The sequence below is a fragment of the Dermacentor albipictus genome, chromosome 7 (assembly GCF_038994185.2).
Source record: "Dermacentor albipictus isolate Rhodes 1998 colony chromosome 7, USDA_Dalb.pri_finalv2, whole genome shotgun sequence".
In the NCBI taxonomy this organism is placed as follows: domain Eukaryota; kingdom Metazoa; phylum Arthropoda; class Arachnida; order Ixodida; family Ixodidae; genus Dermacentor; species Dermacentor albipictus.
In genome coordinates this window covers 107354818-107426906 of record NC_091827.1, presented here as the reverse complement: position 1 = coordinate 107426906, position 72089 = coordinate 107354818, and the positions used below count along the sequence as shown (strand labels likewise).

The 72089-nt window shown below is 46.2% G+C and overlaps 1 protein-coding gene across 1 annotated transcript; it reads left to right on the top strand.

Moving 5' to 3' along the window:
• Window positions 1-17388: 17388 nt before the first annotated feature.
• Window positions 17389-57477, top strand: LOC135903513 (cystatin-2-like). The gene is made up of 3 exons (XM_065433826.2): window positions 17389-18187; window positions 51868-51972; window positions 57094-57477. The coding sequence occupies exons 1-3, from the start codon at window positions 17993-17995 to the stop codon at window positions 57214-57216; spliced, it is 423 nt and encodes a 140-aa protein (XP_065289898.1). The 5' UTR covers window positions 17389-17992; the 3' UTR covers window positions 57217-57477.
• The last annotated feature ends 14612 nt before the right edge of the window (window positions 57478-72089 follow it).

Sequence of the window (72089 nt, the reverse complement as noted above, 5' to 3'; positions counted from 1 at the left end):
TGAGATAGTCAATGCACTACTGTCCATATTTGCGCGAGTTGGTTTTCCTGCGGAAATCCAATCAGATCAGGGCACAGTGTTTACTAGCGCTTTGACGACAGCCTTTCTCGAAAGGTGCGGGGCAAAGCTGTTACACAGCTCAGTGTACCACCCACAGTCGAATCCCGTTGAGAAGCTCCATTCCGTCATGAAGCGCGTGTTGAGAGCCTTGTGGTTTGAACAACAAACTGACTGGGAGCTGTTTCTGCCTGGGGTGATGTTTGCATTAAGGACCGCGCCGCATGCCGCTACGGGGTGTTCGCTAGCTGAGCTCGTGTACGGTCGCTCGCTGCGATCTCCGCTTCGCATGCTTCGAAACGGATCACTGCCCTTTCCAATGGCTGCAGACTATCTCTTTCACAAATGGCCACCTCCTGCGCTGGAGCCTCGCTTTGCAACAATATTCCTTTGAGGTGCGTTACAAAAAGGGCAGTCTCAACGGTAACGCTGATGGCTTAAGTCGAAGCCCCTAACGTGGGAATCAGCCTCAAAATTGTTTGTTATTGATGTTTTTCTTCCTGAGGCAGGATTTTTAACATATTGCTTTTGTGTAGTGTTTCAAAGTGATGATGTGCTTTCTAGTGCAATTTTCCGATTTGTGGACGCGTTCTGAGTGCTGCTATAGACTACTGTAAGGAACTAGGCAGTAGTATAAAAGGGGAAAGAGCCTGGCATGGCTTAGTGAGGGTTGTGCCGTGCTTGCTGACTGAGCGGCTGAGTTTCGGCGTAGTTCTAACGCTTGCTGGGAACGAGAGAAAAATGAGAACTCTCCCGAAGTCACTTTGCAGTGTCCTGTGTGAACCTGAACGTGAGAACGAGGCCTTCTCGGTGCGCTGCGCTCAAGAAACGCCGAGGGACGACCGACTTCGGTTATGAGCATCATCGAGCGACATCCCTCCGGACAGCGGATGCAGTCCCCTGACCATCGGGATCTCCTTCCCCCGGCGGGGCGGTCTGTTACGTTTCGCCTACGACGCGCGGTAAAGCCAGCGCGGATGCAACGGACGCCGGGGCTTCGTTCAAAGCGGCGGACATTTTAGCCCGTTCGGAGCGGCCGCGACGCATCCCCGCCGAGCGCGTCCCGGCATGTTCAGTGCCACGTGTCTTTGTGTGTGTGTGCGTGTGTGTGTGTGTGCCCACGCTTGTCAAAGCGCGGCAGCCGGGGAGAGGAGCTCCCCAAGTGTGAAGCGAGGAGGTCTGACCGGCGCCGGCCCGGCTGATGCGTCACCTCCTTGTCCCAACGTGTCTCTCAGTCTGTCCGTGGCCACCGTCACGTGACCTAGTCCCTTGACCTTCCCTCTTGCCCTCAACTCCGAGAGTATAAGAGCAGCTGCCCCCGGACGCCAGGAGAGAGGCTCCGATTTCTTCTGTTGAGTAACGTGCTCTCCCGTCTCTCTACTTCGGTCGACCTGACCGCCCGCTCTTTGCGATGCTAGAATAAACAAGTTGTTCTGTTAGCAGTCGACTCATGCTTTGCTGGGACCTTCGGATGCTTCCAGTGTGCCCCAGGCCGCCAGGCCAACGCTACCCTTGGGGCTTGCGACCCATTTGCAACAACGGGTGTCAGCACTGAGGTTCCATCAGCTGGTGGCAGCGCTGAGATTCCAACAGCCGGTGCCATCGGTGCGGTTCAAACAGCCTCAAAAATAGGGGGCCGTCTTGCGCCTCTTGCCAAACGTATCCTAGCCAACATGATCCATTGGTAACCATTCGGCTGCTGCTATGTGAATGCACCTCGTGAGTCCTATGTGCGCCATAATCACCGAACGATCTCAGAAAATCGAGGCGCTATGCGCTCATAACTAACCTTTCAGGGGAGTTTATAGAAAGCGAAAGCTCATTACAATAATTACTGGTGATCAACCCGAGTGAGAGCGTAGCCATGACGAGAATTCCCGCTGAAGTGGGAGCCATGGGTGCCGCCCTGTTCGACAACGCTATTTCTTAGCATCCGTAAACATTACGAAAGTTAAAATCGCCAAATAACGTACGTTATCACAGCGCATGTAAACCGCAGAAACCTAATAACGTTCCGAGCATGCGCATTGAGGACGACGCTATTTTTTACGCACGTAATGCGTTTACGTTCGGTTGCAAACGCTATTCTAAAACTGCCTACTGTATCGGGGCGGAATTACTGGAGTCGGCGAAGCACCATCATAGGGCGTCAAAAAGTCGTGGGAATAGGGGCCGGCGAACAAGACGGGTATCGCCGGCCATTCGGGCTTGCCGCCAAAAAAGTTGAAGGCACGTTTAGGGATGTTTTTTTTGTTGTTGTTGGTGGTGCGACCATGACTCAACGACGGCTTTTTCTAGGAACGCCTGCGTATTATTGTGCCCCGCGCGTGCATTGAGGAGGTCGCTACGATGGCAGGAGTGCGAATACCCCGAAATATGTGGTGTCTCTTTGCGATCCCGTGTTCACGAAAAACTGACAGTGTATGTCTGTCAGACTGTTTGGAGTCGTATGCCCAGCTGCCGTCGTTTCTGCTGTGTGTGTGAACGGAAAATAGAAGCCCGCCAGAGACTCAAGGATATGCGTGTGTGTCTGTGTGGTGCAATTCAAGCGCGCCACCTCTAACAGCAGGGGGAATCACCTGTTCCCTCACCCCTAATTAAAAGATGCATGACCACTGTCTTGAGAGGAGCCGTGATACATATGGGTGAACTTTATTGGATCGTCACCAATATCTGCTGTTCCCCAACACAGGAAACTAGGGAAATGAGAAGTAATTTAAACGCAGGTCTTAGACCGAGCTAAGCAGTGTAGAAGACGAACCCATGATCTGCTCAGAAGCATCGAGGTGCTAGTGCCGTCCAGTGTCGCCTGGGTCGCCTAGCCGCGTCTGAACTCCGAGTGGCTGCACTGTAAAATATAGCCGTCATTTTGATGACAATCTCCTCGTCAATTTTGACAAGGTGCGGGTGTCAAATAGAGGAAACGCTAATATCGCCGTCACCAGAAATGAAGAGAGCGACGAAACGAGCGAACGAGAAAGCAAGCGCTCTTCGATTGGCTCCCGCGTGGGATACGTCGCGGGACATCATACAACACGTGTCTGTGGCGGTCGGCGTAGCGTTCTTTCTGTCTACGTGGTGTCGCCTGCTCCACGGTTTTTTGCTTTACTCGCTTCGAGGTGCGCGACGGCTCTTTTCCTATTGGACTGCCGCGTTCACGTGACGTCGGGTGCTCTTGATATCTTTGTTAATTGTCGTAGGCGTGCGAGTGCGCACCGTGTGCAGTGTCGCGGTCGTGAACACCTTCGAGAGGGTTCCTGCTGTGAGCGATAAGCGGCCGTACATAATGCTGCCAGAAATGCTTGAATAACAGATGATGTTTGGTGTGCACTCCGGGTAAGAAGGCGACAACATACTTAGGGTGCGTTGAAGTGACTGCAGGAATTTAACTCATTGCTTCCCGAGCGAAGTGGTATGAATTCTGCCGCCTGCAAATTTGCGGTACGCCTGTTGGGAGTCGGTTACTATGACTTCAACCTCTGTTTGGGAGAGCGCGAGGGCTATGGCCGCTTCCTCGGCTTGGAGGGGATTGTTTCGTGTAAGCGAAATGCTGCTCCGATGTTCTTTGTTGACGACTATGGTCGCTTCTCTGGCTGCGCGTCTGGGGTAAGAAGCCACGTCCGTGTAGGCTGTAGAGGGTAATGTCCCGTATCACTTGTGTATGGCCAGGGTGCGGGCCTCCCTTCGCTCTGCGTGGTGCACTGGGTGCATATTGCGAGGTGGACGACATACGGTGATGTTGCTCCGGATGGCATGGGGTAAGTTCACGGTCTGAGGCGGCGGATGGGTGAGAGGCGCAGAGAGCCCCAGACGTGAGAGAATGGACGTCCCCGCTTCCATACCCGCCAGCCTTGTTCGCTGACTGGATAAATATGCCTCCATCAGCTCCTCAGCCGTGTTGTGTACACCTAGTCGTAGTAGGCGTTCTGTGGACTTACTGATTGGCAGGCTCATCGCTTGCTTATATGCCTTTCTGATCATTGTGTTGATTGGTCATTTCTGATCATTGCGTTGTGTAGTGCGTATGGAATAGCGTAAGTTATTCGACACACAACGAAGGATTGGACAAGCCGAAGCGTTTGCGCCTCCCCCTTGCCTCTTGTCATGGTTGTTAAACGCGGGATCATGTGGGTGACTTGGGCTGTTCTATTCTTAAGCTTTTGAATTAATATTCTATTGATGCGATCCGACTGGAAAACAATTCCCAATATCTTTACGCTCTGAGACAGACCGATGGTGTGTCCCCCCAGTTGTATGTTGACAGCGGACGAGTCGGATGTGGGCTTCTTTCGCGGTGAGACCAGGAGTAGCTCTGGCTTTTGGGGGCTCAGCTGAGCTTGCGCATTACTTAGCACAGTTGCTCACCATGTCTGCAGCTTCCTGCAAGCGGTCCTCCATTTCCCCGATGGACCCTGTGGACGACCAGATGGTAATGTCTTCGGCATATAGGCCATGCCGGATCCCTGGGATGTTATCGAGGAGCTCTGGTAGGCCTATTAGGGCGATATTGAAAGGAAGAGGGGATAACACTGCGCCCTGTGGTGTGCCGCGCCCGCCCAGTAGGAAGGGGGTTTGTGGCTTTGTCCCCGACCTTTAGGATAGGTTTCTATCTGAGAGGCAATCTCTAATATAGGAGCACGTCCTCGCCCCACAGCCCCACACGTTTAGCCTCTGTAAGATTGCTGTATGCTTGACGTTATCGAACTTTAGGATCTAAGGCAAGGATAGACGTGGGGGAGTTGCGTGTAGCTGGTACATCACTTCCTCTTTCAGCTAAAGTAGGATGTCTTGAGTCGAGAGGTGTGGATGGAATCCTATCATTGTTGTTGGAAGTTTCCCCGAGTCCTCCTGGAATGGTTGTAGCCGGTTAAGAACGATGTGCTCTAGGACCTTTCCTACACACGAAGTGAGTGCGACCGGTCGTAGTTTCTCAATGGCTAGTGGCTTGCCTGGCTTCAGTATCAGACGAACATCGGCCATTTTCCAATCCTCGGGAAGGTTTCCTTTCCTCCACACTTCATTACGGTGAGCGGTAAGCTCTAGTAGCGAGGGGCTGTCAAGATTTACATGTGCCTTATTGGTAATGTGGTCCATTCCCCGGGCTGTGTCGCATCTCAAGCCCATTATCACCGCTGTTACTTCATGTAGATAAATGTCCTCAAATAGGAGCTCGTTAGGGTGGCCGGTGAAAGGTGGCAGAGGCTCCGATGGCTGTGTGGGGAAGAACTGGGCTTTGAGAGTCAAAAGGAGGTCCGCTTCGTTTCAAGGAAATTGGTCAATTACTCGGGCGATATTGTGGTGGGATTCCGTTTTGCTGCGGGCCGGGTTGATTAAATACCTCAATAACTTCCATATCTTGGAAGTACTCAGTCTCTCTCAAGCTGTCGCAGAGATATAGCCAATTCTCTCGGCATAGCGTGGTAGCGTATTCCTCAGCCCCTTGTGTGAGTAGTGCTATTCGCCTCTTGAGCTCGCGATTTATACTTTGCCTTTTCCAATGCTTCAGCAGGCTACGCCGGGCTTCCCACATGTAGAGCAAGCGAGCGTCGATGCTTCGAGTGGTGGTGGATGTTTCAAGCATTTTGGTGTGCGCTATCACATCCTGGTGACGCTGAGTGATCTAGTCCTTAATTGACTGAAGCTGTTGGCTCTGTTCGTTCGCAGCTCTTTCTTCCCTTATCTTCCGCAGCTTGGTCCAATCCGTGAGGCGAGCAGTGCCTATCCTGTCTTTGTATTCGAGCCCATGGAGAGTGGTGGCTAGGAGCGCGTGGTCGCTGCTTAGGTACTCCTCCAGATTGGTCCAGCAAGCTTGGGGGATACTTCTGGTGAGGGTTAAGTCGGGGTTGGTGTATTTTTGAACGCTTGTGCCGAGCCTCGTGTTATTCCCTGAATCGTTGACGAGTGTGATATCCATGTCCTCAATAACTTTGTGAAGTGTATTTCCCCTGGGCTTTGTGCACGTATAACCCCTGAGGGGTGGGCCGCATGAAAGTCGCCCACTATTACAAGCGGATGGTTGCCTTTTGCGTGCGTGGCTTGCTCCAAAACCAGTCTGAGGACCGATGGCGCGCTTTTCGGCCGACAGTAGACATTTAGAACAAACATGGGGCCCTTCTTTGATGCCTGGGGGATAATTTCGAGCAGAATGGCAAGCGGTTCGGATTGCTGGAGATGGCGTTGAACGGCCAGTAGCTTCTTACTGACCAGAGTTTGAAGGCTGCTGTCTGTATCGGCGCCATACGTGACGTACCCGGGTTGGCGGACGTGTGTGTTCGTTTCTTGCAGTGCGATGATTTAGGGTGGTCTTGGTAATGTAGCGATGTATTGTATCAGTGATTCATACTTGTTCTTGTAGGCCCGGCAATTCCACTGCCACACCGTGGTTTCGCCTGGTGAGCCCCCGCGCTTACTGCACATATGTTCAGTAGGAGCCATCTTTGTTATCAAGGGATGGTGATTCGTGCACAAGATGGGGTTCTGCGGAGCCCAGAGAATCTGGCAATTCTGGTAGGGGCTGATGAGCTGTTTTCTTGGGGTGCTGGCTTTGACGAGCTTCCAATGGTAGTATGCGTTCCTCTAGTCTCATGATGCGTTCCGCGAACTGAGTGTTAGAGTGTTGTTGTTGAGTTGCGAATTGTTGTTGTTGTGCCGCTGACTATTGTATAGCTGTGAGTTGTTGCTGCATAGTAGCTTGTAGGGATATCTTAAGGCTCTGAATTCCCATTGCTGCTACCTCTTCTACCTTCTGGAGAGGGCATATTGGACGGGTATGATTCCCTGCGGTGCAGTGGGCTGCGCGGTTGCTCGTTGCGGTGTCGGATTTGAAGTGACTGTGTGAGCTCGCTGCTCGTCCCGTTTCCGCTTCTCCGGGGGGGGGAAGGGGGGGGGGTTGAAGTGTTTTGTGTATTGGTAGTGCTATTTCTTCCGAGCAGTTCATCTTTAGGTGCTACGAATTCTGCGTGTAAGCTAGTGATCTCTGCTTTTAGTGTTGCGCTTTATTCAGTGAGACGCCTAATCTGGGCGTGTGCCTGTGCTACCTCTGTGTCAACAGGGGGCGGGGGGGACGAACTTTGGGATAAACAACCTGTGCCCAGCTCACTTGCTGCGCGACCTGCGCTGCTCCCTTGCTTCCCCTCCTACCGCTTGCGGAAAGACCACGGCTCGAGGTCTTGCCATGGGATGGCGTCCGTCGTCGCGATGAGGTCCTGCACCTGGAACGGGAACCGGAACGCGGCCTGGAACTGCTCCTCCCCTGGACAGCTCCGCGACGTTTCGGGGAGCGCGACTTGCGGGATGCTGAGCGCTCGCCAGGTGGCCTCGGAGACGGGGAGCCTGCTCTCAGGGCTTGCTGCGGTTTCCGGCGGTTGACGCGCGGCAGGAACCTGTCGGGGCAGATTTTCGCTGCCGTCGGGTGATTCCCGCCGCACAGAGAGGACCGAGAGTGGCACTCGTGCTGCTCCGTTGCTAGCGAAGTGCCGCACTCTCTGCACTTGGGTGTGGCGGGGGGCCGCGGGCAGACATCCTCTCTGTGGCCTGTCTCGTTGAAGCTTCGGCAATGTGGCACGGTTACCTTGTAGAGGTAGCACCGCAGAAGAAGGCCGGAAAATTCAATGTAATATGGTACTGTTTTTCCCAAGAATGTGATCACCATGTTGCTTGTGTTTCCCAGTCTTCTGCATGTTAGCGCCTCATATCCGGGAGATTCAATGCGTTTAAGTAACATTTCGGGCTGGTGCCGTTATCGATGTTTTATATTACCTCTTTGCAAAAGTTATCGGGGAAAATTCCGTATGATGGAATATCATATGCTGTTGCATCAATTGTAATTTTTTGCACCTTGCTTAATGCTGAGACCGTAGCTTCTGAGACAGTGCTCAGAACAAGGATGTTTTGGTCTTCGTCGATGTGTATTTTGAATTCAGTGAATCTGATTTGTAGCTTTGCCACATTTGTGATGGCGTCTACTAACTTCCCTGGGCTCACCTTGTTGAGCTGCAGGCCGTTCCATTTAGGAACCGCCAACTTGTCATCATCGGCAGGTAGAGTGGGTTGTCGGGGCTTGCGCTTCGCCGGTCGGCTTTGGTGGAGAACGGGCTTCGGTGGCGTTCGGGAAAGTTGGGGCGTAGTCGAGCGTGTCTGCAGCCGACGACGACGGGCATGACTGGTAACATTGATCCAAGGCTCATTGTCTTCTCCGTTCTCCTCAGCGGCCGGAAGAAGTCCTTGAGATTCGCGAATTTCCATGTCCTCGTCCTCCAGGTGGACGATTGGTGGGCTTTGTTGGCGTCGGCATTGAGCAGCACGTTCGCCATTTGCAGCGGTGCGGTGGCCGAAGCCTTTGCTACGACTCACCACTAGCGAAGTCGGTTTAGCGGGGCGGCCCCGCTTCCAAACTTGATGTGACTGTAAAATGCAAACTGTTGCACTTACATCCTCAGGTTTGGTGTTGACGTGTTCTGGCTGACTTCAGGCACACGATGATTACGTAGAATCTGGATGCCGAGGTGATTTTCCCGAAAATGTAGCTTCTGTGCGGAGCAGATGCAGGTACACCAAAACAATTCTGGAACCATATGAGAGCGCTCGTAGCTCCAGATAAAAATTTTCAAACAATGACATGTGAAATGAAGATGGTAAGATCTACGAAAGGGACGATGCGCTGCGGTATATAACAAACGCTATTAGGGATAACTTCGGTACGAAAGGAAGCCTAGCTCTCACTCGAACACACCCAGCTACCACAAAGAAGCCTGAGGGATCAAAATTTAAATAGCAAGCTATTGCTGAAAAAAAAAGCTGAAGAAAATCTCTTTAATAACACAGGTGCAGGGCCCCTTGAAATCCCAATACAGTAAGCCAAAAATCTTGGTTTAATGAGCAAGACACTGGTGACACTTGTCATAGAGCAGGTAATTAGAGCGAAGAAAATTTTTGTTGACGGCATGAAAGCAAGATATACCATCATCTACAAAGGTAAATTTAATAAGCATAAGACGAGATCATGCTGACCAGTTGTGGTAACATCGGTAACATATAGAAGGGCAATGTAAGCCATAAAATTAGAATTGTTGAAGCCCGTGGAAGAAAAATTATGTACTGAGGCAACTACCAAATGGGTTCGGATAAGGCAGACGCTTAGAGGATATCTTTGTACAAACTCAGTGCACACATATTTCAGTAGCTCACAATAGGCCTCTATGGACAGCGCTTTTATATATTAAAGGACACTACGACAACCTAGACAGGAAATCTTTATCAGGTATTCTCCAGCACAAAAGCATAGATGATTTGGTGGAGTGCTGATAGATATATACCAAGCCGACCGAGTGCAAATTGCATGAGAAAGCAGAGAGTGTAATGCAGTCGTCAAATTTCACCAACGACGGGGGCAAGAATGTCATCTGTATCGATCAATCAATCAATCAATCAATCAATCAATCAATCAATCAATCAATCAATCAATCAATCAATCAATCATTAATAAATCAATCAAAAATTAGCTTTATTTAAACGAGTCCAGGAATGTGTACAAAAATAGTTGTACCAATCGCTTATGTGGCTAGTAGCTGGTCCAATACACAATAGTACACTTGCCCACAATATATTGAGGGGTGCGCGAGCGCGTGGCGAAACGACCCTCCTCTCCCGCTAGCTGGGAACCCCTGGTGTCGAGACCGGCGCCTGCACGCACGCCCGTCCCTCCGAGACTGCAAGCGTTGATGCTTCCGCGCTTCCTCCTTGCGCGCCGGCGATTTCAGAATGCAGCCGCGAGCTGCCCCTCTTGAGATTGGCGCTGTGGCGGCTTCGACGGGCACAACTATGTGAAGCCTGTTTAGTAGCCTCAGCTTGCGCGCGCCGCTGCGGCCTCTTTTTGTCGAGTCACGAGCGCTGACGCATAGGGCCCTGTGGTTAGACACATCATTTTTTTTTCTGCGCTGCACCTTTTTGTTGCCAATCTTCATTGTTCCTTTCTTTATACAAACGGGGCGTTCTCCCGCAGAAGAGCGTGGCAGAAAAGGCGCTCTATAGAAGGAGACAGGCAAGACGAAAATGAACTCTTGATTTCTGTTGTATAAACGAAGTTTTGCCCGTCGAAGCCACCACAGCGCCAATCGCAAGAGGGGCACCTTGCGGCTGCATTCGGATACCGTCGGTGCGCAAGGAGGAGCCGCGGAAACATGCACGCTTGCAGTCTCGGAGGGACACGCGTGCGTGATGGCGTTAGTCTCGACACCAGAGGTTAACCGCTAGCGGGTGAGGAGGATCGTTTCGCCACGCGCAGGTGCACCCCGCAATATTTTGTGGGTGAGTGTACATATACAGGTCAACCAAATACATATCTGCTCAATGAGCAAGAGCATTGTTTACATGAACAAGTACTTATTTAAGGAAGAACTCATGCGTTTGGCTAGACAAGAAGAAGCGTTTACATACAAGATCAAAATTTCTGGTTACTTTTATTTCCACAGGCACAGTGTTCCAAATTATGGCGCCAAAGAACTCTAATAATCGTTCACCGTATACATTGCTGCAATAAGGAAGGTTTAAGTTAAAGTTAGTTCCTTGCCTGGTGTTTGCACGTGGGAAGTTAAATATGGTGTTGGGTAAGGGAAAGTTGATGTTGAGTATTCTGTGAACTAAACAAGTGATCTTATAATTTCTTAACGTCATGAAAGAAATAATACGAAGGTCAGTAAACTGAACGCTACGTGGGTGATGAACAGAGGAAAATGTTATTATTCTCTGGGCGCGTTTTTGCAACTGCACTATAGGTGTTAAAGAGACACTAAAGTGAAAAATGATTTCTTCTGCATGAGTAAATTACCGTTCTACAACACCAAAAACACCACTCTAACAATGATAAGACGTTTGGTAAGCCAGAAAAAGCGCAAGAACAAAATACGGGTGGCGACGCCTACTTAAGTTCCCGCACCTCGGGGCTCTGACGTCTTGGATTTTGATGGCATCTCTTAGGGCCTACTAATTATATTTAGTGGTACAGATTGACTACATTGTGTTCCAAGGGAACCAAATATTAAACATGGCAACTTTCGGGAGCCTTTATTCAGCCAACACGGCCTAAATGCGAAAACATACTTCGGAATCCCTGACGTCACGCTGACGTACCGTCGCTGGTGTTTCGGCGCGAAATTGAAATACTGGTACTTAAACCTTCATTTTCTCATCTCATAATCAAACTATTTTTTTAAATGGCTGCCTAGACGGTTCTCAAACAATGATTAATTAGTCTAAGCTGGTTTATTGTTTCGCTTTAGTGTCCCTTTAAGTAAGTTTTATATTTAAGGTTGTATGCTAGTTTTATATGCCCCATATTTCACAATCAGAGCTCATGTGGGTATGAAACAAAGAAAATATATGCGAAGAAGCAAATCACGAGGAAAATACTGCCGGGCACGGTCCGGTGTGTAACAGCTGGAAGCGAGTTTTCTACAGGCAATGCTAATTTGTTATCTCCAGTGCAAGTGACTATCTAAACTAACACCTAAATATTTAAATGAATCAACCAAATCTAGAGTTCGGTTCACTAGAGTCAAAGTGAACTCACTGTAGTCTAGTATTTTCCTGTTAGAGTGAAATGTGATATGCTTAGTATTATCAGTATTTAGGGCTAGTCTATTTTCTGAACACCATTTAGCTACTTTTAGCAGTTCACCAGATATAGTATCTTGTAATGACGAGAGGGAGTCCCCTCAATAAACTAAGGTGGTGTCCACTGCGTACATCAAAACTTTTGACAGGTTAAGTGCGCCCGGCAAATAATTTATGTGTAATGAAAACAGAAGAAGGCCTAACACCGAGCCTTGCGGTAGACCGCATACAATATCGGTCAAAGCATAATGATGTTTGTTAATTACCACTTGTTGCCTTCGTGCCTTAAAGCAGCTGTGGATGAATTGAAGCACGTTTCCAACGGTGCCATAAGATTCCAGTTTTACTGACAGTATGGAGTGACAGATCGTATCGAGCGCCTTTCTTACATCGAGTAAGATTGACACAGCAATGTTATTCCTGTTAAGAGCAGAGTTAAGCGATTGCGAAAGTGTTAAAACTACGGTTGATGTAGATCTACCTGCAACAAAGCCATGCTGCTGCGGGCAGATAACGTTATTGCTTACAACAAATGCTGAAGCTTGATCTTAGGAGCAAATAAAGACGACTGGAAAACAGTGAATTAGGGTTCGATTTGCCCTACATGCGACATGAAGAAATGGTGCAACAAAAGATCCCCGGGCAGACGTATATGGACAACATAGTGTTACTAGCGGACAATGCAAGATATTTAAATATTTGCGAGTATGTGCGGCAATGCAGCAACAAATCTACGCCCTAAGTTTAGCACAAAGAAATCGGAAATTTTGATGTTCAATGAAGGGATGAGTAATTGCGTGTTGTCAATTTAACAATAAGTCAAACCCACAGTCCTGCAATGTAAGTACCTCGGCGTATACATAAACGAAGTAAATACTTATTCTAGCGCTCACTAAGATAATCTGAAAGTAAAAAGTAAGCGGAATGCACTAATAATGAAACATAGATCACTTTGGGTCCCCAAAAAGTTTGAGGTGGTGCGTAGAATCCGGAAATGAGTAATGGTGCCATTGCTAACGTTCGCAAACGCCATTTCGTGCTTCAAATTTGATGCCTTGTCTGCGTTGGAATGTCAGGAAAGATAGGTAGGTCGGCTGGCTCTGAGGCGCCATGGTTAAATCACAAATGAGGCAGTGCAGGGTGAAACGGAGTGAGATCTCTTTTAAAGGCAGAGAAGCGCAGAGAAAGATTAGTTCTGAACAAAGATTTTGGAACATTGATCAAAATATATGGGTGGCTAAAGTGCACATGTATCTGTACCTGAAAAGCGTCGATACGTAATGGAGGAAGAGGCCAGGAGCGTTGGTAACCGAGTAGAGGGTAGACGAAAGTGCAACTAGACAACCAGGAGTCATCAGAAATAGAAACAGAGGCAGCGAATTGAATCCAAAGAATAGGAACAAAAACGACCATACGTATTTAGAATTGCAAGAAAGAAATTGGAAGGGAAACTCTGTACGCTAACATTAGCAGTGCCTTGCTATTCGAGCTTTCGATCAGGCTGCCCAAGGACAAAAACATTCCGGAGCAAATATTCTGAACAAGATGAAGCATGCGTACGGTGCAGCGAAAATCCGGAGACAACTAGGCACATTCTAATGGAATGCGGAGGGAATCACCTTGTGAGACCCGGAGGTAACCTATAATTCAAGGAGCGTTTGCATTTAAAGTGGACGAAGGCATCAACCAATCGCAAACGAAATATGCAGTGCAGATTTTAAGTATTAGTGAAAAAAGGCCGGGAAGAAATTTATACAACCGCATTCCTTACAGGCATAGGTAGTGATAAAAGCTAGATAGAGAAGTTGTGATAAAAAAGAAAGATTGAGAGATGTATACAAAAATGCTATATTGGAAAACATGCAAAATATGCTTGAATAAATCAACAAGCCAAGATTGCTCTATCGCCTGGTTCAGATGTGATGACCCTAAAACATGATGATCATCATCACCGCGGCCATAGCGGCGGCATTGCATTAGCCTCCGGTGCCTGATTAACGCCTTCCTTGTCACTTTACTAGGACATACAATAGACAAATACTAGTGCTCGGACTCCTTATCAGCTCACATGAAGCTTCACTGTATATAGATTCCAACTCGTCGGATTTGCTACATTTTTTTTTCGCCTTCTTTAGGACACCGTGTTTCAGATTACCCAATTACCTGGCGATTGCCGATCGCCGGCCTTATGTCGTTCTATATTTTTAAAGCTTCCGCTCCCATTTATTGGCTGAAGTCATTTTCTTCTTAAAAGTAACGCACTCCACCCCTGTATCTTCCCTTGCAATTTACAACCATAGTCCCTCCTAATAACTTTTTCTACGAACTGTGGGCAGTGTGTGGAAAGGTGCGACGCAGAATAGGCGAATTGGTAAAGACTAATTTTTCTCTCTAGCTCTTTCAGTTTCTTCCTCTATATGCTCTACACGTTTTTTTCAGTGCATCAATTCTAGAAAAATTGCCACTTGCGCACGAGTGTTAGTCGTGTCTTCACATTGTTCGTTTGTTGCCGGCATGATACCTTCGAGACACACCTTTGCACATGCCTTTAAATCGGAATCTTTATTCTAAGACTCACTGAGGCGTCGAATAATTATTTAAAGGGGAAGCACATCTAAGTCACGCGTAATTTGTGCACAAACTGAAGCGACTTGAATCGTGATGGAAGATGAGTTACCCAAGGATGTTTATTCAAGCGTACAAATGCTCATTCCAAGACCACCTAGCTGACCTGACGAGGGTTCGCGGCGCATTCAGAACAAGATCAAAACGCTGTTTGAAAAATGACAGCGTGCCTGTGAGACTGCAGTCTAGCCGCTCCTGTGGAGAAGCCGCTCACTCAGGCGGGATGGCGTTCTCGCTCAATGACGTGCGAGCCACGGCTCGAGGTGCCTTGGGTGGCGTTGAGTTTGAAGCGCAGGGTGTCTTTAGGTTGTGCGCATTTCTCTTCGTTCCATGTACTGTACCACTGCTGTAAAGTGGTTCCATGCATCGCTAGGTGTCGTTGCTTGACTCGCTTTCGAGTGCTAGGAATACGCAGGTGTTTGAAACGATGTAAAGAAGCATTTCCCTACACACCCACGTTTGTTTTTCTGAAGGCACTCACTCAATTCGTAACAACTTTTTACAGACGAAAGGTAATTTTGTTTAATATCACCGGAAAAAAGGTACGTTTACGCAGATAGACACATCGTTCATAGCAGGCTCGTTGGCTAAGAAATCATGGCTTACGCACGCAAGAATGTATGCTGAATAGGACACCTAAACAATGTCATCTATGCAACTACAACGACAGTTGAGGGATCTGTGCCCAGTGATTGAGGGAACCGTGAAAGCAATTGTAGACCTTTCTGTGGAAGCAGTGCTAAAAAAATATGAACGTCTGCAGTCGAACTTCAAGAAATCGTACTTTCAGATAAGTGCTAACCGGCGATAACAACGGAAACCTGACGCATTGAGCAAGTACAAACACCTAATTCTCGGCAACTTTCGGCAGCGACTTGTCGACCTTATCAGAACACGGCGGTCTTTGTAGCATGCCTGTCGGTAAACCAAGAGACTGTAAACAGAAGGGAACACCTTCCAGTAGTCGGCTTGCCGTACAACGAAGAACATGGTAGGAAATTATGCTCGGAGTTGATCATTTTTACGAAGAATGAATGAGCATTTCACGTCCATGAATTTCTATGTTGACTTCCCGTTGTTCCCACTTCGTCGCTATGCTTCCCCAATTGCAAGATGTTATCAGTCATTTATTGCGCTTACCGATCACCTCGGCCACAATCAAGTGTTCCTTTTGAAGCGCCAACTTTTTTTTTTTTGCCAGAAAGAACTCGCCTTCTCCCTAACTACTGGAATTCGCTGCTGAATGCTACAATTGGAAACCCGGAACTGCGAGACATCCGAGATTCCACTCAAGAAGACCGACACGATTTTGCCCATTTTATGGCGAAAGTAGTGGGATGTTAGAGAAAAAGCGCCAGAGGCTCTAGCGGTTCGAAATGGCGTTAAGACTGCGCAGATAGTATATTTACGGCAGTTCATAGTGTTTCTATTATTAGGTAGCACAGCCGCCCTGATTTTTAATAATATAGCGCGAGCGTCGACTGAACTGCTGGTGAGCGCCTTATAACGGCGATAAGCGTGCAACAAGAGCGTGCAACAAGGCGAGTGCAACAAGGCAACAAGGCTCGTGCGCGAACTCTCGCCTTGTTGCACGCTTATCGCCGTTATAAGGCGCTCACCAGCAGTTCAGTCCACGCTCGCGCTATATTATTAAAAATCAGGGCATACATACACATAGACATACATAGACGTACATAGACGCTTAAGTCTAGGTTTAGATTTTCTTTGGTCGGAATGTGCAAAGTTATACTGTGCTTGTACATATTCAACCAATTCTCGTGTGATTCGCCGTAAGTTGATATCTAGATGTGCCAGTGTCATGTCAATCATCGTGACTTTTCTCAAAGCTCCATTATAGACCTTCCGCGTATGTGTAAACTTTTGAGCACGGCTTCGACTTTCTGATTTTTATTTAGAGAGCACCTTTTATGTAGCCCTTGTTCTGTAATTCTGTATGTTCGTAAATATGACTTAAGTCATTGTGCAAAGGGACCTATAGGTTAGCAATTTTTCTCATTAGTATTTAAGGCATAAACGATCCTAGTTCAGCTCGACACACACACACACAAAAAAATTAGAGCATGACTACCGATTCTCCTTTGCCTTCAAATCTCACCGCCCCCCCCCCCATGTCCGCTGCACTAGAAATTTAAACACGCCCACCAAATTAAATTCCCCGGGAAAACTCTCATCGAAAAGCAGACAATGGTCGGGTAGCGAGTGTATTTATTCACTTAAGTGGAGAGCGATGAATTGCTACTAGACAAAATAATGCACCGCGTGGCCATCACCTAGACAGAGAGCTTAGGTAATGATACCATATGTGAGATAGTCTCCCATATTTATTCCCATCATTTTTATTACTCTGTGCACATGATCATGGGTAATGGAAGTTGTTGCGACTTTGCGAGCACCTTCGAAAAGGCCAATGCCAACTCGAAATGTCTTGGGCTTCCACACTCTGCATTTATCGCTGATTAGCCTCACATGTACTCGGCAATACCAGGATTAAGTAGCAAAAAAGCTACACGGAAAAAGAAGCAGGAAACTCACCTCAACAAATCAACCAAAAAATGATATAAAGGGTCTGATAAAGTCTTTTAATATTCATTGCCGGTAACTGTTTGAGTCGCGTTTACAAGGCGCCACACATCGCGTTGGCGAAAACAACCGAGACGTTGGCATGGTATACCACAATATTACTGCGCCATCCATACTAGCACACTGCCAGGGCGCTAGGCCAGATTTGGCTATCACGGGGCGACCGCACCCCAACCGAGCAAACTGGAAGTGTAACGGGATACCGGCGCAAACGTTGAGGATGTCACGCTGCGACATAGCACGCATACTTTTCTCTTCTGCGCCGACCTTTCAAGCATCCGCGGCGGCGATGAATGAAACTATAAGTAAAAGCAAATGGAGAGACAAAATGAGCAAGAGTTCTGATAAGATTCCAGATTGCGGGCGGGAGCTGTGACTGTTGTACTTCTCAAATTCTTGGAACCGTGAGCGGAAGACGCAAGCTCCAGGCAGAGGCAGCGGCAGATAACAAGTCGCGCCTATGCGGTGGAGGCGTGTATCTCTAGCGGGTGGCTGCTACTTGTCAAGATGACTCAGGCGGTGTCAAACTGGGGAGCGTGCTCTGCGGAAGCTTTTTTTTGTTTTACGCAAGTCGCACAGGGAACGGATGTTGTCTATTTTTTCTTGAGCCGGTGGTAATTTCACCCGCTACTGAAACAGCGAGCGAGGAAACGGTCTTCGCTGCAAATATTTCATGGTAGTTCTTGCTAGTTGAGAAAGCTCTTGTGGTGACAGCAAGGAAGTTGCGCGTTTTTCTAAAGAATTAGGCTCTTCGCTCTTCTAATCTAGGTTAGTACCTCAGGCGAATGTACGATATCAAAATAAGAGCGGCGCTAGACTCGAAGACGGATTGCTGCAGAGGAGCCTCCCATATCACCCTCTCGACTTGTTCAGTGGAGCTCTGACAAGCTAGGGTGGATTGCGACCCCACTCCCCTTACCCATAGGTCAAAAGTATTGGCATTTTTTAAAGTCCCTGCGAAGCAAGTTACGAACATTCTCACAAGGCGCTCTCCGAGAAAAGCATCGCAAGCGGATTAAGAAAAGCGAGTTGTTTTGGTTAGGCCTTGGAAACCAAGCGTGAAAGGTTCAAGAAAAAGAGGCAACGTACGACTTCTGATATGTGGCTGCTGACATGGTGTGTGGTCGTTTTTCCTGGCCTCGTCCACAGCGCCAGCCTCCCAGGTGGTTTTTACAGGAGGAGAGTCGACGCCGATCCGATCTACAAACAGATGGCCCACTTCGCCATAGCACAGCACACTGCTGACCACGAGTACTTTGACACGGTGCTGGACCTCTTTCAGGTGGACGTCCAGGTAAGCGATAACAGCTTTTAGTTCCCGGCGAGGGTGGATATGAGGACGTAGTAGTGCTGTTAACACTTCCGGGGGAAAATATTGTGGCACTGCACTTTCAAGCGCACATACTATTACGGAACGTGTTACGAACAATTATTAGGCTGGAAACTATTACTTTTATATAAAATTTTGCAATATGTAGATAATTTGTAGGTAATATGTAAATATTATGTAAAGATGTATTTATTCCTTGTTGCCCATATGGTTACTAATTTATTATTGTTATCAACTTTATGCCACTTACATTTTCTATTAATGTATTACTCAATATTTTATACGTTCCTGAATAATTAGGATATGCCACAAACCTTGCAGTGCTGCTATGTCTACTCCTATGTTGCACTGCCATCATTCAACTTTGTTCTCTCAAATGCTGATCCTTTTTGTTTCTTTGCTAATCATTTGCGGCCTTTTTTTTCTTGCTTCTTCTGTAAATATTTGACCAGTGCTTGTATCTGTATGCCCACCCTGCGAAAATTCCTGCGATTGCAGTATCACTAAATAAATAAATAAATAAATAAATAAATAAATAAATAAATAAATAAATAAATAAATAAATTTATACTAGAATTTTAAGTGCCCAAACCACGATCTTATTATCAGGCACGTCGAAGTTTGGGACTCCGTATTTTTGACCACCTGGGGTTCTTTACCGCGCATCTAAATTTAAGTACAAATGCGTTTTTTGCATTTCATTCCCTCAAAAAGCTTTCACCACCTCCCCTCCCACCTACGCCAGGGGGGAGTGGCGGCGATGTTACTAAAGACAGCCACAAAACAGTTAGCAAACAAATTTACTTAGATTCAGTGCGTATTCTTTTTTAGAACGCTCCTATTCACCACTAAACTCCTGTGAAAAGTTGACAAGAAACTTGAAAGTTCCCAATGGTGCACAAAAGCAAGTGCAGTCTAAACCTACAGGTAAGTTTCGGTTTTTGTGCGGAACGGTGACTTGAAAAGTATTGGATTACATTTGAAGAAAGTAGGCTCCTAGTTTTTCTGTCTGAAGCGTTAAAAGAAAACTTTGCTTCTGAAAATTTTGAAATCCAAACAATCGAGTCCTGGGGCCATTCAAATTTCTCTGATTTCCACGGTTCAGACTTCTGAAGTTCCGATGGTGATCTGAAACTAGTACAAATATTTTGACCGCTCTGCTTATAACTTTCTACACTCATGCATTTGTGACTGCATGGTTACTATCCTTATAATATAGGGAGGTAATATCCGCACGTGAAAGCTGACTGATTAAATTATACACGTGGGAACGCCTTTTTGTCTTTAAGCTAATACACGAGCCAGGCGTCAAAAATCACGTATGCGAAAAAGTCATCATTACAACTGGTTGTTTTCTTCTGTGCTACCTTCGAACGCATAAATAGTAAGAGCATCAAAGTCAACTACTTCGCAAAAGTTATCATAAACGGAAAATATTTCTGGGTCGTTTTAAAGGTCCAGCATATAAATAATTAGGAGCATCAAAGTACGTTACAAAGTTATCTTAAAAGGTAAATATATTTTGGTCGTGTGAAAATGCGAACGCCTAAATAAATAAGCTGTAATGCAGTAACTTCGGCTTGTTGGTATGACATCGTGAGGCTTATAGCGCGTGAAAAGACAAGGACGAAAGGAAGACGTGATACATACAGCGCCTGTGCATGACACGTCTTCCTTTCGTCCTTGTCTTTTCACGCACTATAAGCTGCACTAAATAAATAAGAGCATCAAAGCAAATTACCTTGCAAAATGATCATAAAAGGAAAATATGTATACGTCGTTTTAAACCCATTTACTGACTAGAGCGAAATTTAGCAGCAATAATTGATTCACATTGTTTCCATGACACAAATGACTTCCGGTGGCATTGAATTTTTATAGTCAATACGTTAACAAATTTAACAATATTTAAGAGCACTAAAAAGGGGAAATTGTGGCAATAACAAAACCAAGTTTATTTAGAAGCTGTTGTTTATCTCGAGCCAAATATCATGCGATGTCAGTTCGCAACTGCTGAATCCATGGCTTAATCAAACTCAAGTAGGACCTTCATCGCTAACCTATCAGTACCCAGTGTTCTTTTGGGAATACAGCACAATTCTCAATTGAAAATAAATATATAAGGAACATGCTGCTTTTCTTAGAGGACTAATTCGATAATAAGGGTCTAGCTAAAACGACCACATTGTAGCTCTTAGCTGCACGATCTATTTGACATGTATCACCAAATTTGGAGAAGTTCCTAACATAGTAAGTAGTGTCGTGAGCACAGCAGATTTATTTTTTACAAGAATTAGTACCTACTTCTTCAAACAAATGCTGATGCCTAAGTTCAAGGAAAACATGCCGGTAATGATAAATACATAGCATGGCATATATAATATATCTTTGTAGCGTCGCAATTTAATGAATTCAGGTGTATGTTTTAAAGTGCGCTTGGCATCTATGTATGCTAGGAGTATTTTCTTCTTTTAGACGCTCATATGTTGTTTTTTATCCAAGCATTTCGAGATAGGTTCTTTTTCTGACGGCTGCAAAATTTTGACAGGCAGGTACGAAGAGAGAATGAGAACCACGTATAGAATAATATTTTTCTGCCAGGTTCCTTTCTTGCTGCAGACCAAAATGCCAAAGATGGACTATTATTTGAATAAGTTTACATTGAATAAGTAGCGAACAGTGGTCAAGCAAATTTAGATAATCAAATGTAATTTAGATAGCTTTTGCAAATATTAAATATAGGTATTTAATTTTGCAAGAATTCAATAAAAATTGCCAAGCGAAAAAAAAGGACAGGAAATGACTTAGCCGCTGTGCATTTCTACGGTATACAGGATGAGCTACGGAATAAAAATAGGGCAACACATGTTTCCGAACTATAGGCAGGCCTCATATCGTGATCGGCGAGAAATTACTAACAAAGAATACACTAAGCCAATTATGCAAGAGGAAAAAAACTGCAAGAAGTTCAGTGTGGTCCAAAGAAATTACATCATTATATCGAACTGCAGCCACCAATGAACCGAATCGTTCAGGGTTCGCACATGTGCCTCTGCATTTATTCTAATGTAACTCATCTTCATTGGTATAAATTATTATAAGTGCTTTAAAGTACAACACAAAACCCTTTTCTGCTACTTAGCAAAATTACATTTCAGACAGGTACCGTAGACAGGTAGAGTTAAGGCATCCCACAAACTAAGACCCCCCCACCAGAATCCCACCAGAATACTTATTTCGCCATCAGATTAGAGCATGCTAAGCTAAGATTATTGTTATGCAAAGTGCCAAACTGTATCATACCATGTGGAACTCACATCGTGCGTCCCGTTCATGAAGAGCTTGTGCACTTTAAAAACTGCACTTTCGCATTGCTTGGGTAATAAAAAGGCTAAAATATAATAGCCATATAATAGAGCCATAAACATATCGCAATGCAGTTATAGGGCGAAAAGACAATGCGCTTCCTAAGATAAAAAAGATATGTGTGGTAGAACCTTCGGGGCCCACTGCCGCACCCTTCGACTGAAAAAGAGAATAAACTAGCGCTCGGTCACTGGGTCAATCCCCCGCAGTGCATACGTGCCATCGAAAAAGGAAATCCAATCCAATCCAATCTAATCCAAGGTCAAAAGGATTCGGTCTTCGGCCTATTGCACAAGGCTGGGCGCATTGCCCATTCACCTTTTCTGCATATGCCACATAACGAAACTTGCATCAGCCTTTTAGTAATTACAGCACTTTCGCAAGTAAGCATTTGCACGTAAAAGAAAACAAAACTACGCAATCGCATTTGCATGCGATCGCGAAAAAATAAACGAATTCACAGTGGAGAAGACCAGCAACTTCCACTGACACACGGTATATCCAGTGCCGCTATCACAGCATCTGGTGTCGATTACACTGCGTGCAAGCGGAGCTCAAGTGTGGAACGGAAGCATTTGTGAGCGCATCGCTTGGGCTGAATAAAAAAAAATGTCTGCGCGAGATAATAAGAGATAGGGCATTTCGTCGCCTCCCACATAGCACAACTTGGTTGTGAATGTTAATATAGAGCTGTAGAATAGGGGTCGCAAGCCGCCAACCGTACGAAAGAACTCACGGCGAGCAGAACAGAACGCGAAAGGCCAACAATGGAGTTTGCGTCCACTAGCCAAAAGCTCCCTAGTGGCGACGGTCACCGGCAACGAGAGCGTCATTTGGGGACGCTTGCGGGAAAACTGTTTGCGACCTTTGCTTTGTAAACTTACTACTTCGTAGCAGGGCAGATGCCGCGGGAATAAAAGTACCGCCAAAGCACAACATCTGCACGTAACCATTTTACTTGTGAATAAGCTGCGGAGAAATCTCCACTGTCCATGTGCCGTAACTCACGTTCTGTGCTAATCTGCATATATATATATATAGTGCTACGGCATGAGCCGGGCGAGCAGAAGAGGAAGAAGACTTTAGCGTGTGCAGCCTCGGGACGCCATCTTGACTTGACCATCAATCTCGTCCTTTAAATAAAGCCGGTTTAACATTAACTGTAACAGTTTTGTGGTGGAGGTGCTGGGTACTTCGACCAAGACGACGGAGCTGCTGCAGCAATACCACGCCGGAGCCGACGCCTCGCTCGACTGCCCCCAACACCACTTGAGATCCCGATGTCCCACAGCGGTGACCAACAGCCTTCTCTGGCAGCTCCAGTGCGAACAACTGGCGCCTGGATGCATCAGATGGAGCCCCGCTTTCTCAGGAAAATTCGGCGAGGACGTGGAGGAATGGCTAACCCACTACAAGCGTGTGAGCAAGTACAACGGCTGGAACTCCACGGCTCAGCTCGACAATGTGGTTCTGTTCCTCAGAGACACTGCGCTAGTGTGGTTCGATAACCATGAAGATATCTGCACAACGTGGGACAGCTTCGTTACTCACCTTACTGAGTGCTTCGGCGATTCCACCACGAAAAGGAAGCGGGCGGAGCAGACATTGGTGCAGCGCGCTCAAGTCCCAGGTGAGACCTTTACTACGCACATTGAGGCAATCCTGAAACTTTGCAGAACGGTCAATCCTCGAATGTCCGAAGAGGACAAGTTGGACACCTTCTCAAAGGCATAGCCGAGGATGTGTACAATTATTTAATCGGCAAGGAGAGTCTCGCCTCGGTCGCCGACCTCATCAAGCATTGCCGATCATTTGACGCCTTGAAGCTGCGCCGTATCACGCCTAAGTTCGGCAGGTTAGCAAATGTCACAACGGTGGCAAGCTTTGAAGACAATGACAACTACAGTTTTCTATTTGACCTTGCGGCAACTATAAGGCATATTGTTCGCGAAGAACTTGAAAGACACACCAAAGGGGTGGGTGTCGAACAGCTTGGGTGGGCTCCCAACCAACCTCAAGAACATGCATCTGCTGTGTCCGCATTGTCTGCCATGCCAGGCGTTGCAGAGTGTCGAATCGATCAGCTGCGACAGCACCGACGTACCTTTCCCGACGACGTGACGCACGATCAACGAACTCGTCGAGCTACCACCACGAATCGGAATTCGGAAGATCGCATTTATTCTTCGCAGCGTCCCAGGTTTCACCCCGAGGCTTACAACGTCGGTCGCGCATCGCCTGTGTGTTACAGCTGTGGCACCTCAGGACACATTGCTCGTTTTTGTCACCGGCGCCGACAGACAAGGTATGGCCCACCACCAACTTGGCCTAACTTTGAACGTGACCGTTATGACGAGCGTTGGCCGACAGACCCTGATAGTGCAAACACCACAGGCGCGCCACCCCGGAATACCTTCCGTCAATATAGTAGGAGTGGCTCGCCAGCTTCAGACCGCAGCCTGACGCCCCCAACCAGTCGCCAACGCCATTCACCGTCACCATGGCGACGTGCTGCGTCACCACCGCCGTCGGGAAACTAGCCGGCGCGACCGATGGAGGTAAGGTCACCGGACAGTCTGCGTCTCTGCGAAATACTCCTCTGCCTATTAGGATGGTGAAGAACAAAGTGCGTGTGTTAATTGATAGTATACCTGCAACAGCATTAGTGGATACTGGTGCTACTGTTTCCGTCATGAGTGTGACTTTCAAGGAGAGGCTGGGTCGGAAAGTTATGTTCCCGTGGAATGGTGATGTGACGTTTCGTGGTGTCAGTGGAGAGTGCCTAGTTCCCCTTGGTATTTGTGTTGCAAGTGTTTTGTTCGGAGGAGAAGATCTTAAAACATCATTTCTCGTACTACCGCGGTGCACTCATGACGTGATCTTCGGGATTGACTTTCTTCAGGATTGTGGTGCATCCGTTAACTGTGGCACAGGCCAAATTACTTTGTATAGCGCGCTTCTCGCCACCCTTGCCGACACATCCTTACCAGTGAAAAACTATTGTGTTGTTTCGAAGGATTTGCTGGTACCGCCTTGGTCGCTGTCACGTATCCCTGTCAACTTCGCTGCTGCCGACCTTTCATCGTTTGACGCGCAAGTGCAGCCACTTACGTCGAGCTGCGCAAAGAAAGATGTACTCGTACCACGCTAGTCGTGAGAGTAGTGAATGGCGTCTCAAATTTGTGGGCTTTCAATTGTTCTTGCGTCCCTGCTGTTCTTCCGCGTCATATGAAGCTCGCTGAATTTGACGAGATTACTTACAGCTCCATCACAGTTCTAAGCGAGGAGGAGCAGTCTCATACTAGCGATCCTCACCAAAGCACTTCTGAAGAGCAGATCCTATGGATGATCAACAAGGCGCTGCCCTCACATGAGCGCCACGCTCTCGCAAAAGTTTTGTGGGCACATCTTTCTTTATTCGATTTTGCACATGGCGACAAGCAGGCTTCACCCCCTCGTTCCCGTGCTCGCCACAGAATTGACACCGGATCTGCGCACTCCATTCGGCAAAAGCCTTACCGCGTTTCTGCAACAGAGAGGACAGTTATTGCTGAACAGGTGAAAGACATGCTGCGGAAAAGTGTTGTTCAAGAGTCCTCTAGTCCGTGGGCAGCACCAGTAATCTTAGTAAAGAAGAAGGATGGATCGTGGCGATTTTGCGTTGATTACAGGAAACTGAATGCAGTCACCAAAAAGGATCTGTATCCACTTCCTAGAATTGATGATGCCATCGATTGTTTACATTCCGCTGCCTACTTTTCATCACTGGATTTGCGATCAGGGTATTGGCAGGTACCCATGCACCCAGACGATAAGGAGAAAACGGCGTTCGTGACACCAGATGGTCTTTATGAATTTAACGTTATGCCGTTCGGCCTTTGTAACGCGCCAGCAACATTCGAACTATTCATGGATACTATCCTCCGTGGACTTAAATGGGAAATTTGTTTGTGCTACCTCGATGATGTGGTGATTTTCGGCAGCACATTGAGTGAGCATAACCGCCGTCTCAGTCTTGTTATGGATTGTGTCAAACAAGCCGGCTTGATCCTAAATTCCAAGAAATGTCGTTTCGGGGAAACGGAGGCGTTAGTACTTGGGCATCTGGTCGACAAAAACGGTGTGAGGCCAGATCCACGGAAGATTGAGGCAGTCAGCTCCTTCGAAGCACCGAAGTCAGAGCGGGAGTTGAGGAGTTTCTTGGGCCTGTGCTCATATTTTCGGCGCTTCGTCCCAAGATTCGCTGACGTGGTGTATCTCCTAACATGTCTTCTCCAAAAAGCCGTCCCTTTCAACTGGACATCGGCTTGCGACGACGCGTTCCGCCAGCTAAAATTTCTTCTAACGTCAGGGCCCATATTGCGTCACTTCGATGCATCCGCACCTACGGAAGTGCGCGCTGATGCCAGTGGCATCGGCATCGGTGCCGTACTAGTGCAACGTCATGACGGAGCTGAACAAGTTGTGGCTAATGCTAGTCGCTCTTTGACTCAGGCGGAACGCAATTACACTGTGACCGAGCAAGAATGCTTGGCAGCTGTTTTCGCTGTCCACAAATTTCTGCCCTATATCTACGGACGCCCGTTCACTATCGTTACTGACCACCACGCGTTATGCTGGTTCGTGAATCTCCGTGACCCGAGTGGACGACTGGCAAGTTGGGCTCTCCGACTGCAGGAGTACGACTTCGCTATTTCCTATAAGTCCGGGCGTCGCCACGCAGATGCGGACTGTCTCTCTCGCCTTCCTCTGACGACAACGGAGTGTGACGCAGACAATTTTGATGACTGTTTTGCTCCCATTTCTTCTACATTCCCAGACTCGACGACTTTCAAAGCAGAGCAGGAAAATGATATTAGTTTGGAACCTCTATTTGTAGCCGCATCGCGTCCTGGAGCCACCGGTCGATTTTGTGTCCGCGACGGCCTGCTTTACAAGACTAATTATTCAGCTAAAGGCGCACGTTTCCTTCTGGTGGTGCCGCAGAGTCTGCGAACGGACATACTGAGAGCCATGCACGACGATGTGACCTCTGGCCATCTAGGATTCATCAGAGCTTTGAACCGGACACAGGAGCGTTTTTACTGGCCCAAAATTTGGGACAAAGTCAAGCACTACGTCGCCAGTTGCGAACAATGTCAACGCTACAAGCGCCCTACGACCGCCCCGCCAGGTCTTCTCCAACCTATGCCGCCGCCTCGCCTGCCATTTGAGCAAGTGGGTATCGATCTTCTGGGCCCATTTCCCCGATCATCTAACGACAACCGATGGGTGATCGTATGTGTCGACCATCTGACCCGTTACGCGGGAACGGCGGCCGTACCAACTTCAACAGCTGCGTCCGTTGCAACATTTTTGTTTCGATTCATTATTCTTCGACATGGTCCCCCCCGTGTCATCATTAGTGATCGCGGTCGTCAGTTTGTTGCGGACGCCGTAGAAGAACTGCTTCGTCTCTGCAGTTCACAGTTCCGTCATTCAACGCCTTATCACCCTCAGACAAATGGGCTTGTAGAACGTACGAACAGAACTCTAACTAACATGCTGGCCATGTACGTATCTTCCGATCACAAGGACTGGGATGACGTGCTCCCGTTCATCACCTATGCTTATAATACTGCAAAGCATGAGACGACCGATTACAGTCCTTTTTATCTCCTTTACGCACGTTCACCGCTAAGCTGCATTGACACTATACTACCGTTTGACTTTCACAGCGAGTACTCTGTTGCCAAGACGCTTTGTCTTGCCGAAGAAGCCCGGCGTATCGCTCGCCTGCGTACTGTGGCATCGCATCACCGATCGAAAGAGCGCTATGACAGCCGACACCAGTCTGTCTCGTACGCTAAAGGAGACTTTGCGTGGTTGTGGACTCCGGAACGTAAACGTGGCTTATGCGAAAAGTTTTTACCCCAGTACACGGGCCCATTCGTCATTGTAGATCGCTTGAGTGACTTGACGTACATACGTGGTGGCACGCTTGACGTCCGCTGGTCGTCGGTCTAGCCGGACCCAGTTAGTACATGTTGCCCGTCTTAAGCGGTTTCTCCCTACGCTTTCCGAGTGATTTGGACTTGCCCAGCGGGCTTCGTCTGGCAACCGGGGATTGCTACGGCATGAGCCGGACGAGCAGAAGAGGAAGAAGACGTTAGCGTGTGCAGCCTCGGGATGCAATCTTGACTTGACCATCAATCTCGTCCTTTAAATAAAGCCGGTTTAACATTACCCGCAACAATATATATATATATATATATATATATATATATATATATATATATATATATATATATATATATATATATAATCTATCTGGGTGTGCTAGTGAACATTCTTGACGCATTTTTACCGTTCTTAGCTTATCGTTCGGTGCACGGTAGCTCGATTGTATCCGAAAGTTCTTCAATGTACTCAGCAGCTTTGTACAGAAAGTTGCGGTATTTTTCCATAGCACGCGCGATGGATTACTCATCTACATATTATTCTACGTGAGCTTCGGCGCTTATCCTAGAATGTAATATTGTAAGGCATGTGTAAAAAGGTGGTTACGCTCTCCTGAATTGTGATTTCATGCTATGTATCCCAGGCAACGCGTGTCCAACCTAAATAAACACAAGTGCGGCGTAGTTGGAAAGACCCAACATAAAGTTCGCCTTCACTTGGAGCAAGTCAAACTACATTTAGTACTCCGCATTATAACACAACAGTATTATTACTTAATCAAGAGCTCAAAAATTATATTCACAGGAAAAGTGTCAAAGAGAACACTGTAGACCATCCTGTAAAATTCCTTATCTAGCTTGCTTTTCCTTAAGCAAAAGCAAGCTGAGTGATCTGCTTGAGCAGAAGCTATTGATCAATAGATAAACGTTTCTTGCGAGCCTGATAAAGAGCATGTGCATTAAGAAAAAGTGCCACGGGATTTCTTCGCAGGACTTCTTTGAGGCTACAGCATGAGACTTCGTCAATGTCTTTGCACTATGACTTCTTTGTACGCATTTACTGCAAGAATAGCACTCTCACGCAGGAAAGGATTGCATATTATTTGTTCCGTTGGTTGCCTACTTCTTCCAGAAACAATAATGGCGTCCACCTATTATGCTGAATTGGAAGAGACCTCCTAGATTAGGACTTTTCTTTAGGAGGAAAAGGTTTGGTTCTACAAATGTGTGTAATCTAAAGTTCCGATGAAAAATTTCTCTGCTATCACAAATTTTTTGACAGTACGGGAAGGGTGGAGTGGAATAGATAGCTTCGGACCCTTCCTTTTTTCTATTGAACGTACCCGCTTTTGTGTCTGTCATAGTAGTGGACGTTGTGCAGGTCGAACTACATGCATGGGTATACTTAGCATTTTGATACTTCTCTTGTGTAATTAGGCTATATTTATTTAGATGAAACAGATGATTTCAGAAATATCTCATGCGCTAACGTTCTGCCAAGTGCTTATGCTAAGCTTCTTTTTGTTCGCGGTGGCTGAACATTTTTCAATTCAAGTACATTTGATTCAGGTAGTCTTTATACAGCTTCTTAATTTGGCAGTATTTTGTGAAACGCTAACACTTTTTCTTCAATCTTGCAGTAGGAGAACTTCCAAGCAGGTGTACGGTATTTTAGATTACCTTCAAATCTGAAGTCTCCTTGCGACATTTTCGTATTGAGTTTTAGTGCAAATCAATGCTTTCGCCACAAGTCAGAAATGAGTTTAAATTTCTCGTATTTAGGATGGCTTTTTAGTTTTTGGACTGGTTTTGAAAGTCCGGGCTACTACTTGGAAGTAGGCGCCAACGCCAAAAGTTCTGCGCCTGATGTCATGGGCGAAATGACACGATGCGGTCGACAACGTTCGAGCAAATTCATGTTCTTTGTATATTTGCACTATTAAAATATAAGCATTTGACACCAGGGATTATAGGGAACTGATGTGCAAGCTATGGGGCGTTGTCGTTGCGTCATCGCCAGTGGCATTCATATTGTCGATGCGTTCGATGTTTTTTATACCAACAGTCTGATTTTCAGCGTGTATTCGACCGTAAGAGCGTGTCATGCTTGAGGCTTATGATCGTCATTGTCGAGTGCGCCTGCTTGTGCCGTTGAACGCTGGTTTCACTAGCATAACATGGAAAAATTACTCGCTTATGCACCGCCATCTTGTCAAAAACATTGTCTGTACAATGCACATAATACATTTTATGCTCAGTATAGTAGCGAGTGAGAGAATAAACGTTATTGACTCCAGCAAAACGTGTTAAAACGATCACCCCGCTAACGCCACGTTGGGACTGAGAAATCTAGCCTGCCGGCCTGATCGCGAGCACGCTGGACGGCCAATATTTAGTCCTCAAAGACGGCAGTTCGCAAGAACGCGTCCCACTCTTCCTTGGTGAACTTCGGGCCCAGTGACCTGCACTCACAGAGCATAGAGACAAAGTAGCAACCTCCCCACAGGCCACGCAAGAACAATTGGGATAAATCTCGGGATATATGCTGTTAAGGGACGCCGGATTTGGGTAGGACTTCGTCTGCAAGAGTCTGAGCGTTATCGCCTGCGGCCTACTTAACTTGGAGTGAGGCGGCGGGCAAACCCTTTTCTCTAAGAAAACAAATAGAGTAAGTTCATTGTGCGTGTTAGGAGCGTCTCTGTGTCCAGGGAGAGAGTCGCCCGATCCGAGGGCAGCTCGGTCGGTAATCCACGCGCAGCCGCATGGGCAGACTCGTTGAGGTTCAGAGGAACCCTCTGAATCGCCCCGACGTGGGCAGAGAACCAAAGGATGGAATGCATGGAGGTGTAGCCGTGTTTGGTGCGTTTCAGAATTTGAATTACCTGCCGCGCTATTCGGCCTTTCTGTAATGCCCTGACAGCCACTCTCGAATCGCTATACACCCTATCTCTCCGACCGTCTTGCATGGCGACTGCAATGACCACTTTGCTCGGCCACCCCGGGGTTCGTTGTCCGGACGGAAGCACAGTTGATGACTTTGCCCGGCGTGTCAACGACGGAAACCGCAAAAGTCTTGCCGTCTCGGTATGCAGCTGCATCCACGAAGCTTGCTTCGATCTTGTCCTTGTTTATTTGCTTCAGTATATTCAATGCTCTTGCCTTGCGACGACTTGCGTTGTGAACGGGATGAACGTTGCCGGGCAAAGGGGCGACCACAATCTTCTCCCCAATTTCTCTCGGGATTTGCGCGTTTTCAGCTAAGTTCTTTGTGGGTGCAAGTCCCATTTCTGCGAGGATACGCCTGCCCTCCGCCGTGGTGAACAGCCAACTTAGCTGGGCCCGTTCCTGAGCCTCCGCTATGTCCTCCATGGTTGTGTGTAGGCCTAACCGAAGGAGGTCCTTGGTATGGGTTATGACGGGCAGCCCAAAGGCTCGCTTGACGAATTTTATAATGAGGGAATTAAGCTTTTCCTGCTCGTCTCTGAGCCAGTTGTGCATGGCCACCGTGTAGGTGAAGCGACACAACACAAATGCGTTGATGAGCCGAAGCAGATTGTCCTCCTTGAGGCCACGATATCTGTTCGTGACCCTTCGCACAATACGAAAAGCACTGTTGGTCTTCGCAAGACCTTGCGCAAAGCAGTGTCGTTGCCGCCACCTGGTTCGATTAACATAACCAGGGCTCTGATGGTGTCGACCCTGGATATCGGGTCACCGCTTCGAGTCAGCAGGGGAATGTCACTTCCCGAGACTAGTTTCCCGTCTTTGGGTCTGCCGCCTTCTCTTTTCTATAAAACAGAAGCTCAAATTTTGCGGGGCAGTATTTGAGTGCCGTGGGTAGCAGGTACTGCTCTGTTATGTCTACCGCCTCTTTCACGGCGTTTTCTTCTTGCCCTTCGCTACCGCCGGTGAACAAGTTCGCGATGTTGTCGGCGTAGACGGTGTGTTTGATATCTTCAACATGGGCCAAATTCCTCGAGAGGCCGACCATGCAGACGCTGAAGAGAGCAGGCGAAATGACGGAGCTTTGCGGCGTGCCCCATGGGCGCAGGAGCACCTCGTAGGAAACAAAGTCGCCGATCCTAAACTTCGCTTTCCTCCCCATCAGGAACGAACGGCCGTAGTTTTATAGTCTGGGGCCCAGCCCGAGGTCTGCGATAGACGCCAGAATGTATTTGTGGAGAACGTTGTCAAACGCTTTCTCGAGACCGAGTCCGTGCAGGGCCCTGTTGTCCCTGGTACTGCCATCGATAATTTGATGTTTGGTCAGCTTCATGCCGTCCTGCGACGTGAGGCCGGCAGGAAGCCAATCATGTTGTGAGTATAGATGCTGTTCTCTTCGAGTTATCCGTTAGTCTGTTGAGGGCCACGTGCTCCGCCACTTTCCCGACACAGGAGGTAAGAGAGATGGGTCGGAGGTTATCCAAATTAGAAGCCTTGACGGGTTTGAGGAGCAGGACGACGTTGGCGGTGTTTCATTGCTCTGGGATGCTGCCGTCTTTCCATGTCTCGTTCATCTTCTCGGTGAGGTATCCGATTGAATGGTCGTCAAGGTTCTGCAGCACCTTCTTGATGATTTTGTCGGCACCTGGCGTGCGCTTGCCGTTGAGCGTAAAATTGGCTTGTCTAATTTCCCCCACGGTAAAGTCTTCGTCCCATTCCGGAGGAGCTGGGCCGAGCTAGTCGGGAAACCGGTCTTCCTCGTCTCCGTGCTTCACGGGAAGGTACTGCTCCATGAGCTTGGCAACCAAATCGTCTCCAGAACAGGATGTGGTAGCTTCGTTAAGGGCTCTAGCGAGCGTGTGTCCCTAACTGGATCTGATGCTGCCCTCGTTGAGGAGATGTTTTAGCATGCCCCAGTACTTGCGGTTGCGAATCTGCCCGTCGATCGAGTCTCATACCTCGTCCCATTGCTGCTTGCCGAGGGTCCGACAGTGATCTTCAATGGCCTTGCTAAGCCAAGTATGGACAGCTGAGTTAGTTGGTTGTGTTTGGCATTATGAAACATCGTTTCATCGCACAATTGAACAGCGACGAGAACAGAAGGACAACACGAATGCCAGACTTCAACTTAATTTTCTCGTCCGTGTCCAATTGTGTGCTGTAGCGATGTTTCATAAGGCCTTGTTAAGCGCGGAGATCTTTTCCCTCAATGTTCGGTTAAACCTTTCTCCCTTCCTTCGGAGAAGCAACGCCTGCTTGGCCTCGATCAGATGGGCTAGCCTGCTGTCCATCTTCTCTACCTCCAGGTCGCTAACGATCTTCTCAGTGGATGGCTCGTCGTCACTCTTGATTCGCTCGCACCAATATTCCAGGTCTTCGGGGACGGGTGCGCTGTCGTAGCCGCGGAGCTTGCGAAAAAGGCCAAGTCCGTGATGGCTATCTCTCTGGATTTACTTCGGGCGACTTCGAAGTGGGTTTCGAGCAGGTAATGGTAGCTACCAAAATCCATTGCAGTGTTACTCCCCTCGCATCCCTCGACGTTCTTCACGAAGCCAGATCGGGGGTGGTCTCGCAGCTCGCCGAGTTGCCGATTCGGGCGCGGAACGCCTTGTCCGTGATGACCGTGAGGTCAATTTCGTTGGCGTTCTGCCCTTGCTCGTGTTGTAGACGTACCCCCACACTCTGTACAGTGCGTTGAAATCCCCGACGACAACCAGGAGATGAGTGCCGGCCAGGTCGATCGATTTCTTGAGTAACGTTTTAAACTTCTGTCGCGAGTCCCTAGGATTGTTGTAGATGTTGAGTATCAACACGCTGTTTCTCCGCTGGTTGCATTGTCTCGTGCTGAGTAGAGCCTCTGCTATGTCGTATTCAACCTTGCAACTCGCCAGCTTCAGGTCGTGAGACAAGTGTGTAAGCATTCTGTCAACTTACGTGAATACTCCCTGACCTCCGGACTGCGCGGAGATGGCCCGATTACCAGAGAGGGATGCGGCAGAGACGAGGGTATCCTGCAATGCTCTTACTTGTGGTTTGTTAGCTAGCGATATAAAATATTGCTGCAACGAAGCGCTCCTATTTGAGTACCCCCTGCGGTTCCATTGCAAAATTCTGAACTCCTCTTTGGAACTATCTATGATTAGACACATTTTGCTGGGTGCCCGTCAGACGCCGACGCGGGGACAGATCCCGAGCCAATAGAAGCAAGTCTCTGGCCTTCGCCATGGGCGAGCGACAGCTCCCGGCCGTCGCCGACCGCTCCGCGGCTCGCGGGAGCTCTAGATCCAGGAGCCCCTCTCCGCCTTCGGGACGTGGTTCCAGGTCTAAGGGGAGGTTCAGGGGAAGATCTGGGTCTAGGGGCAGATCCATGTCTAGGGGCTGATCAGGAAGCTGCTCCAGCCGCCGCTCTGTCTCCAGGGCCTGGTATGGGTCCAGTGCCGGCCAGCAGAGGAAGAGAAGGTCGACCCTATCGTGGGTAGATATGGTTGCTGGCGGCGCCGAAGCAAGACCCTCCCGCTGCGCACGCGACCCGTTTCCAGAGCAAACCAGAGACGCCGAGGCAGCCGCCTTGAGAAGCAAAACGCAGGCTTAGAGGAAATGGTCAGAAAGATGGCTAGCGAAACGACATTGATTAAGAAACTGGTAATCAGTCAGAGTGCTTCAGTCAACGCATCGGCACCGACCACCGTAGAAGCACCAGTTGCGGCCAGCGACTCGGCCGGGGCCGCCAAGCGTAGGACAGTTTCCACTAAGGAAGATTCAAATTTGCAAACTAATGAGATCAAAGGCATGCTGGACACGCTCACTAAGAGCATGCAGCAGTTACAGCAAGGTTTAGCACAGGGGCAAGTCGCCCTAGGAGACCCGAAGAGAGGCCTAGGCGAGCTGGCCGATCGCATGGATGCCCTCGAGCGTCTGGTCATCCCAAGTAGTACGTCCATAACTCCGATGCAGGTCGTTGTTCCGAACGCGTCGGGGACTATAATAAGGGCTACGAGCACATCGGCGCTTCAGAGTGGGAACGCTCTTTACGTGTACCTGTGCTTACAGCGGATGCTCAGTATAGTAGCGCTCTTTATGCCCTACGGCAAACCTGCACAGATGCCACAGCTTTCTCAGTCTGTTTGGAATGCGAACTTTGCCATAATTACCAAGCTTTGCTGTTTGCTGAAAGCGCTATGGTCAGTGGGTTCAGCTCCTAAATAAATATTGAATCACTGACACGGCTTGAAATGTCAATAGAAAAGTTCTTTTCCTGCTCGCTGCCCAATGGCAATGCTTGAGGTGACAGGTTCCCACCAGACGGCAAGAAATCTCCGTTGTGGGTTGTTGATTACAACAGTAGTCATCTGGGTAATAGGATGAACGGACAGATGGACAAGGGAGCCTCAATTTTGATCTCCTAAGTGCTGTCGCAGTAAAAGTTTTACGTAGCCAGTATTCTGGAACAGAACGCTTGGTAGCGCTAAAGCTCTTATGTAACGCGAACTTAGCAGCAGAAATCTGGGCTTCTATAAGGTAAAGTTTTTCGAAATTCTTTCTATTCCAACTCGGTAATTAGCCTTCCATGGTTCATTGAAAATTTTTCGAGCCACTGCTACTTCGCGAATCTACCACGCGACCTCACGAAAACCACAGCGATCTTTCATTTGCCATGACGTGTACAGGCTGATTTTGAACAACTAGACTGAACAAAAGAAACATAAATACTTCCGAGACTACGCCTCTTTCGCCATTAACCCTTCTCTATTAGTCAGAGGTTGTGGCCAGGCCGCCATTGAAGTATGAACCTGGCAATGTTTAACGCTAGAACGTTATGTAGTGAGGCGGGTCTAGCAGTGCTATTGGAGGAATTAGAGGGCAGTAAATGGGATATAATAGGGCTCAGTGAAGTTAGGAGGCGAACAGAAGCATATACAGTGCTAAAAAGCGGGCACGTCCTGTGCTACCGGGGCTTAGCGGAGAGAAGAGAACTAGGCGTCAGATTCCTGATTAATAAGAATATAGCTGGTAAAATACAGGAATTCTATAGCATTAACGAGAGGGTGGCAGGTCTTGTTGTGAAACTTAATAAGAGGTACAAAATGAAGATTGTACGAGTCTACGCCCCTACATCCAGTCATGATGACCAGGAAGTCGAAAGCTTCTATGAAGACGTGGAATCGCCGATGCGTAGAGTGAAAACCAAATACAATATACTAATAGGTGACTTTATAGCCAAGGTAGGCAAAGAGCAGGCTGGAGACAAAGCAGTGGGGGAATATGGCATAGGCACTAGGAATAGCAGGGGAGAGTTATTCGTAGAGTTTGCGGAACAGAATAATATGAGGATAATGAATACCTTTTTCCGCAAGCGAGATAGCCGAAATGGGACGTGGAGGAGCCCGAACGGCGAGACTAGAAATGAGATAGACTTCATAATCTGCGCTAACCCTGGCATCATACAAGATGTGGACGTGCTCGGCAAGGTGCGCAGCAGTGACCACAGGATGGTAAGAACTCAAATTAGCCTAGACCTGAGAAGGGAACGGAAGAAACTGGTACATAAGAAGCCGATCAATGAGTTAGCGGTAAGAGGGAAAATAGAAGAATTCCAGATCAAGCTACAGAACAGGTATTCAGCTTTAACTCAGGAAGAGGACCTTAGTGTTGAAGCAATGAACGACAATCTTGTGGGCATAATTAAGGAGTGTGCAATGGAAGTCGGTGGTAACTCCGTTAGTCAGGATACCAGCAAACTGTCGCAGGAGACGAAAGATCTGATCAACAAACGTCAATGTATGAAAGCATCTAGTCCTACAGCTACAATAGAACTGGTAGAACTTTCGAAGTTAATCAACAATCGTAAGACAGCTGACATAAGGATGTATAATATGGATAGAATTGAACATGCTCTCAGAAACGGAAGAAGCCTGAAAACAGTGAAGAAGAAACTAGGAATTGGCAAGAATCAGATGTATGCGTTAAGAGACAAAGCCGGCAATATCATTACTAATATGGATGCGATAGTTGAAGTGGCTGAGGAGTTCTATAGAGATTTTTACAGTACCAGTGGCACCCACGACGATAATGGAAGAGAAAATAGTCTACATGGATTCGAAATCCCAAAGGTAACGCCGGAAGAAGTAAAGAAAGCCTTGGGAGATATGCAAAGGGGGAAGGCAGCTGGGGAGGATCGGGTAACAGCAGATTTGCTGAAGGATGGTGGACAGATTGTTCTAGAGAAACTGGCCACCCTGTATACGGAATGCCTCATGACCTCGAGCGTACCGGAATCTTGGAAGAACGCTAACATAATCCTAATCCATAAGAAAGGGGACGCCAAAAACTTGAAAAATTATAGACCGATCAGCTGTCGGTCACGGCGGGCGGTCGTGTTCTTGATCGCAGCTCCAGGGTTTCAAGCGACGGGGTTTGAATCTGAGCACCTCCACCTTGGAACCTTGGTAAAACGCTAAGATAATCCTAATCCACAAAAACGGTCCCCGAGGACAGACCGATCAGGTTACTGGCAGTTGCCTACGAACTATTTCCTAAGGTAATCGCAAATAGAATCAGGAGCACCTTAGCCTTCTGTCAAGCAAAGCACCAGGCAGGATTCCGTAAAGGCTACTGAACAATAGATTATATTCACACTATCAATCAGGTCATAGAGAAATGTGCGGAATATAACCAACCCTTATATATAGCTTTTTTGATTACGAGAAAGCGTTTCATTCTGTCGAAACCTCAGCGGTCATGGAGGCATTACGGAATCAGGGTGTAGACGAGCCGTATGTAAAAATACTGAAAGATATCTATAGCGGCTCCACAGCCACCGTAGTCCTCCATAAAGCAAGCAACAAAATCCCAATAAAGAAAGGCGTCAGGCAGGGAGATACGATATCCCCAATGCTATTCACAGCGTGTCTACAAGAGGTATTCAGAGACCTGGATTGGGAAGAATTGGGGATAAAAGTTAATGGAGAATACCTTAGTAACTTGCGATTCGCTGATGATATTGCCTTACTTAGTAACTCAGGGGACCAATTGCAATGCATGCTCACTGACCTGGAGAGGCAAAGCAGAAGAGTGGGTCTGAAAATTTATCTGCAGAAAACTAAAGTAATGCTTAACAGTCTCGGAAGAGAACAGCAATTTACAATAGGCAGCGAGGCACTTGAAGTCGTAAGGGAATACATCTACTTAGGGCAGGTAGTGACGGCGGATCCGGATCATGAGACGGAAATAATCAGAAGAATAAGAATGCGCAGGGGTGCATTTGGCAGGCACTCTCAGATCATGAACAGCAGGTTGCCATTATCCCTCAAGAGAAAAGTATATAATAGCTGTGTCTTACCAGTACTCACCTACGGGGCAGAAACCTGGAGGCTTACGAAAAGGGTTCTACTCAACGAGCTATGGAAAGAAGAATGAGAGGTGTAACGTTAAGGGATAAGAAAAGAGCAGATTGGTTGAGGGAACAAACGCGAGTTAATGACATCTTAGTTGAAATCAAGAAAAAGAAATGGACATGGGCAGGACATGTAATGAGGAGGGAAGATAACCGATGGTCATTAAGGGTTACGGACTGGATCCCAAGGGAAGGGAAGCGTAGCAGGGGGCGACAGAAAGTTAGGTGGGCGGATGAGACTAAGAAGTTTCCAGGCACGGCATCGCCACAATTAGTACATGACCGGGGTTTTTGGAGAAGTATGGGAGAAGCCTTTGCCCTGCAGTGGGCGTAGCCAGGCTGATGATGATGATGATGATGATGATGATGATGATGATTAGTCAGAAGCTTCCTGACTACGCCCACTTCTGAAGACCTTTGTGTCTCGTGACGTCACAAACGTGCGACCACTAACGAAGTAAACTTGACATGTACGCAATAAAGCTGAAGAAAGCTGAACCTATTTTGGAATAGCCGAATAGTCCAAAGGAATATAAGATCACTGAAGGTCGAACACTCTTACACTGGCTACTCGGAGCTGCCGGAGAGAATGAATTTATCTGCGTTTAATTTTTTTTAATTGTCTGGCAGTATAACGTTGTGGAGCCCTTTAGACACACAACAAACGCGCTCGGCTAATTTCTCCTTCGCTGAGGATCCGCTTTAGTGGCATTTTCAGCCTCTCGTTGCACGCCGCGATGATTTTCGACCAGTCAGTGCAAGCTAAGGAAGGGGAAGCGGTCCAATCGCAGACGCTGGCATCAATCTCTTTTTCGGTTATCTACTTTCACTGCGCTACCTCAGCCACACCGAAACCCTCTACACTTCTACGTTTTCCTCGCTTGTCAGGTAATTAGACAAGAAGAAAAGGCCAAGGTAGGCAATACTGTTCGTTTTGAAAACAAACAAATCTAACTTCCTATAAATTAGTAGTGCGCTTGATTGGTCTGCTTAAACAACGGGGAGGGTCACCACCCGATGTCTGCGTCGGTGGTTACGTAAAACTCATGAACGTATAATGGTTTCCAGCACGTACGGACGCGAGCACACGTAAATAGAAATAGACAGGACAACGCTGGTTGTCCACAACGGTGGGCAAACCAGCGTTGTCCTGTCTTTTTCTACTTACTTGTGCTCGCGTCCGTACTTGCTGGAAACCATTATATGTTCACCATGGCCCAACTAGCCCAGAAAACTACTCTACTAAACGGAAAATTGACATCGAGAGATTTCAATAAAATCAGATTGGAATAGTGTTACGTTATAGAAGCCTTGGATTGGGAATGCTTTCGGATAGTCTACCATTCTGTCATAGGCAGTTTTCCTCAGAGAACAGTTGACTAAATTAATAATCTCACAGCTACGGCGTAGGTGCGAAACAATTAATGCGATTGCAACATGTAAGGATATTACATGAAGTGTAAGACTTGAAGCTCAAGACGCAGTATGAACTGAAGTAAACGTAATGTGACCAAGTAAAAAACGAGCTATTGTGCAAGGAGTCATCTGTTTGAATCGTGCCGTCAGAAAATGTCATTTATGTTTAATAATTAAAGCTGACGTCTATCTTATCAACATTATGATCACTTTTCTGTACCAGTATGTTTTAAACTGCTTTCTTGGCCTACTCTGGAGGTAGAGCACTCCGGTGTCAATAAAATTTCAATGTTTTCAATTTTAGACTCTGTTACTTTTTTGCAATTTTATTATTTAGATTTAAGAATATTTAAGATAAAAGGCATGCGTTGTATGCGTTTTGTTTCATTGTTTGTGGAATGCTGATGCTATATGGGGTTTTATGGCGCAGGGGCCAAGTATGGCCAAAGAGCGTTTGTGGGATGCTATTCCCATATTCTTAGGAATTCTATTGTCAAGACTGTACGACCTGTATTAGTAACATTACTGAATAAAGTGTTGCGGCAATATAATCCGCATATACCGCATGCCACATAGCTTGACATGGCATACAGCATACTCATTAAGAAATACATACCGCCTTCACGGCAATGTCGCAGCTACGACGACAGCCGAAATTCGCTTCTATTTTCCATATAATTCCTAGTGGAATAATAATAACTAAATATATAATTAAACTAATTAAAAAAATAGTCTGACTTACTCCAAGCAACGGCGAACAATATTACTTGTCCTCAGTCTAGCCACGTGACCTTTGCATGTTTTTTAAGTTGTCGCGAATTACGTGGGCCACTTAGTATATGAAGGTTCTCTCTCATTACCATTGTACTTGTGAATTCAGTGTTGCATGTTCGTTTGTTTTTTCAGCATTTATATGCGACTTTATTTTCACATACGGCAGCCCTTTGTGAGGCTATAGCAGGAATGGATTGTGCAATACAATACGAAAAATACAACAAGCAACAAAGAAATATAGCAACAAGTGCTAAGCGCAATATTGAGGAACCACAGAAAAGAATTCGTCTAAAGGGAGAGAACGGTTGATACCTGGCAGTTCCGTTTCAATTGTTTCAGGAAAAAAGCTATATATGAAAGTATAGGTGCGTGCAATAAAGGGTGCAATGCTAAGCGCATGACATCTCATAATAAAGGAGAACTTAGCAAAGACGATATATTCGTTACTGCAGAGGCGACAGGACGACTTAATAATGCCATGAAAATTTTTTTGAGAATGAAGGCGTCGCTGCTCGACGAGAGATGTTACATTAGGTGAGGACTTGACCGACGACGGTGAGAACTGGGGGCCAAACGATGGTACGTTAATCGAATGGTTTTCCTTTGGACAGCTTCAACTCAATCTAGTACTGCTGTAGGGATTCCGAACCATACTGTCATACCCATGTACGGGGCCGACAATAGCTTTATATAATAATTATGTAGTGTCGCGCTTCGAATAAGGCAACGTACGACGTAAAAGGCTGAGTTTTGTCAAATTTCAGTCGCAATGGAATCGGTGTGCTATGACCAGGACACTTTAATGGTGAAAACGAGACGAAGATATTTATATTCAGAAACGCGTTCAATGGAATTACCATTAATTTCGTAGCAGAAAAAGAACGGGCAAGCTTTATCAAAGAAGGACATAACGACAGTCTTACGAAAGTCAATATTCATTTGCATTTATCACACCATTCGGAAAATCCGACGAGTTATTTATTAAGGGGCACCTTATCAAGGGAAGATGAGATTATATCACACAACACGCAGTTGTCTGCACACACGGGGATTTGACATAATATCAAACGCAGTAAATCATTAATATTAGTAAGAAGAGGACCGAGGACCGATATTTGAGGGACATCTGATGACACATCCACCGCCGAGGCAGTCATCGAGTTAAAGCTTAGGAATTCAGAGCGGTGAAAAAAAAAGACTCTATCTAGTTCACTAAATGAAGGTTGTTAAGAATAGCATTTTGTTTGGACAGTAGTTTTTAATGAAGCACGGTATAGAAACCTTTCGAAAAATGTATGAAAATAGCGTAAATTTGAAATCTCTTATACAGGTTAGAAGCTGTCATGCGTTATCTCCAGAAGTTGTGTTTTCGTGCTGAACCCGCGTCTGAATACATGCTGTTCATTATAGATAATGTTGTTTGAGCCAAGAAATTTTATAATGTGTTTGTATATTATATGCTCTAGTATTTTGCATAACTATGGAGGTAGAGCTATTGACTGGCAGTTAGAAAGATGTTTACTAGCTGACTTACGTAACGAGATCACCTTAGCCACCTTCCATAATGAAGGTACTACGCCGGAAGAGAGTTATTTATTGAAGATAAGAGTAAAATAGGCTGAAGTTCATAACGTATACCGAACAAGAAAAATTCAGGATACCATCAGGCCTGTCACTATTCTTTGTATGAAGATTTATTATGAGGTTTAAGGACTCCTTCTGTGCTGACTTTGAGGTAATTAATGGGGCACGTTGCACATTTGTTTCAAAAGAAGGAACAATATTATTGGCACCAGTAAAAACGGACTAAAACTACGTGTTGAAGGCGTTCGAGATTACTAATGAATCAGTAATCGTTCCACTCTTCCCACAAAAAGACGTACAAGAGCTGTTACGAGGTGAAATGGGGCCGCAGAACTTACCAGGATTACTTTTCAACAAAACAGCAGCTGCACACTGTGAAAAAGTACTTAGCTGATTTGGTTTTTACACGTGATTTCTCCTTCACCTTAGCGAACTTTTCAATGTGTGCGTGTTCATGAGAACCCTTCAATCATCTAAGCCTGCGAAGACGACATGAAAAACGTAATATATCTAGGTTCATACGACACATGTTAGCATTTGTGTTCTTTGATTTGATCGGAATTACGCGTTTAACACATGACGTGACAATACCTTCAAAATATGCCACGGGAATATTCCCGTCACGTGATATACCAAGTGTTTCAAAAATTTCGAAGCCTTCAGCCAATTACTGTATTATAGACGCGTCGTCAGCATGATTGAAATCGTGAAATGTAATAAGGACTAAGGACGGTTTATAAAAAATGCACGGAATAGAAAAAAACAAGGCCCTTTTTTAAAGATTTTTGAATGCGTAGCTTTTCCCCAATGCAAACTGAATAAAAGACAGTCCAAAGCCGATGACCACACAACGAACTCAAGAAATGCTGAGCTACCCGACGATTGTTATGATTGCGTTTTTTGAACGTTTAAGTTGAATGAAACCACATTTCGCTAAGTTACATAGCTTTTAGTTTAAATCATGTAGCCATTCATTACACGCACACACTCACGCTTTCACGGACAACTGTACACTTGCACAGTATTGCCTTGTAATTGCTGTATTACACTGTCAGAGGCTCGGCCATTCTAACGAGACACAGCGTGCTTGCAAACGTGAGATCAATGCGGGAACGCTGTTGCATTGTGGGTGTCTTTGTCGTCTTCAATTTCAACGAGTAGCGATCTAGCATGAAACTCTCCATCCATTTGCCGTGCACTTACGCCACATCGACATTAAGGTCACCGCGCACGAGGATCGGCGTACAATGTGGCTTTGTGGGCTTCATAGTTTCTGCCAGGTACGTTTCGGTGTCACAACGAGACGTGTTGGGTCTGAAATACAAGCTGACGATTACACTACCTGCAGCCACTTCGACTGCACAAGCGTCTCCCACATGGTATCTGTATGCCGTTGCAAAAAATTGGAGGACGCATAAGCTTCGCCTTCAAGAGAGCAACGCGACAGCGTTCCAGTCGACCAGCCAAGGGGTGTAAGACAATGGGCTACGGCGCAGCGACTACGCGCCCCGCATCGGACGCGGTGAGCGTCGAGCAATGCAGCGTTCGGCGCGGCAAGGAAATGTGCGCTTGAGCAAGCGACGCACGCCTAAGCCTTAAAAACAGCTCGTTTCTAAGGCAACACCACATTCACTAGAGGCGCTTTTGTACCGCTTTGAAGCATGGAACTCGTGGCTGAGTTGTAGCGTCTCCGTCTCACACTCCAGCGACCCTGGTTCGATTCCCACCCAGCCCATCTTGCAAGTTGTTTTTACGCGAAGCATATTACTAGAGCTCAACCCAGCTCCTCAGGCGCGGCGGTGTCGCCTTCAATACCACGTGGCACCGTGACGGCACGACAGAGGAGAAACGGGGCTCCAACTCGCGCCGTCGCTCGCGGCAGTATACAAGCAGCTGCGCTTGCCTCTGCTAGACACTCACGAGGTGAGATGCCTCCTGGAGACAGAGCTGCTCGTTGGAATGCGAAGCGAAGGTTGCGGCGTGCTACAGAGACTGTTTCTAGGTGGCTTTGGCTCAACTCTTGCAAGATGGGCTGGGTGGGAATCGAACCAGGGTCTCCGGAGTGTGAGACGGAGACGCTACCACTGAGCCACGAGTACGATGCTTCAAAGCGGTACAAAAGCGCCTCTAGTGAATGCGGTGTTCCCTTAGAAACGAGCTGTTTCTAAGGCTCAGGCGTGCGTCGCTTGCTCAGGCGCACATTTCGTTGCCGCGCCGAACGCTGCGTTGCTCGACGCTCACCGCGTCCAATGCGGGGCGCGTAGTCGCTGCGCCGTAGCCCATTGTCTTACACCCCTTGGCGGGTCGACGGGAACGCTGTCGCGTTCCACTCTTGAAGGCGAAGCAGAGTAACGCATGAGTTGTTTCTTCGTCTAGCCGAACCAAATATAGCCAAGCAACAGCAGTTCACCAGGCTAAACAGTGGTTTAAGAACTAAAATAAAGGCTAGTATGCTTCGCATCTTGGGCTTAAAGTTAGCTAGGCCACAGCCATTTTTTATTCATGAAGTGCCTGTGGGGATTTATTGCTCACGGCCAACGCCGACGACACCGGCTTTTCTGCGACACGAGCTCCTTAACGCTGTCGCGTTAATACACGGCATCGGCCTTACGGGCACGATATCACTTGCGCTTGCATTCGCGTACGGCAGCCTCTTCTGCCGTGCGCTGCACCAACGGTCTACCCATGGAGACGGCCGGGAAGGCATTACATGACGTAGCTAATGCAATGCAGATATATGCAATTCGTCACCCGCCATGGTATCTTAGTGGGTACGGTGTTGGGCTGCTAAGCATGAAGTTGCGGGATCGTGTCCCGGCCACGGTGTAGCGTTTCAATGGGGGCGAAATGCGAAAACACCTGTGTACTTAGATTTAGGTGCATGTTAAAGAACACCAGGTGGTCGAAATTTCCAGTCTCCCCCACTACGGCATGAAGTTGTTTTGGCTCGAAAAACACGGTAATTCAATTATATTACAGTTCATCTGGGTAGCATGGTGTGGAACTTTCTTTAAAAAAGGGGCTTTCATCTTTTCCCTAGGACGAGCCTGTGTTAACGCGAACTTGCTGTCTTCGATAAGCAGGGAACCTCAGTAAATAACGACAGGGGTGGTGTCATGCCTAGCAGACGCTACTTGCGCTTCCAGTGAATTTTGTGCGCATGCGCTACTCTTGCTGGACTCATCCTTTCGCGCCGTTATCAGACACTGAACGGCTAGCCGGTCGATGCTCGCGTGGGACTGCGACTACAAGCTGTCCTGTTCTACGCATATGTGTAAGTTGGCTCTCCTGCAGCGCGCTTTTTTTGCTCAAGTACATATTTAAGGACACATAGAAAGCTTCGCTTTATGACAGCCTTATAATCAGCAATGCCCCCTACCACTTCACAAATCTAATAATTCGCGGCAATGTTCCAGCTAAGAGGAAGCCCAACAAAGCCTTCTGCCTGGTAGGCTCTGAAACGATCCGAGTAAGCCCCAAATTCAGGCTCAAATTTATAAGTTCTCATCATCATCATCATAATTTATTGGACCCTGAAGGACCCTATACAGGGTATTACATAATGGGGGGGTCATAGATATATATAAGTCAAAGATGTTACCTAAAGAATGAATTGAAATAACGCAGGTTAAGTAATGCAGCAAAACAAAATAGGGGTACAGGCGACTTCAAATGCAAGAACACTTGGAATAAAAAGAAAAAATTTTCAAATTGTAGTTCCCAAAATGAGAAAGCAAGCGCTCTTTAAATTCTTCAGGACCATGCTCCCTGGAAATTGCATCTGTGAGTGCATTCCATTCCTGGATTGCTGTGGGTAAAAATGATTTATTGAAGGGAGAAGTTGATCCGTACAGGCGCTGTAAACTGAGTGAATTGAACAGGCGTCGTGACGAACGTGCTGGTGGTAGAAAACGTGATTCGCACAGATGTTTAAAATGGTAGTACAACTTGTGGAAGAAGCGTAGACGTGGTATCTTGCATCGATAGACCAATGTGGGTAAATTGAGCGATGACTTAATACTACTGATACTAGTTTTGTAGTCATATTTTGAAGATACCCGCCGCGGTTGCTCAGTGGCTATGGTGTTGGACTGCTGAGCACGAGGTCGCGGGATCGAATCCCGGCCACGGCGGCCGCATTTCGATGGGGGCGAAATGCCAAAACACCCGTGTGCTTAGATTTAGGTGCACGTTAAAGAACCCCAGGTGGTCAAAATTTCCGGAGTCCTCCACTACGGCGTGCCTCAAAATCAGAAAGTGGTTTTGGCACGTAAAACCCCAAATATTATTATTATATTTTGAAGATATGAATCGAGCAGCACGGTTCTGGACCGATTATATTGCATTTATTAGATATGTTTGATGGGGACGCCAAATCGTGGAAGCGTATTCAAATTTTGTTCGAACGCAATTTTTGTATGCCAGTTTACGGACGGAAGGGGGTGACAACGAGAATGTTCTTTTGATGAAGCCTAGTATTTGAGAGCTGTCGGCGATCAGTTTCGTGATGTGTTCCGGCCAGTTGAGATTGCTAGAGATTATGATACCGAGGTAGCGATAGGTTTGTACGTGCGAGATGTTGACTGTGCGTAATGAGCACTCATGGGTGATGTTAGTGTGCTTGCGGGAAATCGATAGTGGCATCCACAACCCACGTCGGTAAAGATGGCCAATGAATGCCCATTGCCCTGATATCACCAACACAGATGAAGTTGGACGGAGCTCGATTAAGCTTGTGCATTAATGCTTCGATGGCTTGTAGTCAGTACACTAATGCTCCCGGGGGGGGGGGAGGTGAGGGCGATATGAAGCGCCGATTACAAGATGCATCAACCAAGTGAAGTTTGCAGCAGGCTGAGTCCGTATCTGGAGGAGCTGGAAACATGGTGAACCTAAGTCCTGATCAAAGCGAAAAGGCGACGCAGCTCGTTTGTTCTTTTGTCTGTCCGTCGCAATTGCGATAGAGTCCAATGGAGGGCATTCCAAGTCGAAAGCCTCATTGTGCAGCCACGTGTCTGTGGCGGCAACTACGTGAGGACAGTACGAGTTAATAACAGACGAGTATTCAGGAAATTTTTGATGACACTGCGTGCATAAATATTGAGCAAAGGAAGGTAATCAACCGATCTGGAAGTTGGTAGAAGATGCGATGACGTTGAGACAGTATGGTTGCTAACATCGGCAAGGTTGATAACTGGAGGCACAGATGAGGATCGATCAAAATGAATGGATGATTTCACCGTTGAATTAGACGTATGGCCCAGTGATAGCGAACCTTATCAATAAGGGCATGATCATCGCGCAGTTTTACAACAGAACCTGTACCGCGAAATGGACCAAAGGCCTCCCAGAGCTTGTCGAGGGATCAATAGAATTTGCCGAGGGGTCAAATACATGACTACTTGTATTGCCATCACCAAATATGCTGCAAGCGACTTCTTGAACGCTCGCATGGTCAAGAGAAGAAAATTATGTATTTAAAAAAAAAGAATATACTAGCATGTCCCAAAAATGGCACCCGACTTAACTGATATCAATGCTCTATGTTTTTTGTCAATTTCATGAGTAAACAAAATATCACACGAACTTGTGACATATATGAGTTCGAAACCAGCAAAGCAGTGCATGCTATTGATATGAAAAATATAAAAGCCATGAAATGAACAAGTTGAAGACAAATATTTTAATGCAACTTTGTCATTCAAGAGCATTGTTCACAATTTGGTGCACATGCAATGGCAAGAAAAAAATATCAATGACGGTGTCCTTTGTTCCAACACATTGCGCAGGAGCAGCTGTCGCCGCTCGGTAATGTGAGTAATTGCACCGAAATTAGTCTCAACAGAGATAATATATCGAAAGAAGAAGTTCTGCAAAATATAGGGGGATGAGGCAAATTAAAGTAAGCCAATGCGATTATATGACAAACGGAGTACTTTATTTAAAAGTAGCCTACGTGAGCATTTAAACATTTACCCGCTGCCTAACGAGTCGCGTGATTCCCGTCTGATAAAGCACCTTTTGCTGCTGCTTCAAAAAGTATGTAAGTGTCTATATCACGTATTCGTCCAACATGAATCAGGTTCCCTTGAGCTGTTTTTTACGATTGCCCCAAAATGTGAAGGTCCCAAGGCGACACGTCGGGGCTGTATAGCGGATGTTGCAGTGCTTCCCACTTGATCTTAGCCAGTTTTGTGTTAACCAGATCATCGACATGGGGACGGGCGTTGTCGTGGAGCAAGATTATTCCATTTTCTCAATCTTCCACGTCGATTGTTCTTGATTCCGACGAGCAGCCGATTCGGCGTTCCGCTATACCGGAAAAGATTGATAGTCTTTCCAGCTTTAGCAAATTCAATTTGTAATGGCCCCTGACGATGGAAAAAGAAAAGTCGACAACACCGGCCTTTGACAGCATTGTTCACGGCCTTTGCTTTCTTTGGGGGCAGCGAACTCGAATGTTTCCACTTTAAAGTTGGCTATCGCGTTTCAGGCTCGTAGTAGTGGCACCATGATTCGTCCCCATTCACAATTGGAGACAAGTCGTCACTGTCATTGTGATACCGGATCTGATGAGTTTAGGCAGCGCCAAACTTCTCCGTCTTCTGGTGGTGGTTAAATATGTTAGGCAAACATTGCGCACACAACAGCCGATAACCGAAATACTCATGAATTATAGTGTGAACCAAACCGTGTCTTCCGTTCACACCGTTCACACGCTCTGCCAGTTCCTCGCTGCTTATATTCTGTTCTTGTCTAATCATCACAATAAACGTTTGCAATTGCGTTGGGGGGGGGGGGATTGTAAAGGTTGATGAGATTGCACAATGGCTTTGGCTCGGTCTTGGACTGTCCTTGGTACTTTCACGTCCTTTTTTGAACCGTTTGCTCCAACGCTTCACAGTGACCAATGAAATGCAATGTCCCACGTAAAAGGCAGCCATACGGCTACAAATTTCTTTTTTTAAAACACCTTTCAGCTGTCAAAAACGTCACGACACCATGCTGTTCAACTTTCTGAGCGTCCATTATGTCACGCAACCATGTTCAATACAGTGTATGAAAGCATTAAAGTACATTTATCCTCACACCTGCGTGTCACTTTTGTAAATGAGAGGTGCCTCTCTGGCACGTGCATGCCTCGCAGATATTGAACCAAACCATTATTGCGCGGGGTGGGTTAGCTCACATTCATTTGACTCGTCCTCGTACATTAGAAATGCAAAGATCCAATGGAAAACACAAATGCGAAGATACAGCTTGATAAAGGCCAAAAGAGTGCCAGTGGAAACAAAGTTCACTGCATGTATACACAAAACCTCCTAACAAGAAAATTAAACATAGGTATAAGTCTCGAATATATCTAGGTATAAAGAAAAAGTCACCATATATAGCGCGTCAAACAAGGCAAGTAAACATGATTCGATATCACAGATTCATAGGTCACAGAAACCTAAGGCGCCCCCCTCCTCCACTCCCCCTGATAATCGCGTGCGGCGGAAGGCGGCGCGTTTCATCCCCGCTTTTCTTCTTTGCGTACGCAAGCCACCGTCGTCGGCATCCGTGCCAGCCCTACGCTTTCACTCGCACATGCAGCATGTGGCGCGCGGTCACGATGTTATCACCCTTGGACTTTATACGGGACATAAGGGAGATGGTGACGGCAGGAATGCGCATAAAGTGTCCACATGATTGCTATCGCAATAATATAATGAGAATATCTGGCAACTGAAGCGTCGCATGGCCCATTATTTTCCGCAAAAGATGAAGTAAGAAAATCTAGCTCTCACCACGCGACAATTCGCTGTGCCACAACGATGTTTTTTTTTCATTTGTGGGGCAGGGGCACCGAAAAGAAGAAACGCGAAGATAACCATGTTGACCACAATCGAATGCCTACTTTGGGCGCCTACCGAAGGAATACCGAAGAAAACGTGAGATGGTTCATCCACAGAGAACCATACGCATACTGCTCGGTATCCTACACCCGCGACACAACACTTTCCGGAGAGGTTGCGCTCAAGCGAACGCGTTGCAATCTGTCGAGCCCCCACAGTGATGGTGGTGAGCGACCATTCTTTCTTTTTGTCGTCTGCTAGCCAGAAAGCATCCAAAGCTCTGCCAGGCGGAAATCCACTCGGCCAGAGAAAAACGAACGCGTACCGAAGTGAGCCGCGCAGTGGTCGGGGCAACTCGAGAAAAACGCATGCGCCCTGTCTGGCTCTGACGGCCCACGGGTAGCGAGAACAAGAAAATTAAAGAGGCTGAATGTGTCCTCACGAATAAAAGTCACAGTACCAAAATAATTAGGAATGTAGTTACCTTTGCTGGCTTTAGTGTCTCCACATGGATGCTTTGGCGCAGGTGAAAAGAAATGCTGATATTTTTTCTGTTGACTGACGGCACAAATGAACCACCACGACGCTTCATCTCATCAGACCTCGCTGCGAGTTTTGCCAAATTTAGAGTAGTACACTTTGGTGAACTTTGGCTTGTCTCGTTGTATGGCCCGATGAACGAGTTTAGAAAAGTCTATGCACCTTTGGTGCCTAATGTTTATAACATAAAACCCACAAAGTTCCGGAATTGAAAATTTAAAGCATGACGTTGGAAATGCCAATGCGCCTTCCGCATTGAAAGTTTGTAAGAACATTATACCTACAATGTTTCCAGATTGAAAACAATGAGCTCCGTAAATTCTGCAGTCTCTGCGAGATGCCGCGACAAGTAGCTCGCCATCGAAACGCGCTCGAAACTTTGTGCTCGGATGGGGCTCCTTGCTTTATGCGACTCCCGGTGCATGAGCGTTGCCACAAAATGCAGCCAGAGTTCGCAATGATCGCACCGAAATGGCTTTTCGAGCACAAAAGTTACATTCCAGATGAAATCCGGAATGATTTCCGACGACAGGGATCCTTTCAGTCGGCAGTGCATGACAGCACGAAAAAATCTGGGGGGAGAGACTGAAGCCCCATAAGCCCCCTCCCCCCCCCCCCCCCTGGTTACGCCCCCGGTGCGTAGGTCTGTGAATGCAGAGGTGTTATCTGCCACAGTCATACGTTTGTCTAAGTCTTGAAGTTGTTTTAACTTAGACGAGCTTGAAATTCACCCTTTTGCGTGACAAGCTTGTTCACTGTGGCTGTTAATGCCTGAATACTATTTTTCACCTCATCAGCCACAGAACTAGAGAGCGGGAATGAAGCTTGCAGAGTAGCTAGACGGCTTTCAAACGCCTCGAAGCGAGACGCAACGGATGTCTTAAGACCTGCAATACATTTCAACGTTTGGTTCTGGCCAACTTGCACCTGAGCAAACTTATCACCAACATTGTTCTAGAGGCGTTCTAAGCGTTCTTCCTTTTTCGACCTGTGTGCCCTCTAAAGAGTGAAATTCTTAACTGTTTTACAGTGTTTGATTGTTACCGTTCACTACAATGAGACATTATGTTCGATATTTGAAGTGTGTAAGGGAAGCTTACCAAGAACGAAAAAGAAAGAACTTCATGGACGAAGTCTTAGCATGGGGTGGAAACATACACGCTGTGTGCGCGCGTTCGGCGTTGTCGCTACGCTCACATTGATTGGCCGAATAGAAAAAAAAATGTTTTTAAGCAGTTTTTTTTAAGGTACCCTTGCCGCATATATAAATTGTTTGCAATTTTGCACTCGCTATTATTTGCGGATATCCTTAATCCACAAATTGTAGGGTTGGAATAATCTTTTCTTTTTTAAATATCTGCGCACTGACTGACACGTTTCAAACTGTCAGCAACTTGCTTCCGTTATTTTCAGCCTTATTTTACACATATTTTGTCCCCCTTTCAAGCAATTTTCCAGCTCTGTTGCCTCCAAATGTAGCCAAATTTCTTTACCAGAGCCATTCAAGCTACACACATTGTAACTACGGTGCATATATCTTGCCGCACTGGTGACTTACAGAAAATGTCGCACCTATGTGCCCAATCCGCTTTTGGCACTCAATCAAAGTGCCTTTATCTTGACACCTTCACCTGTGCCACCAATGTGTAAATTAATTCAAACAGAACAATTTGCAACATGTTGATAGCCATATAACGTGGATGTTTAAATGTTGTATGTTCAGTATCATGTTGCACAATATAGCTTTCTTTTTGTTGTTGAGGCAGCCACATATCCCTCAGCTTCTGTGTGGTTGACGACACGTTTCTTTAGGGAAATTAACTTATATACAATGGAATGCTCCTGTTTCAGAGCGCCGCCGGCTTCAACTACCGGCTTAAGTTCACTACGGCGGAATCGACTTGTCGAGGAGAGGAGACATACAGCCCTGTCACGTGCCCGCCCAAGGGAAAGGAGGTACCTTTATTGAACTGCAATTTCGTTATCTGCATGCTACCTTCGCACCAGAAATGGCGAATATAAATTGGTATGACCTAATAAGAATTACTGTTAATATGAAAGAGTAGTGACAAATTTGAGCACGCAAGAAATTGCATTAGTTCTCCTGGTACAATACATACATTTTGCATTTGCTTTTAAGCGCTGAAAATGATCGGCTTGAAGAGCTTGAGTTCGTACACCGCTTGCTGTTCAAAAAAATTCCGTTCTTTCTGAAAGTATAATAATCAAAGGATACGTCTGTCGTGCACTTCAATATTTTTCTGCACATAAATTTTTCAAATAGCGCAGGCATTGAAAGTTAAAGGTCTCACGTATATAAATATAATTTATAGTGCATGCTCCGCACATTATAGCTTTCAGCGTCTCATCTATGCTGCGGTGGAGTAGCCTTCTTTTAGCCTTATAATACGTAGTGTTTAAATATGCTAAGCAAAATGGGGCTAAAGAACTGTGGACACGTCGCACCCGTTTTCCTTTGAATTGCCACGAGGGCCACACGATCACGCTCGCTAATTGCTCGGAAAGGCTACATTCAGCTTTCGCGCCTCTTGTAAACTGACATGAATGCCAAACTTTGAGCGGATAGCCAGCAAAAAGTTTGGAGATCATACCGAAAGTCCAGGGTCAGTTGACCTGACTGAAATTGCTGGACACCAGAAAGGTACTTTTGGTCACATATTTTCTTACATGTTAGCTTAGAGAAGTCTCCCACCAGGCAACACATTAGCCTGGCCAATTGGTCGTTCTCTTTTTGCGTGTGTGTGTGTGTTTCGATAGTTTGGACGATAGTTTACATAGTTCAGCTCGAGGTCCTGTGCTCTATAAGGCTGCGCACCATCCTTACTTTTAATACACAAATATCATGACACGACATAGGAATGCGCCGGAGCGCGTGATCTGATAGCATTTCCGGGCTTTGGGCAGTGCGGTTTCTCAAGTAATAGCCATCGGTTGGCTATGCCTTAAAGGGCCCTTCACCAGGTCTGGCCATCTTGAGCCGACAAGCGCCGTGCATACAATGTGCGCTAGCGATCGTGTCTGCTAGGTATTACATGGCTACGCGCCACGGACAGAGGTGAAATTTCAAATGGAACGCCATTTGCACTTCTCTTCTGGAGGGGCGCGCTCCCAGCCAGAGAGTCGACGCATATCACACAGGTGCGCCCACGTACATGGCAGTGCTGTGACGTCGCTCAAAGCGGCATGTGATTTAGAGAATTATTCCAGGCAACGTGTTATCTCGGTAATGTGGTGCCTCAGCAGCCGCAAGAAAGTTCAGAAAAATACTAAAGCACACAAACAGTATGTCTGCGCGTTTTTGTTTTATTTCGCACTTTCGTTTGCTTGGTCTCACGTTGTACAGTCGCGCGCGTGGACACCGAAACTATGTCATTTTATACCGTGTTCCAGTGCGCAATCATGCTTTGTGATGCGCTTGTGTCTGCCTCAGTATTCGTGTAGCACTGACTTATACCGCTATTCAGGTGTTCCCTTGCACAGCGCGTAAAATCTTGAGCTGCTCGAAACCAGACAAACGCAACAGCTCGCACACGACCATGTCATCCCAAGTGCACCGGGCAGCAAAGAAAGGAGAAAAAAAATGAAGGCGCGGCCCATGACGTATGCGTCATGTAATTCTTAAGCTCCGGTATGGGAAAACGCAAGGAAGTAATTTCGCTTGCGCAGCCAAGACATGGAAAATGGAGAGAGTGAGCCTCTTGGAAGTGGCGTTCGCTTACTGAAATCATGGGTATGCGGCACAGAGATATTTACATCTCGGCTATTTTTGAACGAATCTGAAAAATTCTTGCGGCAGAACACTCCCTAGCGGGCACGTAACAATTTCCAGTGTATGACTGTAATTTGCTTTGTGGCGTGGTGAGGGGTCCTTTAAGGCCACACAAGTCGTAAGCTAGCCGGCGCGCCTACGCATGCGCAGATAGTGCAGGACAGATCGTACGCGTCCAGCGCGGCGCAAGCCCGGATACCCTGCTCCAGTGAACTTGCAAACGCAACCTGGCTCTGGCGACCACAGAATTATTATAACCTGCTCTATAGGAAAAGCTTCCTATTGCACCATGCATTGTAATCGGCAACTGCAAGGCCACCGCCATGTTGCTACTCTGTGCAGGCCTGCTGGCGGAGACAACGAGATGCCATTCAGATCAACAGGATCTCAAGCCTGCCTCAGCATGATGGCACCTCCAGCCCAGGCGCCTGCAAATTCATTCTTTCATGCTATTGAACCTTTGCACGAAAGCTTTATAACAATTCGATCTTTGTGGAAAATATATCGGTTGAACTTGACATGTTCTCCATGCGCACAGGGGCGTCCTCTGGTAGTGGAAACACAGGAGCCCATGGCAGTGCTAGATGGAGCGCCGCAACCGATGTCGCGTGCAAGGTTGCTGCGCAGACGGAATCAAAGCGATAGGAACAGCGCCAGGCGGTCTGCTACAATTGCTCCCTTTTAGCATTGTCAGGTTCTCAACGGCAATTAAATTTTGTGACCAAATTGTGTTTCACACGGCAGGATGGATTGCTGATCCAGCCAACGCATGAACATGACCTAGCTCAGATCCGCCGAATCATGCCACACTCAAAAATACCGGATACGATGGGCTGCCAGCTTCAGTTGCTGCAGCTCGATGTAGTCACGGTCGTCCTCGGACTATATCGGCTATGCGTGCTGTAGTGTAAAGCAAGTGTAAAAGCCGGGTGGCCAACTTGGATGCATTCTTCTTTATCCGTAGGTGATAAAAAGGGCAGCTACTTCTGCATTGCTGAGAATGAGGAAGCGCTAGAGCGCATCAAGTAATCGTAGACTAAGTGGGTTTATGGAACATACCGAAAGACACACTGGAGTAATTAGAATGATTATATCTTTGTATGGTCCTGTTCTCCCTTACACTTCATAAAAAAAAACTGGCCCGATCTTGCGCCACTTCATGTTTTTCTAGGAAGTCGCGGCGCAATAGCTAGAGTGCCTAAGGACAGACGCGGCGCAAAAATTACCTACGGTGATGCGGCCGCATATTAGGCGGGAGCTGCTATCATTTGCCTGGAACGCAAAAACTAGTTGTGTCACTTTGATGCTTCACTCTTTCCTGCCACGCTAGAATATGGCCGGATTAACGTCAAGAGCAATGCAACCCAGCGCTAATCGCATCATGGGCCCAAACATGCAAGGTGAATGCATCATTCTGCAGGGGCCGTATCCCCCGGCGATCACTCTGAAGGATTCCGGATATGTCGCGAGACTCGAAACTGCACGCGTCGAAGTTCACGGTCGAAGGTCAAATTAGTGCTGTAAGAGGGCAGCCAACTTGGCCCAGCGCCCAAAACGATGTCGGGATAAGAGCGGACGCGTCCTATGCCGATTCACGCAAAATCACTCTAAAGTAAAAAAATATTCATGAAAGTGATCACCCAACGGTATCACCCCAGCTGTATGCCACGCTGCTGTCCACTTAGCTGGATGGCCGCTCTGACTGCTGCCCAACTGGATTTCCCACGGTGCCAGCCCTACTCCCCGGAAAGTAATGATTTACGTTTATTTTCGAATAAACTTTATGCACGAGTTTGGGAATTAAGATTGTTTTTTTACGAAGCTATAAAATAAATTAAAATATTTCTTGGCAAACGAAAACTGGCATGAAAGTATCATTCGCATTCTAAATCCTGTAGGCCTGAATGATAAATCTGTCCGCATATATTTGGCGCTTGCATGAATACTCAGAGCCACAAGTTTCACACGATTTACCAACGCGCGCGTGGTGAAGGTAGCGAGCGGCAGGAATTAAACTAGACGACGAACCGCGTTCTGCGCCTTCAACTTCGACTGCGCCTGCGCCGCAAGATTTGGCGAGTTGCCGGCGGTGGCGCTACGCGGACTATAGGAATGGGCACCCCCTTGTTCCCGCTAGCAGCGGCTGCGCCTGTACGTTCAACGTGTAAATGCTTGTATTAGCATATGTTTAGAAAATATTTCGCGTTAATGAGTCGTAGCAACATGGCGGCGTCCTTGCTGTCGCCCCTTTTCTCGACCAATTTTTGCTCTAGAGTTAGTATACTAACTCTACGCTGGCTGCATCGTGGTTCCACGCGCCTGTCTACGCAGTTACTGCGTTGTACAATCAGCACTGAATGTGGCAGATTTATCTCATGCAAGACTGTGCTTTTTCTGTACTTTTTTGCTCTGATCTCATGGCTCTAAAGATGAACAAACTGTGCTTCCTAATATTTAAGAATTTTGCAGCACTGCCAATACCAAAGTACGGGACGTTGTCGATCAAAAAGTCTGTCAGTTAGTAATTGCGGATGTGCTCTTGCGCGATTGTCTTGTGGATGCAAAGCGCCATGTCTCACGAGTGGCGGCGAAGGTGAGACGGGCCTGCATGAGCAATCGCGCACCGGCAAGCGTTCCTATAGTTTCGCTTTTATGGCTGGATATGAACTTTATGCAAATAAATACAAATCATACAGAGTGCGGATATGCGTCCGACAACAGGCTGCGGTTTTGGCATTTTTTTTCATTTCCACATTATGCATTCCCAGCATGCATTAAACAAAGTATAAACTTCTTTTGTGTGTTTATTCTAGCCCCAAAACTAGTAAAATACTCTTAGCTTAAAGTACATAGCAAGAACACATATAACTGCGCTCGCAGTGGTGTTAGACACTTGTAGGGGTAGAGTAAAATATTATTATAAACTGCACTGACGCGGACGGCCTCAAACGAAAAGGGAACGAGTTGAAATACTTGCGATCGGTGTTGACAGCAGTGGCCAACTAAGAAGACAGGACGCCTTTGGCGCTTTGGTCCATTTGCTTCATGTTGTTAAGAGACAGCGCGCTTACTTTCTCTGGAAGTGAAGCACCTTGTGTAGTATATGCTATTGAGGCTAAATTAGAAAATCAGTACAGACTCAAATGCGTGACTAGATACAGACGCTGCTTCAGAGTGAGGTGCCTCCTTTACGCCAAGCCTCGTTATTACTAGTTTGACTATAACTTATTTCGCCAGCCTGTGTTTCTTCTGACGGAATTAAAGTGTCGTTCCCTTCTTGATTGCAGGTGAAGGAAGTCTGCACGGCATTCGTCTTCTTCGTCCCATGGGTCGGAAGTCGCTCTCTTCGCTCAATCAACTGCGAGCCTCCTGATAGGCGATTTTATTTGCAATCAAGGGTCACAACATGATGGTGACATGATTGAGAATGATATATTACGCAGGCATGATGCTAGTCTCTCATCAGATACCCACCTTCCACGTAAGAGGTTTGGTTCTATTGGGCACAGACAGTTTTATAAACGATACTGCTGTTCTTGGGGCACGAAATTTTGCAGACATATGAATGAAATATTTCATATGGGAGTGAAAACAGCACGTGTTATACTGATTCCCTATACGCGCGCGGTTATTTTTGTTTGGTTTGCTAAAATAAACCCATTTTTTATTGATTCATTTCTCTTGTTCGAACCAGCCTAGTTGAACTTTAGTGTTATCCATGGCTGCTTTTTCTGTTTCGCTGGCGACATTTTCGATATTCTCTTTTATCTGTTACCTATATATGTGGTAGCAATAAGCCTCATGGCACTTATGATTCATGCGTTTGGTTTCCTCCAGGTTTGACAAGGATATCGACTACGTTTTCTTTGCAGAGAAAATATTATGTACATAGTGTGGCTTTTATGAAATAAAGGCAGTCTCATTTCGTGAAAACCCTCCTCCGCCTTTCTTCCTTTCTTTTTTTCCCCCGCTAGGTAATACCACTAATATATCACGGACTGATGTGCACCGAAGGAAATTTCATAATTTTGTTATTTTGGGTAATAGATGTGTCAGGCAACATAATTATGTAATGCAATAATTATTACCTTTGATTAAGTAAACGTTTTCCAGCACTGTGCACTTCCCTGGTGTCAGATGCCTGCTCGTACGTTCTGGGACGTAATGCACCACCATGCTCTGGCAAGAGGGCACACCATCATATTTCAATGGATTCCTGCTCACTGTGGCATCGTCGGCAACAACCTAGCTGACAAGGCTGCCCGGTCTGCCCACGAAGATATCCAGACGCGTCCAACACCTTTGGCGAGGTCGGACGCTGCCAGGGAACTTGGCCTACATGCACGCAAATAGTCGTAAGATCTGTGGAGTTCAAGTGCCTACACTTGCCGATTATATGAACTTGACCCCACGCTACGGCTACAACTGCCATCTAGCCTTTCCCGTGGCGAATCAACCTTGCTGTACCACTTGTGGCTGGGATGGCGTTCACGAACTCATACTCTTATCATTTGGGAATGGCCGAGAGCCCGATGTGCGATTCCTGTGGGTGCGAGGAGACCATCGAGGACCTATTGTGTACGTGCCCTCGCTACGATGTACAACCCCTCTCTCTGCGGGAAGCTTTACACCGACTGGACTTAAGACCATTCACCGAGTCAAAGATACTCGGACCTTGGCCACACCCGTCAGTGGTACGGAAAGCGAATCGTGCATTAGTGCGATACTTGAAGTGCACCGGCTTAAGAGACCGTTTATAGTGTCCCTGTGCATAATGTCCCGCCCAGACGCACTCAGTGCTCACTTTCTCCCCTTTTCCTCTTTCTATTCCCCTTTCCCCCAACCCCAGTGCAGGGTAGCAAACCGGATGCTCTTCCGGTTGACCTCCCTACCTTTCCTGTCCTTGCTTTCTCTCCTCTCTCCGGCACTGTACCGTTATTATTGTTCAAATTAGATTTCTTTCGACGCTTTTCTAAAATGCTTTGCGTCTCTAAGGAAAAGAAGGCTGAGCAGACACTTTCTCGACGAGCTCAGTTATCTGGCGAAAGTTGTACAACGTACAGTCGCGGACAAAATATTATGGACCATCAAATCTAAGAAAAAGCTGAATATCTCCGCAACCTCACAACGCAATTTAGTATTTGCATTTTCGACCCCGAATAGAATTTGCTAACCACGTTGTCGTGGGCAGTTTTACTGGTTACTGCTACAGGCTGCTCGGGAATTGAACGTTTTCGGAGATCCCGTGGTCCATTTTATTCTGTCCGCGACTATACATAGGGGCTGTATTGAAACTATGGGGAATCGTCAGCGCCAACATGACAGACGAAGACGAAGTGGGCCGTCAGCTCAAAGGAATCGCTGAAGATGTTTATAATAGTATTATAACGAAGGAAGATCTTAGTACTCCATCTGATTTGAAGAAACGCTGCCGGCCATTCCAAGCGCTGAAAATAAGAAGGATTGCACCAAAGTTCAGACACTTGGACAATGTCACTACTATTGCAAGTGTGTCCGTCCCAGCCCATGACATCTCGGTGATACGGCAAGTCGTTAAAGAAAAGCTCGAATGCCTTAAAGTTGTTGACGACGCTCATGTGTGCCATCAGCGTGCATTTGATGATAGCTCTCATATGCCACCGGCCACCTGGGCACATGAGAGTTGCCGAGAGCCACTCAGGGCCTAAGTTGTTCGTCCGGCCAGCAGCCTTTTGCGACCGCAACTAGCTATAGTTTGGGACGGCGCCAAGATGCAACACAACCATTTGTTCCGCGGGCTCCTGCCTCCAACAACCAGCCTGCGAGTTCATTTTTACCCGGCTAGACTCAAGCACCACCATCACAGCTACCTTTATCTCACTCGGCGAGCCCGAGAAAGACGTCGCAGCACTGCGCGATTGAGGCAGAGAAAGAAGTCGAGTGTGCTCGCGTTGGCTCGGCTGTACTCCGCACCGGCTGGTCCTTCCCTGTGACTTCCTCCTGGATCTCGTTTCACACTGTAAATAAACATATTCCGTAACAATATGAATAAAATATTTGAGTGAATGAATGGGCTTAGTACTAAAGAAATGAAGTAATAGCCAAACATTCATGGATTCAGATCGTCTCTATATGATTGAAAAAAGGCCTAAAAGAATGCACATGCATTGAGAAGATTTGTGGCGAACAGGTACCTTAAACGCACGCGTACTTTTGTATAAAAAGAAAGTCGCAGATTCGCCCGAATAGCTTTGTATCAATTGCGATAGCAAATGAGCAGTCAGCCACATGAAGTAAGGATAGTACTGTTATCTGCATGTCAACGTGTAAACGTTCTCTTGCTAACTAAATTAACAAGCCCACTCAGCAAGTCAAAACACCACACTCGATGACCGTGGACACTGGCAGCCAGAACGCTGGCCTGAGGAAGCGCCGCAGCAGCAGTGAGCCAAGTGACATTGTGCCCTCCATCGCTTCAACGCAAATTGAGCGCTCGGAACACACGCGCAAAGACACCCACAAAGGTACGAGCCATCGCGCAAAGGTACGAGCCGTTCACCGCACCTAGACTCTTCCGCCAACGCAGATCGCTTTCAATATACTGCCGCGTGACCGTGCGCAGCCGCCACACAAGCAGTTGCAGCCGGAGTAAGATGGTGATCCCCCCCTCCCCCTACCTATCTCCTTACCTCCAGTGCCTCTCAGCCTGGTTGCCTCTTGCGTGACGGAAGGCAGCGCGCTTCGTCCCCGCTTTCCTCCTTTTCGCGCGCGGCCGAGATTGGGCCGCGAACGTCGTCTCCACTTGCACGCTTTCACTCTCGCATACAGCTTAGGCCCTGTGGCGACGGCGTTATTGCCATTGTACTTCATGCGGCAAATCACGACAAAAATGAGCTTCAAGTTCCTGTATAATTGCTATCGTATTATTATTTTTGAAGGCATAAGAAGTGCATATCCGATGTGTCTGCCTTCTCTCTGGTATACTAACGAGCACAGTCCAGCTGTTCATGTGCTTGACAGAGCATTTGTCTATCCCATTGCCCTATGGCCACCAAACTCGACAGTATTTTAAGCAATGTTCATCTCATTCGCAAAGTTTACATCGGCCGAGTTTTGAGCGACAAATTTGGTACTAATCAATACGCAACCTAAGGTTATCTGTTAAACTACATAGGATGTCTCGCATAGAACTGCTAAATTAGAAAACTCGCGCTCCCTTGGCGATTAGGGTTTGTTTACATATGTGCAGGGCAGAGCAGGAAAAGGTCCCAAAATACTCTTTTAGCATAATTGACGGGAACGTAAAGACTGAAATGGGCTTTCTAGCAAGAGCTAAAAAGAACACGGGGAACACACGTCATGTAGGGAGGAGAGGAAACATAGAGTGTACTAATATATATATATATATATATATATATATATATATAAACGAGAAGAAAGGGGGTTAACCGAGGGACCCGATAATTATTAGTCATATAATGAGAAGCCAACAAACACTGACACCAAGTACAACATAGGGGAAATTGCGTGTGCTTAATAAATGAAATCAACTAATGGTAAATAATGGAAATTAAAGTGGATGAAAAAACAACTTGCCGCAGGTGGGAACCGAACCCACAACCTTCGCATGTCGCGTACGATGCTCTACCAATTGAGCTACCGCGGCGGCGTTTCCTCATCCACTTTCTTGGGTATTTATGTGTACTGGTAGAACCCTGGGAGTGTTAGCCAGCGCCCCCACTCACAGACCTTGGCGGCGGACGTGGAACGTCTTTTTTGCCGCAGGCGTCACGAGAACGTGGTCTTTTCGGGTGAAGGCAACTGGTTTTTTCATCCACTTTAATTTCCATTATTTACCATTACTTGATTTCATTTATTAAGCACATGCAATTTCCCCTATGTTGTACTTGGTGTCAGTGTTTGTTGGCTTCTCATTATATGACTAATAATTATCGGGTCCCTCGTTTAACCCCCTTTCTTCTCGTTTATTACATAACGAGGGTCTCGAATCCGGCAACAATGATGCCTTCAGGTAGCATATGTGGGTTTATTGACCAGTTGCCGTCACCCGAAAAGATCACGTTCTCGTGACGCCTGCGCCAAAAAAGACGTTCCACGTCCGCCGCCAAGGTCTGTGAGTGGGGGCGCTGGCTAACACTCCCAGGGTTCTACCAGTACACATACATACCCAAGAAAGTGGATGAGGAAACGCCGCCGCGGTAGCTCAATTGGTAGAGCATCGCACGCGACATGCGAAGGTTGTGGGTTCGGTTCCCACCTGCGGCAAGTTGTTTTTTCATCCACTTTAATTTCCATTATTTACCATTACTTGATTTCATTTATTAGGCACATGCAATTTCCCCTATGTTGTACTTGGTGTCAGTGTTTGTTGGCTTCTCATTATATGACTAATAATTATCGGGTCCCTCGGTTAACCCCCTTTCTTCTCGTTTATTACATAACGAGGGTCTCGAATCCGGCAACAATGATGCCTTCAGGTAGCATATGTGGGTTTATTGACCAATTGCCTTCACCCGAAAAGATCACGTTCTCGTGACGCCTGCGGCAAAAAAGACGTTCCGCGTCCGCCGCCAAGGTCTGTGAGTGGGGGCGCTGGCTAACACTCCCAGGGTTCTACCAGTACACATAAATACCGAAGAAAGTGGATGAGGAAACGCCGCCGCGGTAGCTCAATTGGTAGAGCATCGCACGCGACATGCGAAGGTTGTGGGTTCGGTTCCCACCTGCGGCAAGTTGTTTTTTCATCCACTTTAATTTCCATTATTTACCATTACTTGATTTCATTTATTAAGCACATGCAATTTCCCCTATGTTGTACTTGGTGTCAGTGTTTGTTGGCTTCTCATTATATGACTATATATATATATATATATATATATATATATATATATATATATAGAGAGAGAGAGAGAGAGAGAGCGAGAGAGAGAGACTGTTTTTTACGTGTTCAAGTGCCTGCATACGCTGAATGTTGAAAACACAGTTGTCAGTACAGATACATTTCAGCATTTTCTTTTATTTCATGCAAAATTAGCCAAATCCACGAGGTTAGACAGTACCTGTAATCACAAGAAAAACTGGGCAGCTTTCCTAATACAAAATGTATCACAATAAAATGGACCACATAACGCAAATGAAGCATCTGTGATTATCGTATTTTGGTGATAAATCAGCCACGTCCTGCCGGTGTGCGAATCGAACGTATCAAATCCGCTCGCTTTCTAAGATAGCCTTTACCACACTATGTGATCGAGACACAGTGGCAGATCCTTTACAAGATGTGCGACTGATTTGATTACGGCCTTCAATGCTGCTGAAGAAGATACTGTGAATACAATAAATTAAGCTCTCTTTGCTTTCAAGCAGGCAAACTTGTTCTCTCAAATATTAGTGCCATAGCTCATGAAGTGTAGCAGCTCCCGTAATTGCCAATGTACTAATAGTTCTTCTTCTAATATAAGAACAGACCATTCTGAAAGTCGTTTTGAACAAGGTTTTTCAACCAAAGCCGCACCATATCCAGTGTTTCAATCAAAAAGAGTCAAATCCTAACACTACATCGTAATATTGGTTAAATGTGCGGCATAGTTTCTCATTAATTGTTGCTGTAAGGTTGCCTTAGATGAGATGTACATGATATAACATGACTTTTATAGCATTGCATTTCTGTGTAATAAGAAATTTTATCGTTTTGCTCAAATTCTGTTTTGGTGCATTCGACTCATTTAGAAAAATATCCTCATTTGCGTTATTATTATAAATGCAACAACGTTACCAAAATACATTTATTTATAGCTTCGCTTTCTCCAATTATATGTATAGATACACGAATGAGTGCACAAATTGTGTTAGCATGGCAACAAAAAATACTAGATGTGATCTTGGCGCATAGAAAGCAAGCCTAATTTTCTTTACGTCTGCTGACAAACTGAATGTAGTCGCCGTTTAAAAAGGCAAATAGGATGGAGCTGCCGATAGTAAAACTTGCTATAATTTAGTTTACTGGGAGAATCAATGAATTCATAGGATGTTTTATGGGTGCCAGAGGCCTCGATTGGCTTCGTTAGTCACTGTTGCGTCGCCAGCACGAGCACGCTACAGCAGCGCTGGCCCCATGCGGATAACAAGCTTTAATCAGGCGAACATCGCTTATGTACATGAGCGCTGCAGCACTATCTGCTCAGTGTCCCGTGACGTCACGTATGAATGCCATCTGGTGCGAAGGCGCAACACGACTCTCACAATCATATGAAGGCACCGAAATTGGCCCCCGATAAGCTATAGGAATACTTAGTTGTCATTGGTTATTTTAATTTTAAACATAAGCTAAAAATCATTGATGCGGACAAAATGATAACTTGGCGCTTCTCGGGAGTCCCCGAAGCAACGTCTTCAGCATGACCGCGCGGTATTTTAACAAATATAGGATAACGGTGCCATCGCTACGGTCCCTTTGTTGTGTCTCCGAGTTTAGTGTTATCACGGGAATCTTACCCAACGCTACCCATGCACAAAGTGACGGACGTGGAACGCTATTTTAACCACAGGTGTTGCCTAGTACTTGACTTTAGGAGCGGCAGCCTGGCCAATACGCCCTAAAAGTATACATCATGTCCGGAGAGCTGTCAAATTTGAGGGCCTGGCTACGCAATGAGCGAAGGGCCCAAACACACTGCAGGGGCGCTATGCGATTGGTCAGAAACTTTTTTGCACCACTCACCTTTCACCTGTCTGTCACGCGACGTCACAAAAACCGTTATAGCTCCCCATCTGATATCACGTGTACATGCGTATTAGGCATGATTTGACCTTACAAAAGAATAGTTATTTCTGATTCGATACCTTTTCGCCATTAGCCATCGGCTATTGGTCAAAAGCTTTCGCGCCGCACCCACTCCACCTGCCTGTCACGCGACGTCACAAAACCGCAAAAGCTCCCCACGTCAAAGTGACGTGTACACGTTAAAGATGCATTAATATGCCAAACAAAACTGAATTTTCTTCTGAATAGCCGCAGGATGCCCCGTCCCGAAAGGAATAAAATATGGCGGCCGCCGATCGCTCAGGCAATGGCTGCTCACACCTGCCGGACAGCATGGGTTTATTTGCGTATAATAAAGCTTTTTGCATGGCCATGTAATTGTATCAAGCACTTTCGGCACGTTTACGACCTCACTCATCCAACTTTTCTTGGCTCAGGATCCTTTTTAGTGGCATTCTTAACCTTCCGTTGCATGCCGCTGCGATTTTCGACCAGCCACCTCAAGCTAAGTAAGGGAAAGCGGACCAATAGCAGACGCCGGCTATCATTCGGCTATCGATGTTCAGAGCAGTGGCTCGGCCACATCGAATCTCTCTCCACTTGAGCGTGCTCCTCGCCTATTGTCACCCAATTAGATAAGGCAAGTCGCTCAGTGTAGGCAGTGTTATTCGTTTTTCAAGCAGACAAAAGTGACCTCCTATGAATGAGGAGAGTGTTTCATTGGTCGGTTCAGACAACCCCGCGGGTGACCATCCGATGCTTGCGTCGGTGGTTACGCAAATTTGACGTCACGACAATGGAATAAAAACATATTGGAATAGTACTACGTTATAAAAGATGACTTCATTCGTGCTTTACAGTTTGAGATATTATATGCCCCTCTCTGTTCGAAAAGTTGTGGTACATGCGTTGTGTTATAGTGTATTAAGGTACGGCATAACTGTTTGTGGTCATTGTGCAATTCGTTGGCAAACTAGGGTCAACTCTATTCTCCGTTCTATACTAAAGAGCATCAGCTATGATTTAAATCTTCATGAGAAAAGTGACGTTTTCAAAACCTTATTTATGCCAGACTTTAATCAACTACTGCTGGAAACAGTTGTGCTAAAACACTTCTGGGAAAGTAATTTCAGGGTGAAGTACGTTCCCTCATGTTGTTTGCGGCCTAAGAATTTTTACCTCGTACCCAGGGGTTGTACAAGATATGGCAGGAGAATGCGAGACTACTATGTTCCTGTATATTTTAACAAATTGTGTCAAACCGCCTTGCGCGCTCGAACAAAATACAAGTTAAAAAAGGCACTCAGGCAAATTGACTAGTCGCCTCAGGGAATCATTCGTTTTTTTTTGCCTTTTTTATTTTTTTTTCTCATATACTACTTTAAATGTGAAAAGTACATGTCAATTGAATAATTGCTTGTTCCGCTGCCTGCCAGGCACTGCCGCTCAAGCCCTGTGTGGCTTTGGCAAGCCTGTTATGTACGCTGCTTTTTTGTGACTTTGTGGAATAAATTATTATTATTATTATTATTATTATTATTATTATTATTATTATTATTATTATTATTATTATTATTATTATTATTATTATTATTATTGGGCCCCAGGTCTGTATGTCTCTAGGCGTCAGTATTCTCTGTTTTTCTTGCTTCCGTGCACCTGCTCGTAATGACAGAACGCTTTACAGTGGCAGAACCAAGAAATGTACATTTCAACGACTCGCAGTGAATTCGCCACTATTCTGTGAAAAAAAAATATTGGTGCACATTTCTAAAGCGCTCTGTAGGTACTTAGTAGTGCACTGACCTGTTTCCCGGTACAAGGAGATTAGAATCCATGAAAACACTCCTTGGTGGCCGTTGCGATGACAGATAAATGCTTTTCGCGACCGCTCAAGAGGTTCTTGAAAGATGCTTCACAAACAGAAAGGAGAAAGGCATATGGTGGTGCTGTACAAGCGGCTTCGATATTCCGTAGTTGAGCTTTTTTTTTGGAAGCGTACATAAATCTTGAATACTCTTTAGATAGGAGATTGTGCACAATATACAGCATATCGACTACGGTAGCAGTATATCCTGTAAATGAGCATCCGTGCTTACGTACAATTTAATTCCGACATTATGCCGCGTTCCAACCCAAGGGAATATTAAAGAAGACTTCATGTGCGCATCGTTATTACGAAATGTAATGAATCTTTCCGTTTAGGTGCTCTTAGCAACCGTTGTTACGAATCAAGGCGCACCAAGTTTTACCAAGTAGTTTTACTTTTTTTAACGAGTAGGAGCATCTCACAAGTTGCCTTTCGCTTTAAGGCGAAAGCCTTATATGTTCCACGAAGCGAAAAATCTGGTGTCCGGCGTTGTCATTCGGTGGTCAGAAAAGCCACGTGGCGAAGTGATGACGCCACGCTCTCGGTTCAGGGCCTGCGGCGGCTCGCATTGCGAAATCCCATGGTCGATAGTCACAGCGTCAAACCTGGCCCACTCCAGAAATTGGATTAAAATGTATTAGGGTGGACAAAAGCGCATTAAGATGAGTTAGAGTGAATTAGGTGCGGATTAAGGTGCATTGAAGTGGATTAAGGTGGAAAAAGGTTAGTACAAAATTGAACAAGAAGGATTCAAGTGGAATAAAAAGCAGTTGCAATTTATTGTGATAACTGTACTCCAGTCCCCATGCTTCCGCCTTCAAGTTACCTAAGGATACTTAAGACAGCTTTTTCAAACGTGTCATTCCTATTGTAATTATATGTGCAATTTCAGATCTCTTTTACATAAGAAAACGTTCAAATTGTACTGTAAGATATTCCCTGTACTATTCATGAATACAGCGAGATCATGCAGCGAGATCATCACTACAGCAAGAAAGAAACTGCTGCTTGTTTATCTATATACAGCATAGTCATGTAGTGCTAGAAATACACCCCAATAAATGGGACAAATTTTACCATGCTGGCTACGTATCACACAAATTTTAATGAGGATGCTTCAGTAATGATAAAATACCGATTTTCCACGATCCATGGCGATTGCAATATCATCCCTCTGGTACAAACACGATGCTTTATATCGCGTAGACTTAGCTTGTAAAACTTTAGCTTACTGTAGACGTTAGCTTTGCAAAACAAATAAAAGGTCCAAAGAGCCAGCAAACACGTGTCAGGCACTACCTTGTTTATTTTTTTTGTTCAGTTGGTAAAATAATTAGAAATTTTATTTCACATTGATTGATAAATATTCTATTTTGGCATAATCTTACAGTCTAAAAAAGAAAGGTAATATTCTTCGCAAATAGCATATGAGTCGTTTCATTAAGAGTAAGTGTAAGAGTAAGGGTAAGTGATTCGGCAAGTCCTCTCCACGAACGCCACTTTCATGCGTGTGATGCAAAGTAGGTAGCTTAATGATAAGCTGTGAATACATTCACTCTTATATTTGTATTTGTGGTATACTTTTCTGTTTGCCGCATGCTTGCGACACATATGCGCTCGTGGGCCGAACGCTTTGCATTACCTAAACGTGACATGGCACCAGTCTGCCAATCAATGTGTGCCAAGCGGACTACATTCGCTGGGAGACGGGCGTCGAAGACAGTAACACAGATCTCGGGTCCAAAATATAGCAATGTGTAAATAGAGCCACGGAAGAATAAAGAGTCCCTTTTGAGTAAACACATTTTTGGATACTCTGCAGCAGTCCCTGCGCAGTCACTGTTTCTGAAAATAGCTATTTGCCAAATTAGTACTGTTGACAGAGAATAATTTGACGCCCTTCTCGGTGTATAAAGGGTGCTTTGTTTGTTCAGTTGCTAACATCATTGTATTTAAGTGACAAGGTGGAATTCTTAATGGCGAGAAAGGATGTGTGCTTTTGTAGACATTTGGTGGAAAGTTAGCACAATTACTAATGACCCATGTGTAATGAGAACTGCACGAAATCAACGTTAGGAGCTGTCGTCAAACTATTATGTGCGGTAGCCGATGATCATTATTACACTGTTTAGCACCAATATTTGTTTTGAAAAAAACTAAAGTTTGTGATGGCTGCCATGTACCGCAAATCTTTAAAGTGCTAGCCGTAGGCCAAAACAGCAGCGATAAAGGTGTAACACAATTAATGTGTAAGCTGCTAATCCACAATTTTAACATGGTGTTTAGCAACGGAACCGTAGCGATTCTCAAGCAGCTTGCTGGTGTATGCAGTTACACCATTTAAATATAAGTTCCGCGGACAGCGAACGGCGTGTACATCCATTAGGGTCATTTAGACGTCAAAAGCCGTGTGCTACCGTTATATTTGAGCCACCTTTCTCGAGTGGTTAGCAACTAATTTTAATTTCCGCGCCGAATTCTCGTAGGTTGTTTCGTGCTGTAAGTTGTTAGTATTAAATGTGGTAAGAATTATTGGATACCGTATGAAAAATACGAAAATGCGTCTATAGAAGCCTAATGAGCTTTTGGGAGAAAGTACGTTACAGCTTGACAGACAAGAACGCCATAAAAAAAAAAACGTGAGAATTCGCACTTTTTTTCAAATACACGAAACTTTTAAAGGTGTTCACACGCTCCAAGAAAACAGCTGCTCAGTTATTATTGAAAGGAAGTGGTTTGTATACTGTAAACACAAATCAAAAACAGGGGCACTCTCACAACTGACATGACATCAGCCCCCCCCCCCCCCCAGCTCAATATTAGTACCTCCACAAAACGTAAAATAAGCTAGAACAAGTATTCTACCCCTCACCTCATTGCGTGCTCCATTAAAGAGCATTGCGCTTTGTAAAACGCGGCTTTTCAGAAATTAACTGTGACGTGGGGTAAATAGAGGGTATTTAAATACGCCCATATCTCACACGAGCCAAAAAGCTAAAAAGAATAAGACAGCCGTGAGCAACATTGCTGTCAACTGGAGCAACAGTTTCAGAAGAATGATCTCTAGTCAGATTCGAAATATCCCGCGCAATGTGTTACCGCGTTCTTTTTTTTCTGTACGGAGTAGCCACGTAGTAACGCTGCAGAGAATGCCGAAAGCTGTAACCATGTACGAACCCCCCGAAGCTACCCACGAAGGAGCACAGCTCTTCGGAGTGCTCACGCGCGCGCTGAAAGCGAACAAGCGGCAGCGATTACCAGTAACGGCACATTCTGTTCCCGTTTGGTGTTTCTCGCCGTGTTGAGCCCCCTCCCCTCCCCCTCCCCCCCAACCACAAGAACCCACGGTAAATGATTTTCAACGACCATTGCAGGTTCTATGTGTGCGTATGTTTGCTATGTGAGCGGACGTGCTGATATAGAGTTATTGAAGGCCTCAGTGCAACATAGTGCAGCGGGTGGCCGTCCGGAACCATTTTGTAAGGTCATTGTATTTGTGCGAGGTCTGTCGTATTCGAGGCGAGTTGAGTGCTTACAGCGAAGTGAGAGTACATAAAAATGGTTATTTCAGATGATGAGTGACATTGCCTTGTCTTTGAGGTCTTTTATTTGGATCTCTGTGAACGCTCGACCTCTTCCCAGAAGCGCAAGCCACAATCTGAGAAGTTACCTGCAGTGTGGTGTCAGCCAAGCTTCGCGTCCTAACCACAGCCTTGAAATGTGTCGACTCTTCACCTCGATACGTTTACGTGCCTACTTGTACAGGGATCACTTGAGTGAGAACTGGCGGCGCTACTTTGTGCACAGCACTTGAGAGGCACGAGATATACGTGGAGCCAATCCACTAGATTGTATGATTGTGTGCAGTAGGCCGCTTACTAAGCGCCCACTGTGCATATTTGCCGGTACGCTCTGTGATAGCGTCTGTCTCCTTGCGCCCACACCGCTGATTGTGCAGACAGTGCGCAATTGCGACACGTAGCCGCGTAGCTAGGTGAGCCGGTACCCGTCGACTTTGGTTCTGCGGGCGATAATTAACGTTGGCGCGTTTGGGTTCTTAGAAGAGTGTTGTGAGCTTCCAATGGCACTACGAGCTTACGCCCCACGAGCTGCTGAACAGAGCAATAGAGATGGTTGTTTTATATATGGTAAAAACCCTTAACGTACTGATTGGCGGTATCAGGTGTTCTGCTTGGGTTCATATTACTCGATACGCAGTTGCTCGAGCCTTGGTGGGCCGAAAATGCGGCGGATGCAATCAGGAGAGATATTAATTTAAGCAATAGCGTTGGCGGCGATAGGTCACACTGACGCGTCGCTTGATGTCCTGTGTTCTTTGCCGAGGCCATCGCTACGCCTCCCGTGCTACACACACACACACACACACACACACACACACACACACACACACACAAACACACACACATATATATATATATATATATATATATATATATATATATATATATATATATATGCTGCTAGCTAGCTATTGAGTAAATATGTTAAGTTTTGATTTCTAGATGCTAAATTCACGCAAAGAGACAGCGCTTTACAACTCAGGATCATATCTCAATTCAACGCGTCATCCTACCTTGCACGAGTATTAATAACGTGATTTCTGCTGCTGGTGAAAAAAAGAATGGATGGCCTACCAACTCAAATCTGTGAGAAGAATGTGCTTTAGGTGTACCATTGTTTATAGTAAAAACAAAGATTACTTTACAAGCAATGTCAGTATTACTCAATAATTTTACACACTTATGGCTAAAATTATTTGTCTTGGAAGCAATTTATTATTGGTGATCGGTAAACATTTCTTGTGCTTAGTGTATAGGTGCGAAGTTGGGTACCTGATTTAGCTTGTAAAGAGCAAAGCGTACTAATATATAAAATTTTGGGAAGCTTTTTTTACCAATAATGTAAGCTGACCATCATACATAAGTCAGTGTAGCAGTAGAAGCAATCCAATACAAGCTTGCGGCCAGCTGTCGCGTGTTGTATCTGATCATCGAAATGTTTAATTTTTCTCCTGTTTTTAAGGACTTCGGCCGTTTCATTGCCAGCTGTTAGGCTGAAGCAGCTTCATAGCCAAACATCGGACGCCTTCTAGCGGCTCCTCTTTTCAACAGAGGCCTTGATATGCGGTTACCTATAGCTTTTTTTTGCCCTCTGTGTTTTACGTGCAACGGTTAGTTTAGTGGCTATACTTAGAGTGATTTGAGGCCTGTTTCACGGGACAGAAGATATACTGGATCTCCCATGTAACAGCCAAACCTCTAAACATATGTAAATACCACGTAGCTCGACAGAACCAAGGTAACGTTGTTTGCTGTCGTTCGGAGATCCTCAGTTTTTTTTTTTTTTTTGCAATACGGCGCACTATATAATTAGTCTTAATTAATAAATCAACTTCTCAAATACTATAATGCTATAAAAAGTGTTAACGAGGAAATTGTAGATCAAGATGGAAAACCCCTAATACTGTTTCTGTTGGTCATTACGTGCTGGGTAAAAGTGTTTTCCTGAGAGAGAAAGAAGCCCGCGAATACTCAAACGGGCCGTGACTGGCCGCTCGAGGCACGTTTATTCGCGGGCTCCTTTCAGGCTCTGAAAAAAAAAGAAACATATGTGTAACACGTATTGATTAA

Excerpts from the sequence above, each read along its gene's own strand:
- LOC135903513 (XM_065433826.2), top strand. The coding sequence starts at position 17,993 with ATGTGGCTGCTGACATGGTGTGTGGTCGTTTTTCCTGGCCTCGTCCAC. Across the intron at positions 18,188-51,867 it reads TCTTTCAGGTGGACGTCCAG|AGCGCCGCCGGCTTCAACTA; the intron begins GTAAGCGATAAC and ends CTCCTGTTTCAG. Across the intron at positions 51,973-57,093 it reads GCCCGCCCAAGGGAAAGGAG|GTGAAGGAAGTCTGCACGGC; the intron begins GTACCTTTATTG and ends TCTTGATTGCAG.